Here is a 72089-nt window from a genome sequence, read left to right as displayed (position 1 = left end):
TTTTGGAGACAATGGATCTACAAGAATCATTGGTAGAGGTACTATGAGCCTTGACAATGGTAGGGATAAAAAACACAACCTTTTATACATTGAGGGACTCAAAATAATCTTTTAAGTGTCATCCAGATGTGTGATCAAGGTTATGATCTCACTTTTCGTGCTAAAGATGTGAAATAAGGAGACCAATTTATGAAGATTAGTGGGAAACATAACAAGGACTCTAGGAAATGTACATATTCTTGATGAAATTCAAGGAAAAAATGTTGCAATATATATCTATATATATATATATATATATATAGAGAGAGAGAGAGAGAGAGATATATATATATATATATATATATATATATATTCCTCTTGGGAAAATCCGTAATTTTTCATTATATTGGAAAAATTACATATTGTAGATGCTTTACGCATATGTTGTTACCACTGTGAACAGTGATGATTCTTGGATAATTACATATAATGAGTTCTATATGTCCATCTTTCAGATATACCGCATAGGGCAATCTGTTATATTTCTCTGATATGTACTATCAAAAAACTGTATACATTTGGCCTTTCTAGGCTTATACTGTGTCTTATCAAAAAATATGCATATGTGTTTGTCAAAATAGAGAGCAGTAATTACAAAACGAAAAATAACACCCAGTATTTAGTGACCAGGTGCGCGCTGATAGCTCTGATCTATGTATGGCCGGTGGTAGTATTTGTATTCATTTTGTCCTTGCACCTCTGTAATCTCCCATATACCCCTGTTCATCAGCGCGGCCTCCTTGGATAATTTATCAGCGTTGCAGTTATGTTCCCTGTAAATATGAGAGCAAGAGATGTTGTTAAAAGCTGCTTTGAATACATATACTTCATTTAAAATGATGCTGAGTGTGTGTATGTGACAGTCAGATATGCCATTGAACCAATTGATTATAATTTTTGAATCCCCAAAGATATTGATGCTGGTGCAGTGGTGACTCAGAGCAAAATGTAGTAAGTGTCGTAAAGTAATGAGCTCAGCATAATTGTTTGTTCCTGCTCCCAGACCCAATTTTACTTTGTAGTAATGATGTTCATTAATGTGAATGATGAAACCACCCCCACAACCCTGTTGGTTTGCAGCTCCATCGAAGAAAGCCCATGGTGTATTAGAGTCAATGCAGGGAGGTGGATGAGGATGGCGTTCTTTAGGAGGTAGGGGGTCTGGTAGTTCCCTATGTGTAGCAATAATCCCGACCTCAATCATAGGCTAGTGAACAAGCCTGTTGTCAAATATAAGGCGATTACGGGCTTTCCAGATATGCCAATTAACGAGAATTGGGAGGTTTAAGCTCTTCGATCCTTTGTGTCTCTGCACCCATGCTTCCCATGCATCTTTCAGGTCCGTTCCATCCCAATTTCCATCGAACGTGATTATATTAGAGAGAGAGCGCCACAGATCTTGTATAGCTCTACATCGCATGAAAAGGTGCTCTGTGGATTCTGATGCTCCTTTGCACAGAACGCACCAAGTTGGTCCATATTGAGCTCTATGCATGAGATGCTCCCCTGTAGGTACTCTGTTCCTCAGTATACACCAGAAAAACAGTTTTGATCTTGGCGATGTTGTGAGCTTCCAAATGTTGTGCCACCATGTCGAGATAGTATCAGGTTTTTTATGAATGTTTAGAAAAATGTAACCGACCTTAGGAGTGTATTTACCACTCTCAGCTTGGCTCCATATAAGTTCATCCGGGCCCTCTTTGATTCTGATGTGGGATTCCATTAGAGCCTCTCTGAAGTTCTGCCAGACCTGATGCCATCTGTGTGGGAAGTTCAATTGATGCGCCGTCGTCCATGCCTAATAAAAAATCCCTGTATTTTCCTGGTCTGCGATTTGTGCAAAAACTTTTATATCTCGGGAATGTAGATATCTAACCAGATCTTGTGATAGGATATGCCTACCTCCGCTGCCAATCCAAGGGTCCATTCCTATTCGAGCCACGGATCCGTCGTAGATTCTCCAAACCAGGTTATCCCTGATCAGGGGTAATGAGTAAAGCAATGCCTTCCATATGGATGATATACCTGCTCTTTGCCAGCTAGGGAGCCTTACCCATTCCAATATATCAAGGGGCCATATATATTTATGATATGATAGACGTGACCACAAGTTCTGGCTAGTTAGCAGAGACCAGCTCATTTTCGCCGCTAGTGCTTGTGCAAATAGTGGAAGATCTTTTAGGCCCCAACCCCCCCACCTCTTTGGGAGTGCAATCCTTTGCTAGCCAATCCAGGTAAAGATGCGTTTGTCCTGGCTTCCAGCCCAGAGATATCTGTTGCATATTTGTTGTAGGCGAGCAAGAATGTGTCTGGGTATCCAGGCAAGAGCCATCCAGAAAACTGGGGTTGCTTCCAGTACAGTTTTGATAAGCACTAATCGCCCTGCCCTGGAAAGGTATCTGTTACTCCAACAGGTGAGCCTTTTCTCCAATTTGGTGACAAGCCAGACCCAATCTGCTATTCTTTGACACGAGGGCTTTAACCAGAACCCCAGGTATTTAAGTCCTCTGTCCATAGGATGGATATTGTAAGGGAAAGACTGATGAGTGTACTGCGATTCATTGACAGAGGTGCACACAAAAGTAATAGTGGATTTTTGTTGGCTTACAATCATGCCAGTGGCCCTCGAGAAAAGCTGAAGTATGTGAGAAAAATTTAGTGAGTCTCTGATGCTGCCATCCAGCAAGATAAGGACGTCATCCACAAATAATAGATGTGTGAGATAACAATCATCAGTGATCTTGAGACCACTGAGAGATCCATCTCTTTTTGCAGAAATGATTAAACGACTCAATCCCTCCATAACAATAAGGAATAAAAGAGGAGATAGGGGACATCCTTGTCGAAGCCCCCTTTCAGAGTGGAAGAAATGGGAGGCCGATCCATTAATGAGAACACTATAAGAGGGGGTAGTGACACAAGCCATGATCCAGTTGATGAGGGGTAGGGGGAAACCCAGATGGATGAGGAGCATTTTAATGTAAAGCCAGCTGACCCGGTCAAAAGCTTTAGAAAGGTCAATCTTAAGAAGGATTCTTTTGAGATGTTTGGACCAAATGGAATGAAGGGCTTCTTGGGAAGAACCGATGGCTTCATGGATCTGTCTATCTTCAAGAAACGCAAATTGCTGAGGAGCAATGTTCTTTGAAAGGATGGGTCTGAGTCGGTTGGAAATAATCTTGGAGATGATCTTGTAGAGACAATTACACAATGAAATGGGGTGATAGTCATCAAATGAGGATGGGGAGTCAGTCTTGGGGATGAGGGAAATGAAAGTTGAGTTAATAGCATGATATAAACAACCAGATGATCTGCTTTCCTCCACCACCCTCAGCAGGTCTTGACCCAGTAGATCATAAAAGGCTAGATAGAATTCTATTGTCCAACCATCCGAGCCAGGGCTTTTGTCTTTCTTGAACCATTTTAAAGTGCTCTCCAATTCCCCCATGGTGACAGGAGCCGTAAGGTCTTCAGTATCCTCCTCATTTACATATCTTGGAAAGTGATTTGCCACATTGATGATCTCAGCCAGGTTTGAGCCTAGTGGATTTCTATAAATGCTCCTGAAGTGAGATGTGCCGAGCTGGGAGAGCTTGTTGAAAGAGTCTGCAAGGCCCCCCTCTGGGAGAGGGAGATTCCAAATAGTATTTGAGACTTTCCTTCCCTTTGCATAATTTTGAAAGAACTTTGAGTTTTCATCACCAGCTTTCAGCCAGATTGCTCTGCTTCTCAGTCTATGAGATTCCTCTCTTAATCTTAGGATATTTGCCTTTTGGTTTTCCAGCTCAATCAAACGCAACTTTTCTTCACCTGAGGTGAAACCTAAGTTCCGATCATCTAAAAGGGAGCATAACTCAGCTTCAATGTGGGTGAGCTGAGCGGTTTCCTTTCTGTTCTTCTCCTTTGCCCAATTAATAGCTAGATGCTTCAGCATGGTGAGATTTTTGCAAAAACCTTTTGCCAGTGATGCCTCTCTATCGATGGGGTGTGCCTTCCAAAAATCAGTAACCAAATTCATGAAGCCCTGGTCTTGTAACCATGTTATGGTTGAATTTAAAAGGGCTTTTGGCTTCTGGTGAGGGCCAAGAATTTCCAAGTATATAGGGGAGTGTTCAGATATACCCCCCGAACCAACCCATTGCTTATAATGATGAAGATGTTGTAGCAGAGGACCCTTCAGCAATAATCTGTCGAGTCTGCGGGCTAGTGCAGCTAAGCCCACCCTCCTGTTCCTCCAAGTGGGCAGGGGCTTCTGCATGGGGACATCTATAAAATTTGTCTGCTCCAACATATTATTCATGAACTCAGTAATGGAATCCACCTGAGCCGAAGATCCCCAGGATTCACTGAAGCCCAAAGAAAAATTTAGGTCCCCACCCAGAATGGTGTGATCTGGAGCCAATAATGAAAGGTTTAAGAGATGCATCCAAAACGTCTCCCTCTGGTGGCAGGGGCCATATATATTCACAATTCGGAGTGTTTTACCAAGTTCCGCAGAGAAAGTGTCGATTCCCATGAATCCATATCCTCCCCAGGATGCATCAACCCTAATAGTCCTAGGGTTATATCCGATGGCCAATCCCCCTGATCGCCCGACAGCATCAATCGCCAAAAACTTCCATCTCGGGGCCAGAGCTTGTAAAGATTGTGTAATAATCTCGGTTGGACCTAGAGTCTCTTGAAGCAATATAATGTCAGGTTGTTCAACCTCAATGAGTCTCTGGAGGGCTAGTTTTTTGGGGGCACTAGCCATACCCCTGCAATTAAAAGATAAGCATTTCATGGGGGAACACTTCTCGGGGTTAAATTTGCTCTAAGGACCCCATCAAGAGTGGATTGATGACCAGATGCGACCTCCGCCCTAGCTCGCCTGATAGCTTTAGAAAGATCAGTCTTTCTACCTCTGGTGATCATTGGTCCCGGGCTCGGGGAAACAATTCCTAACCCGACTTAGTGTCCTGACAAATCCGCGGTGTGAGAGCGAGGAAGAAGAGAATAAGGGTGGGAGGAAGACTTCATGGAGGATGACAGCGAGGTGGATGAGGAAGAGAGAGGAATGGAAGGTGGAACAGTAGTGACGATCGGGGGGGGGGGGGACGACATGGTGCAATGTTCCATGGTGAAATGTGCATTTGATACAACCATAGTAGAGGAGTTACCAAGTAAAATGGAAGAAGGGTTCAGAGTGGTACCTGAGGCCTGTGCGGCTGCTACTGCAGCCCGAGCCCTGGTCATCGGCGGAGAAGACGAACCAAGTCCCTTCGTCCCAGATTTTTTAGGAGTAGCTTGTGTAGCAGATGAGGACCCCTGAGGTGGGTGAGGTATGACAGGGGAACTCCTCTAGATGGGATGGGAGTGGCCTTGGGGGAGTCCTCTGGATTTTTTTTGAGTGGGCATTCCTTGAATAGGTGTCCCACCTGATGGCACCGATTGTAACGAAACGGGACGCCTTCATAATCAAGAATCTGAGTCCTGTTGTATTTTCCCCACTGTAAGGTGATCTTTTCCTCCAGTCCTTCTCGGGTATCCAAATGAACTAGCACACAAGCGAGGATTCGCTTCTTTGACTCTACAAAAGTGCGATCATGGTCAAGGTAGGTGCCCAGAGCGTTTCCAATCCTAATGAGAACATCCTCACTCTAGTATTGTAGTGCTAGCCCCGGAAGTCGAACCCACGGGGGTCTTGCTCCGATCTGTTCGCGCTCTAGGTCAAATAGGAGACTCCACCTCTTGAGCAGAACCGGTGCCATCTCGATATGCCAGTACTTTGCCAGTACCAGATCCGTGTATACTTCCTTTGCAAAATGGAGGGAGAACCATCCACGGGGGAGGACATGAACATCAGGCAATTCTTTAAGCAGGGCACCCCAAATTTCCCTTACCCATTGCGTCAGCCTATTTGCGGAGTATGCACGTCCTCGCACATGTCCAACCAACACCGTTCGTGCCATGACCGCCGCTTCCCCTATAGCCGATGTCTCGCCAAACCTGATGGTAATATCCTTTGTCGTCGCCTTGATACACCTTGATTTTCTCTTTTTGGTACGAGGAGCCGAAGGGTGATCAACAAAAGGGTTTTGGACCCCCTCAGGTGAGATGGATTTTGCAGGTTTAACGTTTACCGCCGGGGTTTCAAAACATCCGGAAGGTCGAAGCCCAGATACATGGAGGGTTTGTGATCCAACCACAGGAATGTCCACCAGGGGAGTTGGGAGAACAGTGGAGAGGGGCGGGTGCGGATCGAAAGATAGCAAGTGAGGAGTATAGGTAGATAGGATGTGAAGTGTACCTAGAGATAGGGGAGGAGCTTCCAGACCCGGCATGTCCACAGGAGGCGGCTCAGAGACGGAGGGGGCAGAGTTATAACGGGGCAGAGAGACCACGGGCATGATGTCCTGCGAGATGAGATCCGTAACCGGCGGTGGTTCAGAAACCAACACAGAAAAATTAGGGTTATCAAATATAATTTGATCCGAAAAAGGATCCGCGGAATAGTCCACGAGGTCTGTCTCCATATGACCCTCCATAATGGCCAGCAGTCTGTTGCGGATAGCGACGGGTGTAAACGGCGAGATAAATGACCCCAGCGAACCAACAATGAAACGGAAAAACTGTTAACAGCGACGGCCTGCGGAAATTGCAGAATACCCTAATCTGCTACCCTAATCCGACGCGCTCCATCCTTCCTTCTTCCCCTTCCAACATTACCTATATATATATATATATATATATATATATATATAGAGAGAGAGAGAGAGAGAGAGAGAGAGAGAGAGATAAAACCTTGATCACACTTTTCGTGGTAAAGAATGTGAAATAAGGGAGACCAATTTATGAAGATTAGTGGGAAACATAACAAGGACTCTAGGAAATGTACATATTCTTGATGAAATTCAAGGAAAAATGTTGCAATATATCTCTCTATATATATATATATATATATATATTAGAGTTGGACCTTGATCACACTTTTCGTGCTAAAGAATGTGAAATAAGGGAGACCAATTTAGGAAGATTAGTGGGAAACATAACAAGGACTCTAGGAAATGTACATACTCTTGATGAAATTCAAGGAAAAAATGTTGCAATATATACATATATATATATATTAGAGTTGGTTATGGCATAAAAGGTTAGGAAATGTGAGCTTTGACAGCTTGGTAAAAATCAACAGAACACAAGCAGCGAGAGATATGCGTAACATATCAAAACCAACAAGTTTCATATGTGAATCTTTCCAGTAAATGGAAAAGACTGAGATTCAAGTCAAAGGAGTTCTCAACATCAAGACCATTAGAGCTTGTTCACATATATTTATTCAAACCAACAAGAAACCAACCCTACAAGGTGAAAGGTACTTTATGTTGTTTATTAATGATTATACTATAATGATATGGGTTGCATTTCTTAAACAAAAATCAAAAGCATTGGATACTTTCAAAACATTCAAGGAATTAGTTGAAAATGAAAGTGATCCAAGAATCAAATTTTTAAGATCAGATATAGGAGGTGAATTTATTTCAAATGACACTAATGAATTCTCTAAGAAATTTGGAACCAAGAAACAAATTTCAGTTGCAAGAACTCCACAACAAAATGGATTAATAGAAAGAAAGAACAAATAAGTGCAAGAAACAGTAAGAACAATGTTGATATAAGCCAAATTACCATATAAGTTTTGGAAAGAAGCAATTGGTACAACAATTTACATCATGAACAAAGCACAACTTCGAGTTAATAGAAACAAGACACCATATGAGCTATGGAAAAGAAGGACAACTTCAATTAAGTATTTCATAATTTTTAGAAGCAAGTGTTACATAAATATAAATTATTATAAAGTGGGAAAATTTGATTCTAGGGTAGGCGATGGAATATTCCATGGATAGTCAACAAGGATTAGAGCTTACAAATGCTACAATAAAATACTATGCAAAGTTACGGAATGTATTGATGTTAGAATAGACAAAGCACATCCAAAGAAAGAAGTTGAAAAGCAAAAAATAATTCAAAAGATACCATCTATGTGGACCAAGAAGAGAATACTACAAAGAAATAACAACAAGAAGAAGAAGAGCAGTCTCCATCCAAGAAAGATTTTAAATGTGTGCATAAACATCACCTAGAGAACCAAACTATTGGAGATGTTCATGTAGTTATACTAACTTAGAAAAGAATGACCAATACACCAAGAAAAAACAATTTTGTTGTGCTATCCAAAATAGAGCCAAAGGATTTTTCATAAGCTAGTAAGGAACAACATTGGGTGAATTTTATGGAAGAAGAATCAAATCAAATTTAGAAAAATGGAACCTAGGAACTTATTCCATGACCAAAAGATAGAAATACGATTGGGCCTAAGTCGGTATTCAAAAAAAAAAAAGAATGAAAATGGAAAAATTATCAAAAATAAGACATATTTGTCTTTAAGGGTTGTGTACAAATTTAAGGAATTGATTTCAAAGAAAACTTTGCTCCAATTACCATATTAGAAGCAATAAGAATAATTTTGAAATTTGTGTGTTCTAAAGGCTTCAACGTTTATTAGATGGATGTTAAATCAACCTTTCTAAATGGATATTTAAAGGAAGAAGTATGCATCAAACAACCAAAGGGTTTTGAATTGTCTGAAAATAAAGATTGTGTGCAAATTGAAGAAAGATCTTTATTGGTTAAAACAAGCTCCAATAGCTTGTTGTGGTAGGTTGGACCACTATCTTCAACAACAAGGTTTCAAAAGAGGGGTTGCTAATAACAATCTCTGCATTAAGAGAAAAAAGGAAAACTTATTAATTACACTTGTATATGTGGATGATCTCATTTTAGGAAGAAATAATGATGATGAGTCATGGATTTTCACAATAAATGTCAAAGGAATTTGAAATTTCATTGATTTGATAATTATCCTTGTTCCTTGGACTACAAGTTTCTTAAACCAACGAAGTAATATTCATCACCAAAACCAAATATCTAAAGGAGATGCTTAATAAATTTGTAATGGAAGAGTGTGCACCAGTTAGTACCCCTATGATTACCAAATGCAAGTTAAGTAAGGATGATGAATCTCCTAAAGTAAATTCAACACTTTACAAGTCTATAATTAGGAGTCTACTATACTTAACAACTTCAAGGCTAGATTTTATGTAGGAAGTAGGAATGGTTACAAGATTTCAATCAACACCAGAGGAATCACATATGCAATTAGTTAAGAGGATATTTCAATACTTGAAGGTAACATTCAATTTGGTCTTTGGTATCCTAAGAGTATAGATTTCACATTGACAACATACATGGATGTTGATTTGGAATGTAGCATTGATTAGAGAAAAAACACTAGTGGAAGTGCATTTTTCCTAGGAGATTGTCTTGTGTCGTGGTCAAGCAAAAAACAACCATCAATTTCTCTTTCTATAGTTGAATTTGAGTATATAGCAGCAGCAAACTATTTTACCCAAGTTCTCTAAATGAAACAAAATTTGCAAGACATCAAATTGAAAATGATCATCTAATTTTCATTTTTTATGACAACACTAGTGTAGCCAATATCTTAAGAAATCATTTCATGCACCAAAAAACAATTCACATTATAATAAAATATAATTTCCTTAGAGAATAAGTCGCCGAGAAGAATGTCAACATGGAACATATTGGAGCCAAATAACAGATTATTAACATCTTCACCAAACCTATTCCCATAGATACCTTTGAATATCTCAGGAAGATATTAGGAGTGATCTCTCCTTTATTTCAATAAAGAAAGCACAAAATTAGGGGGAGCATATTTTTCTATTGATGTCAAGGGGGGATAGAATTCAGACAAGGGGAGAAGATGGCAATAAGTATGGAGAGAATGAAAATAGAGGGGGCAGTTGTCAAAAGAAGCAAATATCAAAGTATTTCCATCAATAACAAATGCATACATAGTTGAAAATGGTTGTTATTCATGTTAAAGGTTTTTAGAATGAAAAATAAAAATACATAGTCAAATAGCATATTTCGAGACCTTTCCAATGATAGGTGGCATGCCTTCTAACTCGTCACTGTTGAGGAGAAATGATTTTTTGAATGTATTCATTTACATATATTTAAATATTCTAACTTTGTTCAAGTCAACCCTAAGGTCAGCCCTACCCTAAGCACCCAAAAGCCTATAAAAAAAAATATGTGGAGGAGAGATTGGCCATCAAAGAAGAGTAATTCAAATATATTATAGAAATCAAGAAGAATGGATTTATCCCTACCTGATTTATGTTGGAGGATAAGGCCAAGTTCTATTAGAGGTCGAGTCTTGGTTAGAGGTCGAGTTTTGGATCAAGAGCAGTGTTGGGTACAAGCTACAAGGAGGGAATTTTTTTATAAACATATAATAAGCCTAAATATTGACCCTTGAACAATTAATAGTTATCGGTTTGACAGCTTAGAGCTTGCAATTTTGTAAATTGGTGCTTACATAGGATTGGTGTCCTCATTGGTGGTTTCCTATAATGTTGGCTTTGTGGGTTGTGACCCAGATTCAGCGTTAGTCAGCAAAAAAAATCCCTACACTACTGGCCCTTTTGGCATAATTTTGCGAAGTGTGGACCGAAGTCTCACCCGAAGCAGTATGGGGGGATGTTGGAACCAAGTTTCCGCACCCTGAGATGGTCATGATGTCAGTTTATACCCCTTGCTCCTGCCTTCGCATAGGATGCTAAGCCTTAGGGCTTGATCGATCTACCTTATATCTCACCCTTCAATACCTCTGCGAAGGTGTATGATTGACCTTCGTGTAGTCCTAACTGGTGATTCAGGTATTTTCGTGCTACTACGACAATGTATTGTATAGGTTCCCATGTTATCTCAAGTGTTTTACTTATCTTATCAATAAATTAAAATTAGCATCACGTAAACTGATATTCTTTCTTGCGTTCAACTAATAGATATAATCACATACATTCGCACGTCAAATAAACATTGTAAAACAAACCCAGATCGCAATATAATCAGATGCATTAACAGAGACTAAATACATGGTAATTGTAGAATACTTCTCTTTATTGATATCTTCTAGTTTAATATAGACTCTATCCACCCTTCACACCTAACTACGGGGGTCTGTACACTCAGCTATGGACTTCCACCCTAGGCCTCTGCACACTTGGCTGCAGAGCCTTTACCTACGCTAAGACCGGAAATGCTTAGAATTCTCTACCAAAAACTCCCAAAGTTTTATTGATTCTTTCTTTCTAGAGCTTACTTACTTAACTCCTTTTTATACAATCCCATGGTCCGTAGATCTTTACAGCCGACTTGATACTTTACAAAATAAGGGTGGACAACCCTTTATGACTCTTAACACCTTCGCAATCAGTGACCACAAAATGCAGAGAATTTACAACTTTATTACAAAATTGTCCCAAAACATGGGCTTTTAGCCCCAAAAATTCTCTTGGGGGAACCCATTCCCAACAGGCCCCTAACACAAACATGGTGACTCACCCTCGAGTCACTCTATGGGTGTGTAGATCTTTGTGCGAAGACCTCCCAGCTCAACCTGTATGATGGAAACCTCGGCGGTGCATTGCACGGTCGCCTGCTTCACTTCTTCAACCAACTGCTTTGTCGCTAGTCCTGAATATTTAGCCTAAAGCTTCTGCTAAGTCGCTTGCAGACTAGCAAGCTTAACTTCAATGGAGGTCATGACTAAATAAGCTTCGTCCAACCAAGGCTACAAGCACGCCTTCAGCAATGCCTCTTTATGTTGCGTTGCATCTACATGTTCCTGCAATGTTTTGTCCTCCTGCAGCTTTGATAGTCTATGTGTGAGAGCGACAGTGTGTGATGTTCCTTTTACTTCATCATAGCATTGTTTCAGTTATCGTGCCTCTATCTCTAGCCGCTATACATTAGGATCCTCCTGCAGACTGTTCAGGACCTTGAAAAACTATTCAAACAGCCGTGTGCAGTCTACTACTGCACTGCCTACTATCGCTACCGCCTTTATGACAGTGATTGCGGACTACTCCTTTACTTACGGTGGAGTTGAAGACTAGGCCTTCAACCTCAAACCTACAATCTGGATGTTCAGCTCCAACTAAACCTTAGCCAACTCTGTGCAAGCATCGCACACCCCTATAGCAAGCTTGTAGACCTGTTCATCTACCTCTGCATCCTCGAGAATGGCCAATTCAGGGACCACTCGGCAGGCTTCCTTCATTGCTTTAATCATGCACTGATTTGTGTTAGTCAGTTCCACCATGGAATTGTGGGCGGTATCTCATTACAGGGCCATCTGCACATTGTTGATCTTCTACTCACTGATCACTTGCATGGCGTGCTGTTAGCAGGCCCTCAGCTCCGCAATCACTCCATCCTGTAGTAGGTGGAGCACCTCGCCAAGAAGCGCTACCAAGTTGAACCTTACTCCCTTGAGAGTGCTGACAGCGGGCCTATCAACTTTGTTTTATGTGGTCAGTGCTCCATCTGGTAGCACTATCGCTCGGGAGTCCTTCGCATGCAGCATCCCAATGACTTCTGAAGTACCGATGACAAGGCTGGTGGAAATCTTGCCATCCTATGATGTGCGGCTTTGTAGCTCATGCAGACTCCTCTGGATGGCCCCCAATACTTGTTGATGTTGCTGCTCGAATTGCTGCAGTACCTCTGTGGTGACATCTCGCACCGTGTCTCCAATGTCATTCAAATCTCCCTCTATTAGGGTGATTGGGTCTAGCAATGTCTTACTAGCCTTCGATTTCTTTTGCAACCCAACTTTTTCCTGTCTCGTTGGACGCTTGATACGATATGACGTTGTCTGTGGGTCTGCTCCATGCTACTTTCTTTGCTCCTCCATTTCTTCCTTTGTTTTGGGCGAGGGCGACCTTGCACCTTTTTCAAAGTTGCGCTCTATTCCACCTGTCTTTTTTTTTGCCTACTGTGTTGCATCGCACTCTGCCTGGGCCTTGTCAGCAACCTGTTTCTTCCTCTTCTCGACCAGCTGCGCCATCTTGAGCTTGGCCTCCTCCTTTTTGCGTTGCACGACGGACTTGCTCGACCCCGCCGCTGAGTCAGAGGCAGTGCTCCACTCTGTCGGCCAGCAAGTCATGCCACTTTTGCTCAGGGTCCTTCCATGCCCTGATCGAGACGCGTTGAAAATCTGTCTTGAACTCCACATACTCCTGCAGTTTGGAAAACACAGTAGGCGAAAATCATGGCTTATGATTGATAGCCATGCGTATATTCATTTCCATCAAGATCCAGAAGATCTTTCTATCCTTGATGCACTGAGCATCTTTGGTCACCCACAGTGAAGTGTACTTCACTGCTTCTAGCAGGTCTGGCATGATCGAGGGGAATTGACTGTCTTAAGGCAGCTCATAGGCTACCAACACGATCAACAACAAGATCCACACATAGTGGAAGGTCTTGTTGAGCTCCTGTGCCTCGTGGCAGTTCACAAGGAACTCTCTGCAGAGATAGCGCGCCCAATTAAACTGAACTCCTTCGGTGCATTGGGCTGCTAGAGTGATGACAGGTGCCGACGCTTCATCTATGTGACACTTCCTCATAACTTTTCCTGCCAAGATCTCCCTGGCCACCTTGACCACAGGATCACAGATACTCAAGATGGCATAGCCTCACGACATTTTCACAAGCTTGAATCTCTCCTTCATGGTCTCCATGAGGGCCTGCTTGCCACCTTTTCCGCCAAACATCATGGCCATATTTTCCCCTGTATAGGGCAGCTGTGTGATCTTGTGGATCAACCTGTCGGTAATGGGTATCGACTCCTCCAGCCATATACACCCATTTTGCACCAATCATAGCAGCTGCTTGATGACCAACACTATAATGGGTGTGCGATTGTAGTGCGGCACCCATAGTAGGTTGAGCAGACCTACCTTGTCTACACCCCTGAGCCTTTTCCGTGGTTCCAACATAGTCATCTCGGTGGTTGTGTGAACAACGTGGTACATTAGTTGTTCTATCGCCAAGTGAGGGAACTTTTTAGTGTTAGCTAAGTCCCAATCTCCTAGTTTCAACAACAGAACCCGCCCCAAGCGCAGGCCTTCAAAGATAGTCTCATCCGGTAGCAGAGGTATGTGCAAGGTGACCTTTCTTTCATCGATGTCCTTCGGTACCTTGGTCTTGCCCTTGCATGGAGGGACGTATTTGAGAAACTTAGTGATAGGGTCAGAACCCTCAACTTCAACGTCCTCCACTTCCACCCCCAAATCCTCATCATCCATCGGGATGTCCTCAATCACTTCCTCCTTTGGCTCCAAGTTAATAGTTTTGCCCTTTTCCTATGCAGTGGGCTTGTCCTTTTGTGGGTTTCTTCTATGTGACGCGTGCACGGGTATCGTAGCCTATTTTCCCTTCTTACCCTTTGCACTCTCCTTGGTCGGGGTAGGCTTCGTCCTAGGCATCCATGGTAACTTGGGGACTTCAACTAGTATCTCTACAACCTCCAGAGCAACTCCCTCTGCCTCCATAAAAACCTCTAGCACAACCCCCTTGATTGTCACTACTTCAGCATCCATAGCTTTGGATCCTAGGATAAAATCACAGATAAAATTGTGGTCGGACTCTGGAAATCGATCAAACATTGGGTAGTCAAGCAACTCTTTGAAGAATGTGTGGATCATGCACTTCTGAGAGCTCACCGACTCAATGCTCAAAATGCTAAGTTTTTTTCGTTGGGTCTCCACATGTAATTTATGGGCCATTTTGAATTCAAATCTGACCATTCCCCCCAAATTCAGTTCATTAATGCAGATTTTGAAGGATCTTACCCATAATTTTTGTCTTAAATGTCGGTTTCCCGCTCAATTTGGCCGCATTCTCATCGTCAAATCATGAACAATGACTTTAACGGTCGCTTTCCAGCTGACCTGTGCGATTTCTCCCTGGGTAGTGCAGTTCTATCCACATTGTCGCGAACCCTGCGACATATCCTCGTTCCGTACAAACCTCCAACGCGGAGTTCCCCAACCCGCACAGTGTAGTTTATAGTCCCACGCCTCCTTTCAGATGCTTGGAGCTCTAAGACTATGCTACCTTCATATAGTCACCTAGCGGGATCACTAGTGTATGGCTTCAATCGGCTACCATTAACCTTTCCTGGGAAGGGATCTCCATTCAATTTAACCAACTGAACTACTCCGTCATCAGTAATTTCCTTAATGACATAGGGCCCAAACTAGTTCATCCTAAATATCCCTTGAAATTTATCAAACTTGTTGTCATATAAAAAAACTAGATCATTTACCTTAAAGGTGCGCATCTTAATGTGTTGATCATGCCATGCTTTTTTGCGCTGCTTTTGGACCTATTGGTGAAATCCAGCCAAAACCCTTTCTTTCTCAAGCTCAGCAAGCTGCGTGAGCCTCTCTTCTAGGGCTCTACGATTTTTCATACCTATGAGTGTTGCTATGCACAGACTAGGAACAATTTATTCCATGGGCATCACTGCTTCAACACCATATACAAGCCTAAAGGGTGTCTATCCAGACAACCTTTTGCATTTCGTTCAATAGGCCCATAGTACTACAGGTATGCACGGGTCCCAATCACTTCACCGAGCATTGTAAACCTTGGTCAGTGCATTATCTAGTACCTTATTGAATGCATCCACCCTCCCATCAGCCTGTGGGTGATAAGGCATGCTTTTCTGGTGATATACCTAAAATTCCTCCATTAGCGCGTTGATCGTTTCGTTCAAAAAGTGCATACCACGATCACTCATCAAAATATTTGGACACCCAAATCGCGTCAATAAATACTCAAAGAGAAACTTTGTAGCGATCGCACTTGTGCAGTCATTCATAGGTTGTGCCTCTGCCCATCGAGTCAAATACTCAGTCGCAATGATAATGTATCGTGCTCCTGTCTTCTTTCCTTGAGGCTGATTGGGTCCCACAAAATCTATCGTCAATTTCTTGAAAGGTTGTAACGTCATATCTGGGTTTTAGAGGCAGCTCATCCCTTCACGATGGCTTGTCAATCCTTTGACACACGTCACATGCCTTGCAGTAGCCTTTTGAATTTTGATGGAGGGTTGGCCACCACAACCTTGCACGTAGGATCTTCTACGCAGTTGCCCTTCCTATGTAATGCCATCCCGCGGCGCCCCCATGAGCGTCCGCAAGGATACTGCTTCTTTCAAACTATGGTACATATCATCGAAATACTTCATCAGACCCCATTTTGTACAGATGTTCAGTAATGACAGAAAAGTCTTTCGCGCGCACCACTAACTCCTTTTTCTGTTGGGTGGTGAGCCTTCCAGGGCAATTCTTGTCATTAGGAAGTGTATGATGTCTTCAAAGTGACCATATGTGATGCGCACTGCAAAGAGTTGTGCGTTAGGTAATCCCTTCTCCAAATTAGTGGGCTCTTCCCTCATTTCGATGCACGACAGATGGTCTGGTCCTGCATTCAATTGTCCAGACTTCATAATAACTTCAAAATCATACTCTTGGAACAATAACAACCACCTGTATATTCTCCCCCCCAACAAAAGCTTATTGACCTAGTATTTCAATGCAGAATGATCTGTATACATCTTCAAATGTCCACCCAACAAATAGTGTCTAAACTTATGGTGTGTGTATACCATGGCTAATCCTTCATGCTCATTGGTGGAATAGTTCTTCTCAACCTTAGATAACCTCCTGCTTGCGAACATTATAGGATGGTCCAATTCTCCTCTGCCAACCTGTGCCAGCACTGCTCCCAGTGGTATACATGATGCGTTTACATGTACATGAAACTCCTCCTTCCAATCCGGGAAGACTAAAATCAGCGTGGTGATCATTTTTCCCTTCAACACATCTAAGCTTTTCTAAAGTCCCCGTTCCAACAGAACATGACATCCCTTTTCAACAACTTCTCCATAGGTGCGGTGATCTGGGCATATCCCTTGATAAACTTCATGTAGTACCTAGTATTTCCCAAGGTTGCGCGTAATTGTTTCACACTCCTCGGCACCTCCAGGTTAATTATCACTGCGATCTTTGCGGATCTACCATCAACCCCTGTCTGCATACCACATGACCCAGCAGGGTCCCAAAAGGGACACAAAACAGACATTTCTTCAGATTGAGCATGATCTGGTACCTTCGACACGTGTCTAGGATTAAGCGAAAACTTACCACATGGCATTTTACCAACCCAAAAATAGTCCAGTCATCAAAGTACACCTCCAAAAACTTATGATTGAAGTCTTTGAATACAACAATGACTACGCGTGAAAAAATTGCAGGCACATTCTTTAACCTGAAAGGCATCACGATGTACTGAAGACATCCCCATTTAGTCGCGAAGGTCATCTTTCTTTTATCTTCAAGTGAAATTTTGATCTGGTGGTACCCAAAAAACCCATCATTGAAGGCGTACGCTTCCTAGCCACCTAAATTATCCAATACCTCATCAGTGAATGGAGTCGGGAAAGGATCATGCATGCAAGCATCATTCAACTTCCTTAGATCTACGCATATCCTTATATCATCCTTTTGCTTCTTTTCATGTACCACCATTGAGCTCACCCAATAAGATTCTTTTATAGGCTCAATGACGCCTGCCACAAGCATCTTATCTAATTCTAAGCAGATCTTCTCCTTATACTTTGGATTGAGACGGTAAGGTCTTTGCTTAACTGGCTTCGCGTCAGGCTTTAACGTGATCTTCATAACGCCCAGATCTCCTATTATCCCCTTTAACTCCATAAACTTGGTAGGGAACAAATCCTAGTATTCGCAGATAAATTCAACGACCTTATCTATCGTTGCATCATCCCAGTAATCTCCAATCTTCGCAAATTTGGGCTCTGCCTCTGTACCAATATTTATCTGTTTAGTCTTCAGCAACGCATTATATCAGGATTCTCGATCGGTGGTCCCTCGACCTCATGGTGACCCTCGGTTTTAGGAATATTAATCTTTCGTGGGTCCTCATCTTCTTCTTCAGCAGTCACATTATAGCATTCTAGTGTGTCGCTCAGATGAGTAGTCCAATCGGGTTGAATCCAATCCAAAGGATCCTATGGTATCCTAAAGATCGCTTCTTTAACCTCTTGTAGTGCTTCGTCAATACAGTCAAACCCATCTTTGAAGTTGAATGTCATTATGAACCCTTTGCATAGAATATTCCGTTCTCCTATGCCATGGTGGAGCTTTGTCTCCAAGTACCAGATCATCGAAATGACATCTAGGGTGTGACAGAACAAGTGCACCCATTGAGGTTAGGGTTGCGATCCATAGGCCTTAGCCCATTTGGCCAAGTGTGCATGCAGATCATCCTTCTTGTCATACTTTTCTGTCACTCGTACCTTCGGCTTCCCAAAGTGTGTTCTCATCATCCTCCTACACTCGCGCCAATCATCAAAACTACCCTTGTGCGTACCCCGCCATCTTGCTAGCGTAGCGCGCAGGGCCCAGTCCAAAGCCTGGAAGCGCTGCTTCTCTGGTACTTCCTTCTCAAATGCATCCAAAAACACATCCACATCATTCAAGCCATCATAAGTGGGCATATTTCTTATCTCTGATGACACACAGCGCAGCGAACAGGTCATCATGTTAAAGCTGAGTGTCGTTACTTCATGTAGTCGATTCTTATAGCTCTCTAATTCTTCATCCGATTTTGAGTTGAAGGAGCTCTCGCGGTCCCATATAATTCATCCATCCATTTTCGACTTCACCCAATCTTGGTCTCGCGTTGTTATCTTATATATGCAATCAAAATCGTCATCGCTTTCATAATCACGAACTAGTTTAGTATAGCTCGATCCTTCAGCAGGATCTAGGGGTACTATTAAACGAAGCGATTTCTTTTCAAATATCATCTTTCACTTCTTTACGTTGATTACCCCGTTTATGTCAGTAGCCCAATCAATGCCCAGGAGCACAGGGTAGGGATTGTTCTCATCCACAAATTCTATTACTTCAAAATCAGCCAATGCGTTTGCACCTTCAATATCTACAGTTACTCCTCGCAGTCGTCCCTTGGGAATGATCTTCTACTGATTTTCCATTCTTAATTGAATTGGAGACCACTACAATGCAGGTCTCCCCATCCACTCCCAAGTCTGCTTTGGCAAAACATTCGCGTTTGACCCCAGATCCAGAATAACCTGATCCATTTCATATTCTCCTATCTGCACGGTCAGTCTCATCTCACGCCCTATCCTTGCCTTATGCTTACCAATCTTCTATACCATGCGCGGTTCACCCAGAGTGTTTCTGGTGCATATATTTATAAGTTCCTATAACCCCTTCACATCCTTGCTATTGTGCAACAGCTTCATGCAGGTCTCTACAAAGTTCATAAGCATAGAACGGTCCATTTCCTAAATAGGTTTATCCTGGCTCACTGAGATATAGGCCTTATTGAAGCTCTTCTTTGATTCCATGAATGTTTCTCATGCATGCTCCAAATCAAATTCAATCTCCTTCTCTAGAGCTTTGCGAACCCATGCGTTGTCTTTAGGTTGTTTCCCCTTATCGTCGCCCATTTCAAATCCACTTCGGAGCACTATATTCACATTCGGATCCTCTTCCCGAGGTTTATCCCTCATCATCTGCAGGTTCTAAGTCGACTGCGGTGGTAGCGCCCCTTTTTCACATATCCTTTCTATCAGTGTAGGATAGAGTCTCATGATCAAACTGAGTACAATATTTGCACGACGGATGCATTGGGTTAGTGCATTTGCAGGCACAGTGTCCTGTCCCTCCACAATTGTAACAAATCAGCTGTCCCTGACCTTTGCCAGGTCCTCCTCCGCCTCAGCCTCGTCCATGCCCCTGAAAGCCTGTCCACACCATCCCAATGCCCTAGTCAGGAGGCCGCATTTTTTCCTAAACTCTATAAGTGGGTGTTCTGTCCATCATCAATTCGTAACTTCAGCAATTGCGCTCATCATGCCCTACTGACCTACAGAAGTTGCAAAAAATTTGTTGATGTGTTTGTACAAACTTCTGTAGCAAATGACAATTATCAGTCGTATGTTTCCCTACTACTTGACATATAGCACACCACAACGCAGGCCCTGTGTTTGGTCCTGATTGGGCTTCTGGCCTCAAAGGCATTGGTACTCCTCCTGCAATATAGTTCGCAAAGACTGGGTTGTGGTCTTTGTTGTGCCCCTGACCTTCACATTTCAGGCACCATGCATCTTTCCACGCCTCTAGCTGAACTGTTCTATCCTGCTTCAGACTTTTCATTTCGAAGCAAAGATTTTGCAACTGCACATGGATCTGCTAAACCCCCAGATTCAAATATTTCATCGGTGTTTCATGCAATCTTATTTCAATCTCCAAGGCCTCTTCCTAAGTCGTAACCTTCTGTTGTGACAGTGCAACCCTTAGGTGAGGCAGGAGTGAAGCCACGAACCACTCGCGGTGTTGTCCATCTGTTAAGTTCATATTAGCTTCGCGGATTTTACACTTCAATCTCTGGTCTAATTCCCAAGGTGTCTCACCTAGTTTCATAGTGATTTCCTTGAATCCCGCAATTGACTGCATTTCAGATTTAGGCCTACTGAAATATTTATTTAGCGTGGTCTGGATCTCTGCTAACCCAGCGTTTGGGTTATCCTTAGAGTACTTGATGTACCAAGTTAGCGTACAATCCTACAAAGCACTAACCAACATCACCTTCTTCATGTTATCATCTATGACACCCTGAGCTTCCCATACAACTTTTACGATGAACTAGAACTGACATGGATCCTCATTTCCCAAGCCCTTAAACAAAGGCAGCTTCACTGAATTCGCCATGTTGAACTGTGGTGGATGCGGTGATGGTGTAGGCGAAGTCGCAGGTGATGGTGGTGAAGGTGGAGGTGGTACTCACGGGAACCCTTGTTTTATCAACTGAACTGCACTTCGCGGAGAAGCCTGCGCTACTCCCTCTTCGTCACTCAAAGGAGGTGAAATAAATGGGCTATATTCAGGACCCTTTCTTCCTTCATTCCTGTAAGTCTTTCCACTTTGCATAGCTCTGAACATCAAGGTAGTTGCATAACCCTTTTTCACACAATAACATCTTAATCCAAGTATTTAAAGACTTCAAATACTTACCTCTCAGACCTTTGAAAAAGCGCCACTCCACCTCATTGTAAGTGACTGAGGTATCAATCGTGAATTCTGTCACAAACCCTCCTATGATACAATCGAGCCAGTGATTGAAAGCGCGGGCAATCTTATCCTCAGAGGCTTCCAGTCTCTGTAACTCCGGGATCCAAACAATTGGACCGTCAAGCTTCCACCTTCCTTGGCTATCCACTAGCTTCGCGATCCACTCGTATAACTCAACTGGGAAGGAACAGAAAAAGATCTTGTAGATTTCTATATACAGGTACCTGTCTAGCCACTAGTCCTTTGTCAGCAGCAGATTTCTGTTCTCCTGAGCCGTAAATTTGTGGATCTTCCTATCCAACTAGTCTTTGATCTCTTTCTTAGATGGATTCTAATGATACGACATCACACATCTCTCATGCGGATTCTGGTCCTGGCAATGGAACCATTTGTTTTCTTTGTGGCCCCTGACCCAAGTTCAGCATTAGTTAGCCAAACAAATCCCTACACTACTGGCCCTTTTGGCATCAGTCCACGGAGCACGGATCAAAGTCTCACCTAAAGTAGTATGGGAGGATGCTCGAACCAAGTTTCCGCACCCTGAGATGGTCATGATGTCGATTTATACCCCCTGCTCCTGCCTTCACACAAGTCGCTAAGCCTTAGGGCTTGATCGATCTACCCTCTATCTTGCCCTTCAATACCTCCGTGAAGGTGTACAAGTTCAGGTATTTTTGCGCTCCTACGACAATGTATTGTATAGGTTTCCAAGTTATCTCAAGTGTTTTATTTATCTTATCAATCAATTGCAATTAGTATCACGTAAACTGATATTCTTCCTTGCGTTCAACTAACAAATATAATCACATACATTCACGCATCAAATAAACACATTAAAATAAACCCGGATCGCAATATAATCAGATGCATTAACAGAGACTAAATACATTGTAATTTCATAATACTTCTCTTCATTGATATCTTCTAGTTTAATACAGACTTTATCCACCCTATGCACACAACTGCAGGGGTCCACGCACTCAGCTGTGGACTTCCACCCTAAGCCTCTATGCACTCGGCTGCAGAGCCTCTACCTACGCTAAGACTCGAAATGCTTAGACGTCTCTACCAAAAACTCCCAAAGATTGATTGATTCTTTCTTTCTAGAGCTTACTTACTTAGCTCCTTTTTATACAATCCCATGGTCCATGAACCATGGGTAGACCTTTACAGCTGACTTAACACTTACAAAATAAGGGCAGACAACCCTTTATGACTCTTGACACCTTCACGCTCCACGACCACAAAATGTGGAGACTTTACAACTTTATTACAAAATTGTCCCAAAACATGGGCTTTTAGCCCCAAAACTGCTCTTGGGGGAACCTGTTCCCAACATTGTAACATTATAATAAATTGAAGACTGATATAAAGAAATTCAATTTTTTTTCTTCAAGTTTGAATTTCCACCTTAATCTTTGTGTTCATCCATTGTGTTAATAATTTATTATGCGATGTGATTTTAGTTTTAATGCTAATAAATGTAGAAATTTGGTGATAGAATTTCAACTATTCAAGAAGTTTGATATAAAATCAAGAGACATGATTCTGCTATACTGATCTGTTGAATTTAATTCACGATTTAGAAAAACATTCGAAAACATGCAATAAGAAAAACCACACATGCACAATATTTTTCTAGGGGAACCCAACTGGTAAAAACCTCTCAATCCTCTTTGCATTAATCAAATGAATAGATAATGTAATACAATTGCTTGCTCACTCTGTGCTCAACCTGCAAGTGAAAAACCTTTCTCTCTTCTTAATGAGAAGCTCTGACCCAGACTTAGTAAATTTCTACCTCAGGTTGAGCCCCTATTTCCTTGTGCAATTTCTGAGGAATTAAGCCACTATTTTTTAGGAATTTTCCTCCAATTGATTGCACAATTCCCAAGGATTGATCATCTGACTGCATGCAACACTTGTACACTCAAATTAGTTTACAGTTGATTGTTACATTGCCTTGGAATCTCCACCACAGCTGAGGAACTCAAATTCCTTGCATGCTCTAGCTATTTAGGTTGATTGATCAATTAATTGGATTATCATTGAGTGAGACTATTGTCCCACTGCACAACTAACATTCCACTAGTTCCATTAACTGTTAGAACTAGTTTAACTAAACACAACTAGAAATAACTTAACTGGATTACTAAAATTTAGCAATCACACATGATTAACTGAACTCCAAGCCCTTTAACCTAAATTTACTGAGCTAACTGAGTGACAAGAGCCATGTCACACAAGTTAACTGCCTCTAAGTTGTCTGCTGATGTGGAAATTCGAATTTTCTCAATTTGACCAAGACAAAGTCAAATTGAGCCTTTAATTGCTACACTTCTCAATAATAAAGGGAAAAGAATTTAAGTCTATGTGATACTAATTCACACCCCCCTTCTCAGTGTCATTGTGTATTTCCAACATCATTAAGAGAAAAAATATAGCTTTATATTTATCCATATGATATGATGCTTTGGAATAAACAAGCCACTTATTAGAAGAAGTATAGGTTGCATTGAAAGAGAAAAAAGAAGCAAAAAGTGCATGTCCATGAGATGAAGTGTTAGAATAAGAATGAATATTGACGTTGTTCTTCTTCATTGTTGTTTTGAAGGCTTACATATTTTTAAAACTCTTAGACTCTCAATGGTTGGCTTTCCCACAATAATTGCAATGTATGTTAATCTTCTTACCCTTTTATTCTAGTCATTTATCACTATGGTGAGTAGAATTTGGTTGAGATGGTTTGAGACCCTTGTTTTTCTTGTTGTGCGAGGATGTTGCTTCTTTGTATGGTTGATTTTATCTTTTTGTTGGGATACTAAGGCCCTGTTAGATGTATTTGTAGTGTTGATCATTCCAATATGTAAGATCATGTCTTTTTCTCTAATTAGAGAGTGGAAAAATGATTCAAGATTGGGATCTTGATGCATGCCCTAGAGCTTCTCTAGCAACATAAAATGTATATGAAAAAAAAAGAGTATGCAAAACCAAGCTTGGAAATAATAATATATATGAAACAATCATCCTTTAGATTGACTTTACACTCTTTAAGTAAATGTCTAATTGTTTTGAACTTGGATAAATAATCTTCAATGCAAGAGACATCATCAAGACTTTAATTCATGATCTAATTTTCAAGTTAATGGTATCTAATCACGGTAGTTTGACCAAATATTTTTGACTTTTCCTAAGCTTCATCTAGATTATCAATTCCATGAATATGGATTTGAAAATCAGAAGAAATGGTCAATGTGATTAATCTGCGTTCTTTCTTATTCTTCTTTTTCCATTTAAATTTCTTATCAACATGCGTGGGGGATTTTTCCTTTTCCAAGGTAATATAGTATAATTTTTTACTTCTTAGTACATCCTTCATGTGATATTTCCATGAGAAGTAGTTGGTACGACAAAAGTTCACCTAGAGTGGGCATATTAATATATAATAATAAATAAATAAAAACATCTAAATAATATAATTTCAAAAGTTGAAATTGGTTGTCTAGATGGAATGCTCTAAAAAATTAGGTTGTTAAAAAAAAAACATTGATGATAACAAAGATCATAGTGACAGGTAGTTGGTCCACATAGTGATGGATGTTACCAAGAAAAAAAATTATCACTAGCTTTGCCTATAAGGTAACATTTACAAATAAATTACTTTATGAAGTAACACACTTTTATAAAACAAGAGAGAATCACATTTACAATGAAGCTACTTTATAAATAAGAGTTGTATGCAAAAAATAACATTATATATATATATATATATATATATATATATATATATATATATATATATATATATATCTAGTGATTCAATTTTATAATAAAAGTGAAATATTATTTACATTAAACTTATGACATAATTTTTTACATTACCATTTTCAAAAAGTAAGTTAAAAAAATTTGCTATACACCTAATCCTCAGGGATTGGGTGAATAATTGTAAATATGTAAATAAAGGAAAATGAACGGTTAGAAAAAAAAGTGACCTTGGAAGATGAATCCCAAAGGTTGCACCTCCATCTTATATAATTATGTTCACATTAATGCAAGAGCATCGATTCGTAGTTATTCCTTGACCTTACATGGTATTAGAGCCAAATTTAGGCACTTCTATTGCTCAGTGTACTCCTTTTCTCCCACTCAGAATTGTCTCTATTGTTTTCTGCCATTATGTTTTGTTAGAGTTTTTTATCCTCCAGCCTGCTCAAAATTTCTCATGCATTTCCTTATTGTGTGTTAGCATGATATACCCCTATCATGAAATCTAACACTCCTCGCAAAATGCATACCCCTCTTTAATAACGCATTTACCTCTCTTCCATCATTGACTCTTCCCTCACAACTTGGAATGGTGGAAGTCACTGGATCGAAACACTACATGGCCCATATATGCCAATTTTGATGCACATGGAGGCTACAATGTGTGGGTTAGAAGAAGAGCCGAGTGTTTGTGGTCACAAAAGCTACCAGATTTGATGTGCACTACTATAATTGTGGAGCTAGACTTTGTTATTTTTTTGTTCATAAATGGAGCAATGCTTATGCAGGGTTAAGATGATTTGATTTGGCATGGACTCGTTGAATATTGGAAGGCTAAACACCATGCTTGATTCATAACTCCTAGAATCCTCAAATTAATGGTTTCATAACCTCTTGGCCCTAATATTGGCCTTATGATTGAGCTTTATGGGTATGACATAAACCTGATTTTCCATTTCTAGCCACCCTTAGAGTTTAGGGCTTGATCTTTGCTGAGTTGCTTCCTCATCCCCCACCTTCTTCTTTGTGCACTAAGACATGTTCTTTTACATGATGATTATCGCAACTTCATTTTCCATATCTTCGTTTTTCATTTGCATTGATGTTTTTGTTTATTCTTTTTCTTGCAACACCCCTCAATTGTAGTTGTGTAAACATCACTTGGCACACATTTTTCCTCACTCAGTATTTACAGTAGAGAAACCTTATTACTACCAAATCCTTTATTCAACCACCTCTACTTGATATATATAGTCACATGATATCGTGGCATGGTTATGGGCACATACTCAAGGTCTCTATGCGGAAGTTTATCATTTTCTTACATATGTGGACAACTTTTGTCTCTATAGGTACATTGCATAAAAGTAAATGGGAGTGATAATTGTTTATTCCTCATAAGATATGATAAAATATACTAGGAGTGTGTCTATATTGGTTTTTTTTCCATTTGTATACAAGTTAAAAAATTTCTTGTTGTTCAACCTAATTTTCAGTAAAGGCTTGCAAATATCTCATATTTTCACTAACAAGAAAGGAGATTTACCTTCTACAAGAACAAAGTATTCTTCTACAATGGTAGATTTCACCTCCACACACAGCTATTAGAGGATGCATTATCTCATCTACATCATTGGTATGGTTTTGATTAACAAGGAGAGTTACCAAGAATGGTCCAAAAATATTAGGAACTCCCTCATCTTTAATGACTTATGGAAAAGCATCTATGAAGGAGAGGGTGAAAATGCACCTGTCAAGTCCACATAAAGAAAATAACTAGTCATTTGGGACAACAATGACAACAAAGCCTATGCCCTAATTGTTGTTTCTATAAGTGAAGAGGTGATTTTTCATATTGTTTCAATTACAAATTCTTATGTTGCATTGAAGAAGCTAACTCGCACTTAGAATTGGAAGTTGTTCAGTTGATTAAACTCTACAACCTTGATTTTGAAGAGGATGACCCCTTGGCCCTAGCCTCAGAGATTAGATCCATCTTGCATGATGTAATTACCATTGGAGTTCACTCGATGGGCATTCTTCTTACATCCTTTGTCAAGGCTTTATATCCCAAATACGCACACTATATTGAATCCATACAAGCTAGTATGCAACTCAAGGACATTACTTTTGACTTTATTTAGGTGAAAAAATCATTTTGTAAGATAGAAGCAAAGAGTCTTATCCACATGTTCCCAAATGTGAAAAATACATTTGAAGAAGACAATTACAACAGGGGAGGGCATTTCAACCAAACTTCACCCCTACAATCTAAAGTTGGAGTTTCTTGTAGACTTTTGGAATTGCTATAAAATAGAAGTTAAGTTTGAAATATACTAAATACTTAACATTATGAGTTAATAGAATAATTCCTTTTTTTTCTCTTTTTTTTTGTTTGCAAATTGTGCCTACTAGCAAGCTAGTTTTCAGGCAAACTTATCTAGTTGCACCTTAAAAATCTTTTCACAACTAGATTTATTTTTTTTCCCTATTTGGAATTAGTTATAACCCTAATGTTTTAAAATTGCATCGTTTATTGATTCTTGAGAAGGATGGAATCATTAGAGCCTATCCCCCCTTAATGATGACTTCTTGAACTCCTTACATAAATTAAAGTTGAGAAAACTTCCCTTCTATAAAAGACATTGTGAAAATGTTTAAAACCTGAGCACTTTAACTTGATCGTGAATGATATTTTTGATGAAGTGCATATGTAGCTCAACGTTTTTTTTGCATTGATGCTAATTTGAATCTTTGGTGAGCTTGATGGCACTCTAATTGTCACATTAGATGTTCGCCATCTATTGTTGTTGGAATCCAAACTCTAAAAGGATCTATCAAATGCACAAACTCCTTGACTCATTAGGATAATTTTGAGGTCAAAAATGGACATCAAAACAAAAAATGTACTAAAAAAATAAATTTAAAAGAACCAATAGGATTCAAGATGATGATGTCATCCCTGGGGGAAACTATTTTGGAGGGAAAAGAAAAAGCTACCTTTTTATTGTATTTTTGACTTATATCCTTATATGTTTACTCAAATGTCAAATGAAGACACCCATTGGATGTGGAGTTCAATTCATTCCACATCCAATGAGTACCCACTCTACATACTTCAAGGTAAACCCACATTGAGAAAAATTGAAAATACATGAAACAACATTTTTAAACGCACTTTTTTAATGTATTTTCATTTTATCTCAATGTGGGTCTGCTACGGAGTATGCATAGTGGGTAATTTTTGGATCTGGAATTTAACTTCACATCCAATGAATGTCTACACTTGACATTTGAGTAAATCTGTAAGGAGATAAGCCGAAAATGCAATAAAGAAAAAAGTAGTTCCCTTTATTTTTCTTTAAAATTCATAAATATTATTTTATTATTTTCCTTAGGAGGCCCATTTTAGACCCAAAAGTCTCTTAATGTGCATTGATTATTACTTGATATTTTGCTTCTACTTAAGAACGAGAAATAGCATGTTGATTCTTACAAGTAAGTGACAAGTCCATAACCAAGACTGAAAACATATCCTTTAGTAGACTTCCAATCATCAGGCTCATCAACCCAATCAAAATCAATGAAACCAACCAACAAAGGAGTCCCCCTTTGTAATTTATCCCAATTTTAATTATACCTTTAATATACCATATTATCTTTTTTGTTGATTTCTAATGACTTTCATAGGGTGTTTGCATATATCGAGCAACAAGGACAATAAGAAATGAAATATTAGGACAAATATGAGTCAAATTTAAGATACCACCAAATAAATAAAGGTACAAAGTGGCATCCAATTTGAGTGTAGTGTGGGTGACAACAAATTTATCTCTAGACTTAAAGGGAGAAGGGATTGGTTTACCGTCTCCCATGTGAAAATAACAAATGTAATGAACAAATTTCATATATGCAACGGAAAAATTTAGAATATTTGGAATATATAAATATCCGCTATAGGACAAGTAATAATTATATATATAAATTTTGAAAGTAAAAGAGATATGAGATATGGTATTACAAATGAGGATCCTACTTATATATTAGGCAAGGTGCGCCTTCACTGATAGTCATGTCCTTTGGGACATGTCTCTTCAATAAATAATTATTATTTAATGAATAATTATTATGATTATTACTTTTTATTTATATTATTTTTGTTGAGAAATGTAGCAAGAAAGGCTAAATTTGGCTTAACCTTGGTCAAATTGAGAAAATTCGAAATTTCCACATCAATAGACAACTTGGAGGCAGTTAACTAAGGTGACATGGATATTTTCACTCAATTAGCTTAGTAAATTCAAGGTAGAGAGCTTGGAGTTTAGTTTGCATGTGTTGATTGCTAATGTGTAGCAATCCAGATCAGTTATTTCCAGTTGTATTCAATTAAACTAGTTCTAGTTGTTGATAGAACTTGTTGGAGGTCAGTTGTGCAGTGGGAAAACAATCCAGTTCAATTATTTCTAGTTGTACTCAATTAAATTAATTCTAACATTTAATAGAACTAGTTGGAGGTCAATTGTGTAGTGGGACAACAATCTAACTCAGAGATCATCCAGTTAACTGATAAATCAGACAAAAATAGCTCATACATGCAAGGAACTCGAATTTCTTAGTTGTGGTGGAGATTCCAAGGAAGTGTAACATTAGTTGTAGACTAGTCTTGAGTGTACATGTGTTGCATGCAATCACTGATCAATCCTTGGGAATTGCAAAATCAATTGGAGGAACATTCCCAAAAAATAGGAGCCTAATTCCTCAGGATTTGTGCAAGGAAATAGGAGCTCAGGTGGAGGCAGAAATTGACTAACTCTAGATTAGAGCTTCTGTTTGAGAAGAGAGAACAGTTTTTCACTTGCAAGTTGAGCTCAGAGTGAGAAAGCAATTGTAATGCAATCTCTATTCATCTAATTAATGCAAGAAAGATTAAGGGGTTTTAACCAATTGGCTTCCCCTAGATAAATATGTGTACTTGTGTATGTGATTGTTGCATATTTGTGAATGTTGTTCTAAATCATGAATTAAATTCCATATAGCATTATTGCGGAATTGTGTATCTTGATTTATATTAAATTACTTGAGTGGTTGCAATTATATCACCATATTTCTACATAGTATCAGAGTAGGATTCACATTAGAACAATAATTTTGAAGTTGTTCCTCAAGAGGTTCGAATTTGCAGCTTTAGTTTAGTATGATTTCTTTGGAATTGGCAGAATAACCTTCAATGCAATGAGATTAAAGTATGCCTTGGAAGGCAGCTCGAACTTCATTTCATGGAAGGATCGCATGTAAGCAGTGCTTGATGAAAATGGATTGTTGGATTATTTCAAGGAAAACATTCCAAAACCAAGATCAGCGAATGCCCATAACATATCCCAATGGAAGAAATATGTAGCCAAGGCGAGGATAATAATCCTAGGGGAGTGCGAGATCACATTGTCTCATAACTCCATGCCAAATAAACCCCTTTCGCAATGTGGAAGGTGATGATTGAGCTATTCGAGAATAGCAGTGACCATAGAAAAATGGCCCACAAAGACAAACTTTGAAACATTAAGATTTAGAAGAATGATACTATTTTGTAGTATCTCACCAGATTTACACAAGTTCAAGATGAGATTGGAGAGGTTGTTATGAATGTTGTAAAAGATGACCTAGTGAGCCTAGCTCTTCTAGGCCTTCCCAAAAGCTAGCATAGCTACTTGGACTCGGTGAACGGGAATAAAATTTACCGAATTGGGAACGCTTATGGTTTGATTTGGTATAAGAAGAAATCAGATGAAATACCAGAGATGGAAGTTCATCAAAGGGAGAGGATGAAGAAAATTTTGCAGTGGTTGGAAAGGGAAAGAAGGGAAAAGGGAATAAATCTTAAAAAAAAATAGAATCTAGCCAAGGGGGCAAGAAGAAAGACTTGTCCAAAATAAAATGTTTCAATTGTCATGAATTTGAGCACTATGCTACAAAGTGTCCACACAAAATATCTAGTAAGAAGAACTCTAGAGGAGAAGAAGGTGAAGTTATGGCATCACAGTTTGAGCTAGACTTCACCCTGATCATATGCTTGTCCAGCACTGTGATGGAGAGTGTGTGGTACTTGGACTCAAGTGCCTCGTTCCACATGATAGAGTACAGAGATTTTTCAGTTACCTAGAGGAGAAATATATCCAATTTCATATTGAGCTTGGGGATGACGAAAGGTACAGTGCTACCGATATCAATACAGTGACCTTTAAGAGGGAGTCAGGATCCTCTCTTTTCCTCAAAGATGTCATGTTTCTACCAGTCCTGAAGAAGAACCTCATCTCTATAGCAGTTTTGGAAGACCATGGCTTTGATGTGATCTTCAGTAAAGGGAAATAATTTATGACACAGTTACTGCGCAAGTGAATCAGATTGGGGTTCGAGTGAACTCATATAAAATTGATGTGGAAGATTGTGCTACATTAAGAAGTAAGGAAAAGAAAGTGAAAAGTCGTGATATCGATGAAATTTGGCACAGGATATTGGGCCATTTGCATCATGGCACCTTAAACCTTATGCAGCAAATTACCATTGGCCTCCCTATAGGATCACTTGAGTAGAAGGATGTCTACAAGGGTTGTACCTTGTGGAAGTATATGAAATCCATATTCTATGATCAAGACAGCAAAGCATTTAGTCTTGGAGAGAGTCCACTTTGATGTTTGTGGGCCCTTCTCGACAACCTCCACTTCCATACATAAGTATTATATTATTTGTATTGATGATTTACCAAGAAAGTGTTGGATCTTATTCATGAGGAAGAAGGATGAGGCATTCTCAAAATCTGTAGAATTCAAGGAACTAGTTGAGAAAGAGACCAACAAGAAGGTGAAGGCTCTTAGGAGTGAGAATGGAAGTGAGTATGATTTGAAATACTTTTCAGAATTTTTGGCCAAAGAAGGAATTTGAAGACAACTACCAGCCCCCCACAACCCACAGCAAAATGGGGTAGCTGAGAGGAAGAACCATATGTTGGAAATAATACTGAGAGGGGGGGTGAATCAGTATTATCAGATCAATAAAACTTTTCAATTTCATGCTCAGAAACATATACGCTACTTCAGTTAAGTGAACCCGCGTGTACACGCTACTGTGTCTAAAGAAACTAGCGTATATCCAGAAATCTTATGATTCAGTTAGCTTAGTCTTCAGTAAATACATCAGATCATTATTAAGCATATTAACAGTAAACAGGTGCAGAATAACAGAACAGAACATCACACAAGAGCCACACACATGAACACAAAGATATAAGGTGGAAACCCAATGTGGGTGAAAACCACCTGCTGCAAGTCATCTCAATCTTTTTCTTAATAAGAAAATCCTTTTACAATATTTGTACTGGTGCAGTCTTATACCAGTACGGGAGCTACAACCCCCTTTGCTCTTGTACTAGCCGATCCATTTACTAGTACGCAGGCTGCTACCTGCTACAATGCTCCAAAGATCTCCTTTAGCTTTTGTACTAGCTTAGATACTAGTACGTAGGTGCTTGCCTACAATCTTCTCACCTCCAGGTACCACGTTTCATCAATTTTCAGACTGGATACACTGAAGCACAACACATAATCTGAAAGGCCACTTTTCATCCAATTTTCATACTGGACCCATAACTATCATTGAAGCTCAAAACAATCATCAAACCCTGAATCACTGAAACCCTGTTAACAACAGTCACCAGAACACAGAGCAGACACAGAACTCTGTAATAACCATCAGATCCATCTGCAACTTCAAATATCAAGCTTTACAATGTATACGCTACTTAGATGAATCAAACCCGCGTGTATACGCGCTTTTGCCAAAGACAACCCGCGTACAGATCTAAAAATAATTTCTCTTAACTTGCAGCTGTACCAGACATCAGTCATACTCATAACACTTATAGAACAATACATGCGTCAGTATGTAGATCTAGAATAAGCATCATAAAGATAGTTTATTTCAAACCATTTGATCCCGATCTCTCCTTAGATCTTGTTCTCCATCAACCGGTGAGATCTCTCCTTAGCTCAGATCAAGTAATGCATCATCAACCCATAACCCTGCATACTGGATCTAATGCTTCATCAGATATTCAAGACATTTCAGATGCTCTTGCTTAATGATTTCCTTCTCCTTATATAGCCTTAGGCCTTGTTCAATACCAAGAGCCAAAACCATAGAAATCCAATACCATCAACTTCAAAACTAGGGATCAACACGTCCGTCGAGACACCAAGGTCCAAAACCATAGGCACAACTTCCAAGGAATAACCGCCGTGGACCAAAGATAAGTTTTCCACATACACGCGCTTTTACTGAAGCCAACCAGCGTGTACACGCGACTTGGGCTTAACGAACCTGCGTGTATGAACTTTCTCTTCTTCTTATAGTCTGATCATCAATTCCTTGCTGCTGTCCTTCTGCACTATGATTTCTCATCAGTGTGGTTTGCCATCAAGGACAACATTTGTCTCATAATGCCAACAATCTCCCCCTTTGGACTTGATGGCAAAGCTAACTTGTCACACTTAGAACTATCATCTGATTCCTTTGAGCCATCCTCCATCAGTCACATCTGATATCTCTTCTGAAGATTCATCCAGTTATACATAAGTGAGATATTCTTCTATGAGAGGGTTTCCATCAAGTACAACACATGCATCATAATGCCAACAATCTCCCCCTTTGGACTTGATGGCAACAACACCAAATCACTCTCCCCCTTTGACATCAAGGGCAAAGGGTGGACCAAGATATTCTCTTCCTTTGCTGAATCATTCCACTGTCCATACTCCCCCTGAGTACCTGCTGAAATCTCTGAATAATCTCCCCCTTTGTATATGCCAAGGTGTACCAATCTGTCCATGCTCCCCCTGAGTACATGCCGAGTCTCTGTACTGCTGAAGTGTGTTGTACATGCTCTTCCTGACTATAGGCAAGATCTGCAAAAGATGTTCTTCAAGAAGAACATGACTCTATACATCATAAAAGACCTTCCTATCACCAAAGACTCATACATACATCCATCTCTCAACTAAGTGAGGATATACAAAAATTGACTCATCCACCCAACCAAGTGGGGATACATCAGAAGTTTACATATGACAACCAATCATATTGCATCAATCATCCCAGGCATAGTGGGGAAACCAAAATAGGCCGTTACATGACCTTGACACCATGAAAGAGATACCACAAAAGAGATATATGACATAGAGACGAAATAACCAGACCAAGACTTATGAAAGTCACTAGCAGCATCTGATAATCACCATTCAGATCAGCAACCAAGAGATCCTTCTGTTCTCCTTTCGCCTTTGTTCCTCCTGAAATCAACACCAAATGTGAACTAGAACCAAAAGCTTTAAGATAATGCCAACAATGCATCATTGGAAGATTATCTGCTCCCCCTGAACCTGTGCCAGATGATCTCTGTCAGACCTATATCAGACTTTCTGCAACCAACATCTGTCCCTGCTGATTTCCTTCAAATCTCCATATACGCGTCTGTATACACATAAACAGGCGTATATACGCAGATATCCCTTACGCAACACGCGTACACCATATACGCGACTATCCCCTTGTAAAACGGCGTATGCACGCGGATATCCTTTAAACAACACGCGTACACAAATTTCCATATCAGCAACCTGTAAATGTCCTGTAGAGAATAGGTCATCAACCTATAACAAGGTATGTCTGCATCAATTCATCCCTTTGAACAGAATTTAGAGTCATTCACATTGTATCATGTGTGAAACCACCATAGCCATTTCATCAAGCTCTACATGATCCAAGTATCATTACTTGGGAACATCTGCATCAATTAACATATGTAAGTATCAACCTATCATCATATAGATAAGAACTCATCACCATGTCTCCAATAAAGCAACTTTGAGTAGTCATCCATGTATCAGCATTATGTATCTTGAGCTCAAGCTCATTTGACAAAACTTCTTGATATCATCAACAGCAACAATCCTTATCCACAAGAGTGCCTGCATCATAACTGTATGATTTTTATGCATATGACAACAGCAGTATATGAGTGACCCATCATCAAGTGAGGAAGATGTATATTCAAGCTTTGTACTTCTCCTTGTCCTTATGAAGATCACCATGTAATCACCATATATGCATCATCAAAGAATCAACCATAAATCTGATCTGAACATCTTCTATGTAACTTCAAGAATCATATGAGAGTTTATCATAGACAACTTACAACCACATCATAGCAAGATATATCATTTAGCCATATAAGAATCATCACCAAGGATTATTAACCATAATGCCAACAACGAATTCTAAAGGCATATGCTCCCCCTCAACCAGTGTCATCTGTTAGATCTGATCATGCATATATCAGCAATAAGCATCAAAACATCATCGTCATCATCAAGTTAGGATCAAAACACTTCTAGACATCTTACAAGTATCAAAACATTTTTACACATCCTCAACAGACTGTAACAAATAATGGACTGAATCATATCAGATCCCTTTTCTGAGCCTGTCCCCACTGCTTTTCCTCAGACTGACATATACGCGACTTTGCAGTGTCGAACTCGCGTATACACGCGACTTCCCTTTAAGGAACTTGCGTATGAGATTCAGGACACTGAAGTTTTACACTTTCAGCTCCCTCTGAGTCTGATATGTCTGTGCTGTGCTGTGTCTCAGTACATTGTGCTGACTGTACTTCCTTCTTCCTCCATATCTTCAAGTGTGATGAGGTTTTCTCATTTCGGTGTGATGTCCATCCTTTGTTCCTGCATTCCTTTGCTATATGTCCAAGCTTGTTACATGCATAACATCTAACATGTTTCATATTCCTCCTGTAGCAATCAGCAACTTTGTGACCATACATATTGCAAGCAAAGCAATATCCATTAAAGTACCTTGATTGAGATGACCTGTCCGCATAATAGTCTTGAACTCTTCTTCTTCTACATCTAGCTGCAACATGTCCAAGATTATGACATACATAACATTCAACATTATTCATAGGAGGAGTAAAAGATTTTCTTTGAAGACTTTCTTTCCTTGGTTGACCTTTCATCTCCTTGTTGATCATTTTGGATTTCTCTTTAGAGTTCCTTGCCTCACCTTGTGAACTAGATTCACCTTCAACAGATTCATGAAAACCAAGACCGGTCTTGATAGCAGGAGACCTTTGACTACTAAGAATATCATCCAAGGCTTTAGTACTATGTTGAAATCTCAAAAGTTTATCCTTTTCTTCCAATTTTCCTTTCAAGATATTTACCTCAACTTGAAGTTGTTCCTCCTTTTCTAGACATTGCTTCTTCATGTCTTCTCCACATTTCCTTCCTTCTTCCAACTGATGCCTTAGTTTGAGAATCTTCTTTTCTTGTTCTTCATTCAGATCCTGCTGCATTTGACGAACTTGGAAGGCACATTCTAGTTGAGATTTTAAGCTGGTGACTTCGTTTTCTTGTTTTGCAATAGCTTGGAGTATATCTGTATTCTGCTTCTTTGATTCTTCAAGATCTCCTTTTAGTGAGAGGATTGTGGCTTCAAGATTTTCATAGTAGCTGGGTCTATCTTTGAGTTTCTTGATGGTTGTGCTTCTTTCATTGACTTCTTTTCTTAATGATGTCACTTCATGCTGCAATTTTTGACATTGGTCTTCCTTGTCCTTGAGTAGCTTTCTTACCTTGTTTCCTTCTTCTAGTTGGGCCTTTAGTTTGGTAACTTCTTCTTTGAAAGCACATTCCCTTTTGTTCAATAGATCTTGTTGATCTTTAACTTTGTCTGCAAGCCTTCTAAACACTGCCTCTATTTGACACTTTTCTTGCTCACCCATAAAAGCATGTTCAGTAGTTTCACTATCACTTCCATCACTTTCACAAGGAAATATAGCAGGAACATCAGAGGATAACACATTCATACCTGATAATGATTCTGAATCTGAATCTGATTCTGAATCTGAAGAATTTCTTATACCTAATCCCCAATCGACTCTCCCACTGTCATAGATCTTCTGAGATGTCTTCTTCTTCTTTTGAGCTTTCTTCTTAAGCTTCTTTCCCATTGTTCCACGGATCTCCTTCAAGCGATCAAGCTTCTACCAAAGGACCTGCTCTGATACCAATTGTTGGAAATAATACTGAGAGGGGGGGTGAATCAGTATTATCAGATCAATAAAACTTTTCAATTTCATGCTCAGAAACATATACGCTACTTCAGTTAAGTGAACCCGCGTGTACACGCTACTGTGTCTAAAGAAACTAGCGTATATCCAGAAATCTTATGATTCAGTTAGCTTAGTCTTCAGTAAATACATCAGATCATTATTAAGCATATTAACAGTAAACAGGTGCAGAATAACAGAACAGAACATCACACAAGAGCCACACACATGAACACAAAGATATAAGGTGGAAACCCAATGTGGGTGAAAACCACCTGCTGCAAGTCATCTCAATCTTTTTCTTAATAAGAAAATCCTTTTACAATATTTGTACTGGTGCAGTCTTATACCAGTACGGGAGCTACAACCCCCTTTGCTCTTGTACTAGCCGATCCATTTACTAGTACGCAGGCTGCTACCTGCTACAATGCTCCAAAGATCTCCTTTAGCTTTTGTACTAGCTTAGATACTAGTACGTAGGTGCTTGCCTACAATCTTCTCACCTCCAGGTACCACGTTTCATCAATTTTCAGACTGGATACACTGAAGCACAACACATAATCTGAAAGGCCACTTTTCATCCAATTTTCATACTGGACCCATAACTATCATTGAAGCTCAAAACAATCATCAAACCCTGAATCACTGAAACCCTGTTAACAACAGTCACCAGAACACAGAGCAGACACAGAACTCTGTAATAACCATCAGATCCATCTGCAACTTCAAATATCAAGCTTTACAATGTATACGCTACTTAGATGAATCAAACCCGCGTGTATACGCGCTTTTGCCAAAGACAACCCGCGTACAGATCTAAAAATAATTTCTCTTAACTTGCAGCTGTACCAGACATCAGTCATACTCATAACACTTATAGAACAATACATGCGTCAGTATGTAGATCTAGAATAAGCATCATAAAGATAGTTTATTTCAAACCATTTGATCCCGATCTCTCCTTAGATCTTGTTCTCCATCAACCGGTGAGATCTCTCCTTAGCTCAGATCAAGTAATGCATCATCAACCCATAACCCTGCATACTGGATCTAATGCTTCATCAGATATTCAAGACATTTCAGATGCTCTTGCTTAATGATTTCCTTCTCCTTATATAGCCTTAGGCCTTGTTCAATACCAAGAGCCAAAACCATAGAAATCCAATACCATCAACTTCAAAACTAGGGATCAACACGTCCGTCGAGACACCAAGGTCCAAAACCATAGGCACAACTTCCAAGGAATAACCGCCGTGGACCAAAGATAAGTTTTCCACATACACGCGCTTTTACTGAAGCCAACCAGCGTGTACACGCGACTTGGGCTTAACGAACCTGCGTGTATGAACTTTCTCTTCTTCTTATAGTCTGATCATCAATTCCTTGCTGCTGTCCTTCTGCACTATGATTTCTCATCAGTGTGGTTTGCCATCAAGGACAACACTTGTCTCATAATGCCAACAATCTCCCCCTTTGGACTTGATGGCAAAGCTAACTTGTCACACTTAGAACTATCATCTGATTCCTTTGAGCCATCCTCCATCAGTCACATCTGATATCTCTTCTGAAGATTCATCCAGTTATACATAAGTGAGATATTCTTCTATGAGAGGGTTGCCATCAAGTACAACACATGCATCATAATGCCAACAATCTCCCCCTTTGGACTTGATGGCAACAACACCAAATCACTCTCCCCCTTTGACATCAAGGGCAAAGGGTGGACCAAGATATTCTCTTCCTTTGCTGAATCATTCCACTGTCCATACTCCCCCTGAGTACCTGCTGAAATCTCTGAATAATCTCCCCCTTTGTATATGCCAAGGTGTACCAATCTGTCCATGCTCCCCCTGAGTACATGCCGAGTGTCTGTACCGTTGAAGTGTGTTGTACATGCTCTTCCTGACTGTAGGCAAGATCTGCAAAAGATGTTCTTCAAGAAGAACATGACTCTATACATCATAAAAGACCTTCCTATCACCAAAGACTCATACATACATCCATCTCTCAACTAAGTGAGGATATACAAAAATTGACTCATCCACCCAACCAAGTGGGGATACATCAGAAGTTTACATATGACAACCAATCATATTGCATCAATCATCCCAGGCATAGTGGGGAAACCAAAATAGGCCGTTACATGACCTTGACACCATGAAAGAGATACCACAAAAGAGATATATGACATAGAGACGAAATAACCAGACCAAGACTTATGAAAGTCACTAGCAGCATCTGATAATCACCATTCAGATCAGCAACCAAGAGATCCTTCTGTTCTCCTTTCGCCTTTGTTCCTCCTGAAATCAACACCAAATGTGAACTAGAACCAAAAGCTTTAAGATAATGCCAACAATGCATCATTGGAAGATTATCTGCTCCCCCTGAACCTGTGCCAGATGATCTCTGTCAGACCTATATCAGACTTTCTGCAACCAACATCTGTCCCTGCTGATTTCCTTCAAATCTCCATATACGCGTCTGTATACACATAAACAGGCGTATATACGCAGATATCCCTTACGCAACACGCGTACACCATATACGCGACTATCCCCTTGTAAAACGGCGTATGCACGCGGATATCCTTTAAACAACACGCGTACACAAATTTCCATATCAGCAACCTGTAAATGTCCTGTAGAGAATAGGTCATCAACCTATAACAAGGTATGTCTGCATCAATTCATCCCTTTGAACAGAATTTAGAGTCATTCACATTGTATCATGTGTGAAACCACCATAGCCATTTCATCAAGCTCTACATGATCCAAGTATCATTACTTGGGAACATCTGCATCAATTAACATATGTAAGTATCAACCTATCATCATATAGATAAGAACTCATCACCATGTCTCCAATAAAGCAACTTTGAGTAGTCATCCATGTATCAGCATTATGTATCTTGAGCTCAAGCTCATTTGACAAAACTTCTTGATATCATCAACAGCAACAATCCTTATCCACAAGAGTGCCTGCATCATAACTGTATGATTTTTATGCATATGACAACAGCAGTATATGAGTGACCCATCATCAAGTGAGGAAGATGTATATTCAAGCTTTGTACTTCTCCTTGTCCTTATGAAGATCACCATGTAAGCACCATATATGCATCATCAAAGAATCAACCATAAATCTGATCTGAACATCTTCTATGTAACTTCAAGAATCATATGAGAGTTTATCATAGACAACTCACAACCACATCATAGCAAGATATATCATTTAGCCATATAAGAATCATCACCAAGGATTATTAACCATAATGCCAACAACGAATTCTAAAGGCATATGCTCCCCCTCAACCAGTGTCATCTGTTAGATCTGATCATGCATATATCAGCAATAAGCATCAAAACATCATCATCATCATCAAGTTAGGATCAAAACACTTCTAGACATCTTACAAGTATCAAAACATTTTTACACATCCTCAACAGACTGTAACAAATAATGGACTGAATCATATCAGATCCCTTTTCTGAGCCTGTCCCCACTGCTTTTCCTCAGACTGACATATACGCGACTTTGCAGTGTCGAACTCGCGTATACACGCGACTTCCCTTTAAGGAACTTGCGTATGAGATTCAGGACACTGAAGTTTTACACTTTCAGCTCCCTCTGAGTCTGATATGTCTGTGCTGTGCTGTGTCTCAGTACATTGTGCTGACTGTACTTCCTTCTTCCTCCATATCTTCAAGTGTGATGAGGTTTTCTCATTTCGGTGTGATGTCCATCCTTTGTTCCTGCATTCCTTTGCTATATGTCCAAGCTTGTTACATGCATAACATCTAACATGTTTCATATTCCTCCTGTAGCAATCAGCAACTTTGTGACCATACATATTGCAAGCAAAGCAATATCCATTAAAGTACCTTGATTGAGATGACCTGTCCGCATAATAGTCTTGAACTCTTCTTCTTCTACATCTAGCTGCAACATGTCCAAGATTATGACATACATAACATTCAACATTATTCATAGGAGGAGTAAAAGATTTTCTTTGAAGACTTTCTTTCCTTGGTTGACCTTTCATCTCCTTGTTGATCATTTTGGATTTCTCTTTAGAGTTCCTTGCCTCACCTTGTGAACTAGATTCACCTTCAACAGATTCATGAAAACCAAGACCGGTCTTGATAGCAGGAGACCTTTGACTACTAAGAATATCATCCAAGGCTTTAGTACTATGTTGAAATCTCAAAAGTTTATCCTTTTCTTCCAATTTTCCTTTCAAGATATTTACCTCAACTTGAAGTTGTTCCTCCTTTTCTAGACATTGCTTCTTCATGTCTTCTCCACATTTCCTTCCTTCTTCCAACTGATGCCTTAGTTTGAGAATCTTCTTTTCTTGTTCTTCATTCAGATCCTGCTGCATTTGACGAACTTGGAAGGCACATTCTAGTTGAGATTTTAAGCTGGTGACTTCGTTTTCTTGTTTTGCAATAGCTTGGAGTATATCTGTATTCTGCTTCTTTGATTCTTCAAGATCTCCTTTTAGTGAGAGGATTGTGGCTTCAAGATTTTCATAGTAGCTGGGTCTATCTTTGAGTTTCTTGATGGTTGTGCTTCTTTCATTGACTTCTTTTCTTAATGATGTCACTTCATGCTGCAATTTTTGACATTGGTCTTCCTTGTCCTTGAGTAGCTTTCTTACCTTGTTTCCTTCTTCTAGTTGGGCCTTTAGTTTGGTAACTTCTTCTTTGAAAGCACATTCCCTTTTGTTCAATAGATCTTGTTGATCTTTAACTTTGTCTGCAAGCCTTCTAAACACTGCCTCTATTTGACACTTTTCTTGCTCACCCATAAAAGCATGTTCAGTAGTTTCACTATCACTTCCATCACTTTCACAAGGAAATATAGCAGGAACATCAGAGGATAACACATTCATACCTGATAATGATTCTGAATCTGAATCTGATTCTGAATCTGAAGAATTTCTTATACCTAATCCCCAATCGACTCTCCCACTGTCATAGATCTTCTGAGATGTCTTCTTCTTCTTTTGAGCTTTCTTCTTAAGCTTCTTTCCCATTGTTCCACGGATCTCCTTCAAGCGATCAAGCTTCTACCAAAGGACCTGCTCTGATACCAATTGTTGGAAATAATACTGAGAGGGGGGGTGAATCAGTATTATCAGATCAATAAAACTTTTCAATTTCATGCTCAGAAACATATACGCTACTTCAGTTAAGTGAACCCGCGTGTACACGCTACTGTGTCTAAAGAAACTAGCGTATATCCAGAAATCTTATGATTCAGTTAGCTTAGTCTTCAGTAAATACATCAGATCATTATTAAGCATATTAACAGTAAACAGGTGCAGAATAACAGAACAGAACATCACACAAGAGCCACACACATGAACACAAAGATATAAGGTGGAAACCCAATGTGGGTGAAAACCACCTGCTGCAAGTCATCTCAATCTTTTTCTTAATAAGAAAATCCTTTTACAATATTTGTACTGGTGCAGTCTTATACCAGTACGGGAGCTACAACCCCCTTTGCTCTTGTACTAGCCGATCCATTTACTAGTACGCAGGCTGCTACCTGCTACAATGCTCCAAAGATCTCCTTTAGCTTTTGTACTAGCTTAGATACTAGTACGTAGGTGCTTGCCTACAATCTTCTCACCTCCAGGTACCACGTTTCATCAATTTTCAGACTGGATACACTGAAGCACAACACATAATCTGAAAGGCCACTTTTCATCCAATTTTCATACTGGACCCATAACTATCATTGAAGCTCAAAACAATCATCAAACCCTGAATCACTGAAACCCTGTTAACAACAGTCACCAGAACACAGAGCAGACACAGAACTCTGTAATAACCATCAGATCCATCTGCAACTTCAAATATCAAGCTTTACAATGTATACGCTACTTAGATGAATCAAACCCGCGTGTATACGCGCTTTTGCCAAAGACAACCCGCGTACAGATCTAAAAATAATTTCTCTTAACTTGCAGCTGTACCAGACATCAGTCATACTCATAACACTTATAGAACAATACATGCGTCAGTATGTAGATCTAGAATAAGCATCATAAAGATAGTTTATTTCAAACCATTTGATCCCGATCTCTCCTTAGATCTTGTTCTCCATCAACCGGTGAGATCTCTCCTTAGCTCAGATCAAGTAATGCATCATCAACCCATAACCCTGCATACTGGATCTAATGCTTCATCAGATATTCAAGACATTTCAGATGCTCTTGCTTAATGATTTCCTTCTCCTTATATAGCCTTAGGCCTTGTTCAATACCAAGAGCCAAAACCATAGAAATCCAATACCATCAACTTCAAAACTAGGGATCAACACGTCCGTCGAGACACCAAGGTCCAAAACCATAAGCACAACTTCCAAGGAATAACCGCCGTGGACCAAAGATAAGTTTTCCACATACACGCGCTTTTACTGAAGCCAACCAGCGTGTACACGCGACTTGGGCTTAACGAACCTGCGTGTATGAACTTTCTCTTCTTCTTATAGTCTGATCATCAATTCCTTGCTGTTGTCCTTCTGCACTATGATTTCTCATCAGTGTGGTTTGCCATCAAGGACAACACTTGTCTCATAATGCCAACACCATAGCATTGTGGGAGCTACGAGACATATGCTACATGACCAAGGCTTGCCATTGCATTTGTGGATAGAGACATGTAACTTAGAAGTCTACTTGTAGAACCAAATTCTTCATTAGATTCTTAGTATGATTACACCGGAGGAGGATTTCTTAGGGTGAAATCCATATGTGACTCATTTCATATTTTTTGGAGCCTATATTTACTACCATGTCTCCAAATATTCAAGGAATAAATTGAGTCGACAATAGAGTTGGGATTTTTTGTGGGTTATACCAAAACTCCACACAATTACGAGGTGTTATTACCTTCCCTTGGAATGACAGTTGTGTGAATGGATATAAATTTTGATGAGGAGAATTTAATGTGATGTTCTCTTGAGAGGGAGCTTCAAATCCCACCAGAAGAGGAGCTTTTAGCTCCAAAGGAGGAGCCTCAAGAAGTTGTGGAGCAGCCACAAATAGAGGAGCAGACAGGAGGCAGAATGGATACATCCACTCAAGTAGAACCATCTAGAGAAGGTAGTAAGAGAACCAGGGAAACTGATAGATTGGTGTAGGATGGGAGGGATAAGTGGGAGTTCCTTCAAATTTGCATAGGAAAATGATGTCACCTGAGAGGTACATTGTCTACATGGCTGTAATGACTAAGCTTGTAGAGACTGAGTCATCCTCTTTTGAGGAAGTAGTTGAGCAACCAGTTTGGGTTGATGCAATGGTATAAGAATATGAATCCATCATGAAGAACAATGTTTTGGAAGTTGTCCCAAGACCGGCAGATAAATCAGTTATGGGTTTGAGATGGTAGCAGATGGAAACATAGAGAAGTATAAGGCCAAATTTGTGGCCAAAGGATTCTCTATTGTTGAGGGAATTGGCTATGAGGAAACCTTTTCTCCCATAGCAAGTTATTCATCCATTAAATAAATTCTTGCACTAGTTACGTAGATGGGGTAGGAGATCCACCATATGGATTAAAAACAACATTTCTCAATATTGTTATTGAGGAGGAAGTGTACATCAAGAAACCAAAAGGTTTTGAGACATTTGATAGGGATTCTCATGTGTGCAATCTTAGGTGAGCTTTGTATGGTCTCAAACAAAGGCCCCAATCATGGTATACTCATATTTATAGTTATCTCACAAGATTGGGCTTCACCAAAAAGCGAAGCAGATGCGAACCACTATCATATCTTCATAGAAGGTAAATTCCTTTTCATTGTTTTATATGTTGATGATTTAATATTGACAGGTTATGAGAAGTTGATAAACTCTTGCAAGGAGGACCTTGCAAGGGGATTTGAGATGAAATACATGGGTCTCATGCAATACTTCCTCGGGCTGGAAGTATGGAAACGTGATGGCGAATTTTTTATGTCTCAAGGAAAGTATGCCACTAAGATACTGCAGATATTTCGCATGGAGAGTTTTAAGCCCATGGAGACACCTCTAGTGACCAAATGGAGGAAGGAGAATGCCACTTCAAGTGAAGAGGTTAATTCTACCATTTATCATAAGCTAGTGGGTTCACTAAAGTATCTTATGAACACATGACCAAATATGTGTTATGCAGTCAACCAGCTAAGCATGTTTTATGGTACCTCAAAGGGACTACCCAGTATGGATTATGGTACGGACTAACAAAGGGAGTGAAGTTGCATGACTTCACAGATGTAGACTGGGAAGGGATTCCATCTGACCTAAAGAGTACATCAAGTGAAATTTTCAATGTTGGGTCTACAGCAATTTCTTGGTACAATAGGAAGCAGAGGTCTATGACTCTCATCTCAGCAAAAGTTGAATACATGGTTGCTATTCAACCAACATGTGAGGCGATCTGGATGAGAAAGATACTTGTGGGACTATTTGGTTAGGATATGGATCCAACTGTGATTTATTTTGATAATCAGAGTTTCATTAATCTCTCTAAGAATCTAGTATTTCAAGATCGATCGAAGCATATAGATATTTCATATCATCATTTACGGGGTTGTGTTCATAAGAGGAAAATGTTGTTGCAATACATTCTGATAGAGGAACAATATTCTAACATCTTGACAAAGGTTTTTTCAAGATGGAAGTTTAAATTCCACAGTTGAAAGATAGGGGTGGTTGAAATTCCCTTTCTTGCTAAGAGGAAGTGTTGAGAAATGTAGCAAGAAAGGTTCAATTTGGCTTAGCCTTGGTCAAATTGAGAAAAATCAAAATTTCCACATCAATGGACAACATGGAGGCAGTTAACTAAGTTTATATAGCTCTTGTCATTATTTTAGCTTAGTAAATTCAAGTTAGAGGGCTTGGAGTTTAGTTTGCATGTGTTGATTGCTAATTTTTAGCAATCCAGCTCAGTTATTTTCAGTTGTATTCAGTTAAACTAGTTCTAACTATTGATAGAACTAGTTGGAGGTCAGTTGTGTAGTGGGACAAAAGTCTAACTCAGATATCATCCAAGTAACTGATAAATCAACCAAAAATAGCTCATGCATGCAAGGAATTTTAATTGCTCAATTGTGGTGGAGATTCCAAGGCAGTGTAACATCAGTTGTAGACTAGTCTTAAGTTTACAAGTGTTGCATGCAATCAATGATAAATCCTATGGAATTGCGCAATCAATTGAAGAAAAATTCCTAAAAAATAGGGGCCTAATTCCTCAGGATTTGCGCAAGAAAATAGGATCTCAAGTGGAGGCAGAAATTAACTAAGTTTGGGTTAGATCTTCTCTTTGAGCATAGCTAACAGTTATTAACTTGCTAGTTGAGCTTAGAGCGAGCAAGCAATTGTAATAAATTCTCTATTCATCTTAATAATGCAAGCATGCTTAAGGGGTTTCTACTAGTTGGTTTCCCTTAGATAAATTTGTGTACTTGTGTATATTATTGTTGCATGTTGGTGAATGTTGTTCTAAATTTTGAATTAGTTTCCACAGAGCAATAGAGTAGAATTGTGTCTCTTGATTTAGATTAAATTTCTTGAGCAGTTGCAATTATATCACCATATTTCTAAAAAAAATATTATTTGTATATATATTATATTCATAATATTTTCTTCCTCTTCAGAAAAGTTGTGTCCTCAAAGCTTATTATTGATAAGGCATGGCATACGTTTCTTTGTCTTGTAATCTAGTTACATTTTCTAGAATTCTTGGAGTGGTCATCTTCGATGATACAAGATGATAGGATCCTCTCAGTGATAAAAAATAAAAATAAAAATTCTCAAACTTAGAAGGGATATGACCAACCTAAATCAATATTTTGTGGAATCTTGTAATTACTAGATATTTTGGATGAATTTTTATAAATACTAAATTGTATTGACATCAATATTCTTGGGAACATCTATCAGTTGTTTCTGGACTGATGGATATGCAGACTAGTTAATATGACTCCTTTTATGATTTGGGCATTGATAAGGAATTTTCGTGATCTAATTTTCCCTTAACATGTTTGTGATGACATCTTGGTTTACTTGAAGTATCTGATTTCCTTCATATATGAAATTCGATTGATTAATTGTTGAATTTTCACTTGAAATTTATGTTGTTGAACTGCAACCTTTGAGTGTGTCTTCACTTCAATTGGATTTGGATTTGTTTGAACTATGAGACTAATGGGATCTGTGTTTGTTCCGTTTTCTTCAACTTATATTGTTATGTCTAAATACTTTGATGGTTCTTTTGCAATAAGTTCTTTAAATTTGTTCTTGAATGATTTTTTATCACCTTCAGATTTCTTAATCTAAGTAAGCAAATTTTGATTATGATTTTTTAAATGTGAAAGTTTTTCAACTTATGGTTTAACTTCATTTTGACACTCAAGCTCCTTATTTTTTAAATTTACGATTTTTTCTAATAGCTTTTGATTAAGGTTTTTCAAGCGCAAATTTTCTTGTTCCTTCTCTGATATATTCTCATTGAATATTTTCTCGAGACATTCCCTTTCATCTTGTATTTTTTTCTTTGTATCTTTGGAATTTGTTACCTTCACAAGTAAGTTTCTACTATGGTCCTTCAAACACAAAATTCCCTCATATTTTCCTTTTGACTCATTGTAAAACATATCTTCAGGATCTTTATGTTTTTTCTAATACCTCATTTTTATGTTGAAGTTTTGTAAGTTCCTATTCTAATCATTTTATTTGCATCTATGGATCACCTTGACATTATTTTATAATAAATATTTGTCCACATGTTAGACAACCGTGTTTTTTATTTATGCATATGGATGGAAACATAAATCCCATTTCAAAAAAAAAGACATTTAATTCAAAATGTTGACTTATTTATGGAGTCTATCTTTTGTTTAAAATTATAGTTATATGGTGACTAAATAATATATCACCCTTTATTTTTCTTCTCTCTCTCTCGATATATATATATATATATATATATATATATATATATATATATATATATATATATATATATATATATATATATATATATATATATATATATATATATATATATACATATATATATATACATATATATATATATATATATATATATGTACATATATATATATATATATGTATGTACATATATATATATATGTATGTATGTACATATATATATATATATATATATATGTACATATATATATATATATATATATATATATATATATGTACATATATATATATATATATATATATATATATATATATATATATATATATATATATATATATATATATATATATATAGTTTTATCATCCACCAATACACTATTGTTATGGTGACGTTTGGTACAGATACGTCGAATTGGTATGGGACTTGTGACTTCTCCTTCAGGTTTTCTAGATTATTGTTTTCCACAAACATGTTGACTATCACATGGATTTGATTGGTTAGATATAAAAGTCCTTTGTGAACAAATAATTTTTTAATCTCTTTCCACTAATTTAACGGCATGTGTTGGCGGCTCACCTTGATTAGGTGTCAGGACCATTTTACTGATAATGTATGGAATATTTTTGGGTTTATTGTTGGGGTTGTTTTATATTCTTTCCACTACAAGCCTCCCTAGTTAACCCGGGGGTTAGAGGAGGGGGCAGAGCCCCCCCTTCGTTGCGTAGATTGCGCAACAGGGGGGTCACAGGCGGGGTGGTAGCCCCCCTCTATGGGGTCTGAGGCAGCACCCCGGGGAAAGTTTTTTTGAACCCTATATTAGGTTGGGCGGACCTACCTATGGTTTTGTGCATGGTTTTTGCACATGGTTTTGGACGCGATGGTTTTTGGTCCATGGTATTGGATGCTTCGGCATGTATAAATATGTATTCTAACATTGAAAGGAACATAATGAAAAATCAATCTGGTAGTCCTGGTTTTGGGATCCATGGGAAAATCTCTGTGTATATGTGTTTCATGTGTTATGCTCTCGCATTGTTTATTTTCTGTGTTTTAGAATTTGTATGTAGGTAATTTCTGTACGGGGTTAAAACCTACATTTATTCATGGCCAACCTACCCTAGATTGTTACTTCTTATTCACTAGAATTGAATTGAAGATTGTTTTATATGAATAAAATTTGAGTGTACACTCCCTCTAAAATTTTAAATTATACTCAGTTTATATTTCAATATAATTCGTAGTGTTTCCTCAACCATTTTCGATCCCTCTTTTATTATGTGAAAAGGAGGCACTAAATTTGGTGTCATGAACGATAGCCAAAAATTTACTAAAATGGAGGTATTTCTACCTCGGATTCACTAAATTATGAAAAAATATTTATTTACTTATTTTTCCTTTTTCCTTTTTATTTTTATTTTATATTTTTTTCTCTTCTTTGACTTTTCTTTTGTATATAATTTCGTATTTTTTTTTTAATTAATTTCTTGTGTGTGTGTGTGTGTGCGTGCATATTCTATATATATATATATATATATATATATATATATATATATATATATATATATATATATATATATATATATATATATATATATATATATATATATATATATATATATATATATATATATATATATATATATATATATATATATATATATATATATATATATATATATATATATATATATGTATATATGTATATATATATATGTATATGTATATATGTATATATATATGTATGTATATATATATATATGTATGTATATATGTATGTATATATATATATATGTATATATATAATTTTTCCTCTTTTAATGGCCAAAAGTCTAATGACAAAATGGAGAACCTCCAAATACTTATGTGGCTAAAAGCCCCAATTCCAATGGAAACAAACTTGATGAAGGGTTGATGGCCAAAGGCCAGATCAGATTGGCTATATGTAGCAATTGAGCAACCAGAGGGTTGAATAACTCTGATACCACTATAACGAATAGAGTTCATATATGTAGCAAAAATATTCAAAATCTCTAGAATATGTAAATATCCATTATAGGACAAGTAATAATTATATTTAAGAATGTTGAAATTATAAGAGATATGAGATATGATATTATAAATGAGGGTCATGCTTATTTACTAGGCAAGGCGTCCCTTCACAAATATGTTAAACACCTAATCATCGGGTTATGACTTGGGTTAGTGTGTATTATGGTAATTAGTTGTTAAAGTCCAAGAAGCCCCGTACCCTGAATCAACGGTTTCATTATGTATTTAAATGTACTCCATGTACATCATTCTTTGATATAAGTTCTTAATATATAGTTGAGTTGGTTTCCAATTTGTGTGTCTAACAGTGGTATCAGAGTGGGTTGTTCATCTGCCCTATTGATTGAATTGTGCCACTAGTTTTGTGGTCTCCTTCTTTCTCAAAATTTGGTATGAAAATTAGTATTCGAGAAACTTTTCCAATACAACATTTTTTGATCTAGTCGGGTTGCTAATAACTCCTCGAATAGAGTGTTTTTAACCCCCATGGAGTTCAAGGAGAGGGTAACCATATCATTTCCCGTCAAATGGAGGAGCCACATAATATATGTAGTTGCAAATAGTTCTAAGAGCATGACTTTGGGAATTCAAAAAAAAATCGTTAGTCAAATTGGGAAGTAGATCTCTAGCATGGACTTCAAGGATGGAATATATGCTCCCTGGCCTATATGTCCGTTAATTTCTTTGAAGAACGAAAATAGGCAAGCAACTTTTGTGACATAAATACGGTGAGAAGAAATTCTGAAAATATTTGCATTCTGGTAAAATAAATCTAATTTTCATGGTTGTGAATTAGATATATGTTGAAGAAAGTGTAACTAGGTTCAGTCTTCATAAATGTAATTTTGATCTTTGTACTTGTAAAAGAAAAGAATTATTATTTTTGTCATTTATAAAAATGGGTTTCTTGGCCATTTGATAGGTCAGGCACATGTTTAAGTGCTTCTAGGAAATTCAAAGATTCAATGTAATTGTTGAAGACCCATGTGGGCATGTTACGTTATCTAAATCTATGTATTAAATTCAAAGAAATATGTCAAAGGTGACCCTCCAAAGCAAAGACAAGTCTCCTCTTCAAGTCAGCGAAAGAAATGAATTTTTGGTGCACTTAAAAGTCAAGTCGGCCTCACTGGCTCAAGTTAGCCCGAATAGGAGGGACAATCTCCTATATATAGGGCAATTTGATCTCACAAAAGTATCATCAAGTGATCTCTGAAATCAGCGAAGAAGAGAGTCAAGGAAGAGGTGCGAAAAAAGGAGCAGAAAGGTGATTCTAGGGTAGAGGAGAAGGAGAAGTAGAAACTAAATTTGGGAGCGTTGTTTTGGAGCTAATATCTGCCACATGTGCGAAGGATAAAGGTTTTTTTTGTTGTCACATCAGATCTACAAATGCAGAAAAATAAGAAGAGTTTTGTTTGGGTGGAAAATAGGCTCCAAATAGGCCTCCATCTTAAGCGAAGTAGGTCCAACCTAAAGCGAAGAAAGGGAGGAATAAAAAGGGTCATGAACAAGTCTATATCAGCCACACGTACGAAGAAATCATACTTACAATAGGGAAAGGAGGATCAGCCTCTCAACTTGGAAATATCCCTCAAGGAAGGTATCATTCTCTAGCTCAATCATCAAGAAGAAGGAAGTCTGCCAAGCGAGAAAAAAGAAGAAGGCAGGAATACATTATGAAATAGGTTGTTAAGGAGACCTAGGGTTTTCACAGACGTGCTACCAGTTTCCGAAAGAAGTGAGAAGGAAGAGATCAAGGAGAAGTACAGAAGGAGGAATTGATTGAAAAACAAAAAGTAAGTTGCAAAGGAGAGACTGTGTCTTGTGCTTGGAGGATCGACTAGTCAAGGGTCTAGGGTTTGGAATTTGTCAATTAAAGCTTCAATAAGAGAAATTTACAGAAGGGTTTTCTTCTCTAGGAGAGAGAGGTTTTGCCTTGGCTGAGAGCCAATATCTTGTGTTCTTGTCTCTTTTGTTTTGGTAACTATTTGATGAAGTAAGAGAACACACTCAATAATAATAAGACAAGATTGTGCTAATAAGAAAAGTAAAAAGTACTTCATAAATAGCTATCATCATCAGAAGAATCTCTCTATAACCCACATGCCCTAGATTCTTTAACATGGTATCAAAGCTAAGGTGACACATCAAGCAAGGGAATCTCAATAACACAAAGGTTGAAGCATTAGATCTACAAGATAGGGTTCCAGATCCATCAAAATACGAAGGACTACCATTATGGGAACAAAGAAAGAATAAATCATTCCATCTAAAGGAATCTACAAGAAGGATAATCCAAGAAGAGGCTCTATCAAAGATTATTCATCTTCAAAGGAAGGCACCCAAGAACTCCAGAACTACACATTGAGAAGCCTTCATCATCAAGATGATCTCTGATAAGGCACCTTGAAGGAAGCATCTTGAAGAACTCCAAGATCTAAGAAGTCAAATCATCAAATTTTCAAGGAAGTTGCAAGATCTCTTCACAACAACTCTCTCAAGTAAGTATTTTTATGTCCTCTTCTGAACATATCAAAATGTCTTTTTGCAAGGAAAGCAACAAATTGGTTGGGACTGCTAATTTCCTTGCATGGAAAAAGAGGATTGGTCTACTTCTAAAATAAAATGAATTTATGGACTACATCAAAGGGAATGTCATTATTCCTGCAAAGAAACAAACTCAAGCCCTATAAAAGTATAATAAGGATGAAACAAGGGCTTAAATGATTCTGATAGAATCCATCAAAGACCCTCTCATTCCTTATGTTTCCAAACTTGAAACATCTAAAGAAATCTATGACAAGCTAGTGGAGCTATTCTCGGTTAGTACAGTTGGAGAAGTGATATTGTTGTGTAATGAATTATATAAAATGAAGATATCCAAGGAAGAAGAAATAGCTACCCACTACATGAATGTCTTTGAGATGACAGACCAACTGCAAGAACTAGGAGAAGTTATGTCATACAAAGAGATGACCATTGTGGTGCTCAATGCATTACCTAAGGAATGGGGCAACTTCACATCAAGTATATATGCCAAGAGGGAAGCTACCCCATTGAATGAACTTTGGTCTCTATGAAAAATTGAGGAGACTAGACTCAAAGCCAAAGATGATGTGGGGTCAAAGGAGAAGGAATTTGCTACTATGGCCAAAAGAAAATGGAAATTTGGCAAGTTTTGTCCACAGAGAAAGGGTGAAAGAAATATGTCCAACATCCAATGCTTTGGCTGTCAAGAATATGGACACTATAAGAGGTATTGTCCTAAGTTCAATAAGGACAACAATAAGAGGAAATGATAAGAAACCCACATTACTAGAGAAGTGAATGAAGAAGATAAGAAGTGGAAGAAGGAAACTCCTCTGAATCTCTACTATGATTGAGATCAACTTCTTCATATAAGTATTCTTTAAAGTTTTGAGTATCATAGGAACCTGTAGAAGTAGGATATAATTAATGGAATATTTAGGAATATAGGAGAATTATGTAGAGATAGCTCAGATAAAGGCATTCATGTAGGAAGGATGTAGCCATTAGATAACCTCATCAATAAAGAAATGATCGTGATCAAGAAGTCTTCTTTAAAGTTTTGAGTATCATAGGAACATGTAGAAGTAGGATATAATTAATGGAATCTTTAGGAATATAGGATAATTATGTAGAGATAGCTTAGATAAAGGCATTCATGTAGGAAGGATGTTTCCATTAGATAACCTCATCAATAAATAAATGATCGTGATCCAGAAGAATCATCTTAGAAGGCCACTATCATCAGCAGAAAGGAGCATTTTCAAGATGAGGGACTACATGGATCCTCCGATGGAATCTTCAATACAGGATTAATGACTTTTAGGAAAAGAAGATGTCTTGATAGGGATTCCACTTATGGGGATTCAAGAAATACTTATATGTAGGCAAGGAAAGATGTAGCAAAGCAAAGGAGATTGAGGTAATCTCAATCTAGGAAGTTTTCAAAGAAAGCTGAGATGACTAAGGAAAGAACTAAGATGAGGTATGTATGCATCTATGTTTTCATTTAAATTCATGTCATCATTTTTATTAATGAGCATGGGGAATTTCTCTGTAAGTATGGTCAAGAATACGGTAGATCTCTTTCATTAATAATATGCATGAAGGCATGGTTCACACACTAATAAAAGTCAACATGAGAAATGACCTCATATGGAGTATGAGTTAATTGACTAGGGAACTATAAATAAGAATATGTGAAAATATATTAGGGATAAAAGGACACCATGGAAACTAGGAATCAACATCTGACATACTTGTTAAGACATCTCTCGGAAGAAGGAAATCTAACAAAGAAATAAAGAGATCAAAGGGCCCTTGACACCTGAAAAGGCCTTGGAGATGTGATATATTCAGGATGTTGATGGTTCAAGCCAAAAAAATATGTCATGACAAAGAGCCATCTCAAAGGGTATTATTTGACTTAATTTTGATTTTTCTTGAGTAATATCTGGATAGGGTCATGCAGAGCTACTGGAACAAGAGTTATAAGTGCAAGTACAACTAGCATTCATGTGGAGGATGGAAATTTTGGAAAGAAGCATGATGAGAAATAAGTAGCCATATGAAGAAGGTTCCATATATGTATCAAGTAAGCCACTTTCCATGAAGAGAAGAATGGCATGACGAACTAAGAAGGAAAGTGATGGATGACTAATTCCATACAAGGAAGAAGCTCAACTAAATCTCATGGCATCAAGGAAAGAAATTGATCAAGCAGCTGAAGGATCCACAAAAATAAATTGTTTATGAAAATAAGAGTCCCTAGTTGAAAGGGATCTCTGACAAGTCCCTAATTAAGAGGGAGCTTGGGAAAGTACTTGGTCAGAGGGAGTTTGGGTACATTCCTACACAAGAATTAGCATATATTCCCTACTTGAGAGGGAGATATAGACACAATTCTTTTCTTCACTCGGGAAGAAAGAATGTGTTGAAATATGGCATTAAGAATATTCCAATTTAATTTGTCCTTGATTTAAATTGTGAATTAAAATCGAATTTAGTCTTAACAGCTACTTGGAAATAATTAATTAATTTATTTTAAATTAATTAGTTGGAGAAATTCAAGTAAGAATTCTTTCTGAAGTCATGCAAGAGTTATCCCTTAAATTAAGGAGATAAGATTGAGTTATATTTGAGTTGTAATTAGTTAACTCAGTTTACAAAGTTAAGTCCAGTTAAATTAGTCCCAAACTGTTTGAGGAACTAATAGTGAGTTAACAGTCAGTTGATGCATTAATGCACTCAACTAGTGCTACTCTAGAACTAAAGATTCCCTCATAGAAACTCATGCATGTCTATTCTGAGAAAGACCCAATTGAGATTAATGTTCAAGGACAGTGTACTATCAATTTCATGTGTTTTCTCATGGAGAAAAGTCATGCATGCAGTCAAGCATTTATCCTTGAGGATTGCACAGTTTTGGAGGAAAGGTTTTCCACTTGGTAAGAAAGAATCATCCACAAGGAACAAGGCAAGGAAATGAGCTTGGAGGGCAGAGAGTAAGGATGGAGAGAAGCCAAGATTGCCTATGAGCATCTGTGAGGATTGTACTGAGAGATGGCTAGCTGTGAGAGCTAAGGCTTTGTATAATTCCTATGTATTTCCACCATGTATGATAATACAATAGTGTGGGGTTTTTATCTTAGACTTTCCCCAAAGTATTTTCATGTGTATTGTGCCATTAATTCTTCTTCTTTTATTTCTATTGTTCAGCTCGATCTTTAAGCTTCTGCAAATTGATAGTAGAAGTAGGTTATAGTATTCTGCTTTGATTTATATTGCATTATCAGGTTAACCTATCACACATTTTCTACATATTATTGTAGAAATTCTTGCAAATTCTCTACAAATCTACCTCTGAGATCTATGTAGAAAATCTGACTGTAGATTAACTCAATAATGCAATATACCAAAGAAAAATACTATAATCTACTTCTACTATCAAATTTGCGGAAGCTTAAAGATTGAGCAAGATCGAGTTGAACACATATAACCAAAAGAAGAAGAATCAATGCACATGAAACACAGAAAATACTCAGGGGAAAGCCTTAGCTAAAAACCCCACTATTTGTATTATCATACAAGGTGGAAATACATCAAAATTATACAAAGCCTTAGCTCTCACAGCTAGCCAGCTCTCAGTACAATCCTCCTGGATGCTCACAGGCAATCAAACCTTCTCACAAGCCTTCTCCTCTACCCTCCAAGGTCCTATTTCCTTGCGTTGTTTCTCCTGCGTGATCCTCTTCTTACCAAGTGGAAAAATCTCAACCAAGTGGAACACTAATCTTTCACATTGATCTCACACCCTGTCAGAACTGTGCAATCCTCAAGGAACTTTACCTTGACTGCATGCATGAGTTCCCTTTATAGGAAAACACATGCAACTGATAGTACACTATCCTTGACATTTAGCTCAAATGGGTCTTTCTCAAAATAGACATGCATGAGTTTCTGATGAGGGAATCTTTAGTTATCTGGAGTACACTAGTTGAGTGAATGCATGCATCAACTAACTGATAACTCACAATTAGTTCCTCAAACAGTTTGGAACTAATTTAACTAGACTTAGCTCAGTAAACTGAGCTAACTAATTACAACTCAAATACAACTCAATCTTATCTCCTTAATTAAGGGATAATCTCCTTAATTTAAGGGATAATTGTTGCATGACTTCAGAAAGACTTCTAACTTGAATTTATCCAACTAATTAATCCATAATGAATTAATTAATTATTTCCAAGCAGCTGGTGAGACTAAATTTGAATTTTAATTCAAGAACAAATTAAAATTAGAATATACTAGATTCTATTTTTATCATTTATTGTTGCTATTTTCAACGCTCCCTCTCAACAAGAAAGGTTCAACTCGATCTCGATCATGAACCTTTGGAATGTTATGCATGCAACACTTCTCTCTAGTATTGTTGCTCCAGCAACTCTAGAAAAAAAAAAAAAAAAACATCTAACCTAAATCAGTATGATGCATCTATCATCAAATTCTCTGCCTGTTATTGCCTTTGTCAACTGAAAACTTTGTGCTTCTGCTGAATTTGTCTTTCTGCACTATTTTCAATCCTTCTCTATGCTCTTCAGTACCTGACTGCTCTAGCCTCTGTCACTTTGATCTCTGACTGCATCAATACCACTTATTCCTCCCGCTATTATGTACTTTGGGCTCCCGTAGCAAGGTACGATCCATGAGATAAAACCTCTTAATGGACCCTGCCCAATTTCAACCTTCTTGGGACTATCACTTCACATTGCCCCACCTCACACCCGGAGGTATGGTTGCATGTGATTCCTCTGCCCACTTCTCCAATTTTGGCTCCTCCACAATTGTCTAAGACTTCTTTTAGGACTGCATGTTGAGAGGTAATTTACTCTCCCTCTCAACCACCAAGTCTCTAACATTTTCCTTGCCCCTTAAGGCTTTGCATGCATGTTGAACCTCAAGAGCATACAGGTTCTTAACTCGTGAACCAATATTCTTCACCTGTCTCATGGTGATGTGTCTAAGGAAAACCTTTCCCTTACTAAAGACAACATCGTAGCCTTTGTCCTCCAACATCACGACTGATACCAAGTTCTTCTTTAGTCCAGACACATACTTCACATCTATCAAGGCGATAGCAGCTCCATGCTCCCTCTAAAAAGCAACCGTGCCCACTCCTGAAACACTATACCTTTCGTCGTCACCCATCTCTATGCACATATTGAGGTCTTTCTCCTCGAAGGTACTGAATAAGCTTCTATCGCCGGTCATGTGGAATGAGGCTCCACTGTCAAGATACCAAACACAACCCATCATCGATGACACCATGCATGCGATAAAACTGAGAGGTAAATTCCATTTCAAACTGAGAGGCTAATGCCTCACCTTCTGATCCTTCTGAGGATCCCTTCTTGGACTTCTTTGATGGGCAATTAGTCACATAATGTCCCATCTTGTGCCAATTAAATCATCTCACTTTAGACTTGTCACCCTTCTTCCCTCCATGAGAAGAATTCGATTTGGAATGGGAATCCTTCCCCTTCCCTTTCCTTGACTTAATCGCTAAGGCAAGATTTTATTCATCATCATCCTTGGATGAAGAACCATCTCGAGTGCTCCTCTTGATCTCCTCCTACATGAGATCCGACCACAGTCGTTCCCAATCCAGCAGTTTCTCCCTTCCATTCATAGAGTCTTGGTAGCTATTCCAGCTCTTTGGAAGGCCAAGGAGAGCGAGGCTCACCATATCATCATCGGCAGTAGTTATTCCCACACTACCAAGCTCATCTTTGCAAGTGCTGAGATTGTTCAGATATGTGGAAATAGTATCGCCATTCTCCATCTTGATTCTTCGAAGCTTATCCTCGAGCGCCAATTTACTATGGTCGCTACTGTTCTGGTAGAGGTCCTTCAATGTCTTCCACATTGAATATGGAGTATCCTTCCCATGGAGACTCAAGACAATATGGTCTCGAACCCCCTCAAGGATGATCTGTCTCGACCTCGCCACACACTTCTTCCACTCAACCAACTCTTGTGCATTATTTGAACCTGGCTTTGGGATTTCTTGATCAATGAAACCCTTCAAGCCATTATCTTCTAATACAGCCTCCATGCGATCTTTCCATGCTATGTAATTTGAGCTGCCTTCCAAGGCATACTCGAGTCTGAAGCCATAGAATTCCATTGGCCAACCTTGAAGTATGATAAGAATTCGATTTGCAACTACAACCCTGAAATTAAAACTTCAAATTCTCTTCTCCGTATACTATTCATAGCTCTGATAACCTTTGCTCCAATAAACTTGGCTCTAATACCATGTAGAAATTCTTGCAAATTCTCTACAAATATACCTCTGCGATCTATGCAGAAAATCTGACTGTAGATTAACTCGATAATGCAATATACCAAAGCAAAATACTATAATCTACTTCTACTATAAAACTTGCGGAAGCTTAAAAATTGAGCAAGATCGAGTTGAACATATATAACCAGAAGAAGAAGAATCAATGCACATGAAACACAAAAAATACTTAGGGGAAAGCCTCAGCTAAAAACCCCACTATTTGTATTATCATACAAGGTGGAAATACATCAAAATTATACAAAGCCTTAGCTCTCACAGCTAGCCAGCTCTTAGTACAATCCTCCTGAATGCTCACAGGCAAACAAAGCTTCTCACAATCCTTCTCCTCTACCCTCCAAGCTCCTATTTCCTTGCGTTGTTTCTCCAGGGTGATCCTCCTGTTACTAAGTGGAAAAATCTCAACCAAGTGGAACATTAATCTCTCACACTGATCTCACACCCTGTCAGAACTTCGCAATCCTCAAGGAACCTTACTTTGACTTCATGCATGAGTTTCCTTTATAGGAAAACACATGCAATTGATAGTACATTGTCCTTGACATTTAGCTCAACTGGGTCTTTCTCAGAATAGACATGCATGAGTTTCTGATGAGGGAATCTTCAGATAGCTGGGGTACACTAGTTGAGTGCATACATGCATCAACTTACTGATAATTGTTGGCTTAGTGGGGCCTGACCCAGGTTCAGAAGTGATTTAGCCAAGCAAATCCCGGTACTACTGGCCCTTTCGGCAACAGTCCGCAGAGCGCAGACTGAGGTCTCACCCAAAGTAGTATGGGAGGGTGCTAGAACCAGGTTTCTACACCGTAGGGATGTTTGATATGAGGTGATTTGTACACGGCCCAACCCTCGTACTTACTGCGCTACATGCACCTGTGGGCACCCCATGCCCTGTGATACTGTCTTCGCGTTGTTCTAGCCGCAGCACGACCCGTGTTATTTACCCAAGTCTTCCTTAATTAGTCTTCCATTAGCTGATTACTTAGATTAAATTCACATATAAGCATTCATACACGTATTTATGAATCACACGCAGCAAATAACAGAGTAAAATTAATGCATAACATCAGAATACAGATTCAAGAATAGATGCACAAAATGAACTTCTCTTTATTAGCCTTCAATCCCAAGTAAAAACCTGACTCTGCCTTGCGCACTTAGCTGTAGAGGTCCGCGCACTCAGCTGCAGACTCTACTAGGCCTCTATGTACTCAACTACAGAGCCTCTTCCTACTACTACGACCCAATACACTCCAACTTTCACTCTATTCTCTTACCATGTCTTCGCTATTCTATCTCTATCATTAGCTAAGATTAGCTCTACACTTAGAGCCTTGCTCTATTTATACAATCCCATGGTCTCCAGACCATGGGTAGGCCGACACATCTTTACATTAAATTACAATTCTTAGGGCAGACAACCCTATGACTCGATTATACAATTCGCGCTCTGCACCCGTACTTCTCAGAGTTCTACACCATATTTGACCAAAACTTGGGCTTTAAGCCCAAAAACCTACTACGGGGATCCCATTCCCAACAGGCCCTCAACACAATCATCGTGACTTGTCCCGAGTCACTCTGCTGGTGCGGCGATCTTGGCCCGAAGTCCATCCAGTAGGTCTCACGTAGCTTGGATGTCCGTAGCACACTATTCCACTGTCTATTGTACTTGTTGCATGTGTATCTCTGAGCCTTCGTGAGCAGGGTCACCTCCCTATCTAACTGCATAAAGTCCCTGCATTTGTGCTAGCTTTCCTTCGATGGTAGTTGTAACTGTGAAAGCTTCATTAATCCATGGCTGGATGTGTGCTTTAAGCAAGGATTCTTTTTGTCATGCGGCATCTAACTGGTCCTTCAGTGCAATTTCTCGCTGCATTTTGGCAAGTTGTTGAGTAAGGACGATCGTCTGCACGGTCCCCCAGACACTGTCATACTCCTACTGCAACTCGCATGCCTCTGTCTCTAGGAAATGTAGGTTTGGATCTTCCTACAGGTATGTAAGCATGGTTAGTGCTTGATCCAACATCCTGGTGCAGTCCTGTAAGACTTGGCCAATTTGCTCCAACCCCGTTTGGATAGCATGGGTGTGCTGCTCTCTGACCTCTGGGGGCACGGAAGGCTACGCCTTCATCCATAGCTCGGTGATCTGCAGGTTCAAATCCAACTGAACCTTCGCCATTTCCTCCCTGGCCTCGCGGACTCCGGCCACCAATCGGTGGAACCACTCTATTGCTGGTAGCTTTACTGACACGACCAACTCTGGGATGCTCCTACACGCATCCTCTACCACTTGCTCCAGTCTGTGATCCTGCACAACCAGCTCATCACACTAGAGGCTGAGCTGATCCATGTTGACTCTCTGCTCATTGAAGACCTGGATCACGCAGCCTTCCCTGACACGGAGCTCTGCGATGACCCCATCCTACAACTAGTATAGGATTTCACTCGTCAAGGCTACCAATTTTAAGCCTACGCCTTTCATGCTACTCATCGCAGCCCGGTCAACTTCGCTTGTTATTGCTAGCGCACCTTCGAGAAACACAAAAGGGTTCTCCATATGGGCGCGTAGCGTCTGTTCGACCTCTGCGGTTCCTACTGCGACGTACGGAGCCATTGTACCTGTTTGGAGGGACTATACCTATAAGCCTTGTATCTACGCTCTAAGCACCCCCAACATAATGTTCTGCTCCATCATTACCTCTTGGAGTGCATCCTTAGTGACATTGTGAACCGTCTCACCAATGTCAAACAGATCACCTTCTATAAGCGTCATTGGGTCAATGGACGTCTTAGATGCCTTTGTCTTCTTTTTGGGGACCTGTTTCTCTGGGACGTCCGATCGTTTCAATTGTTTCAAGGTACATTCTAGATCCACGCGTTCGGTGTCCTCAGCCTCCTGCCCTGTGGACATTTCATGGCCCCCCTCTGGCTCTTTTATTGGCATTGTTGTTGTTTCTGTTGTCTGCGCTGCTACTGCTGCATCGGCAGTCTTCTGTTATGTAGCTGCTTCTTGTTCCTGGCGCCTCTTTTCAGCCAACTGCACAATGTGCATCTTGGTGTCCTTCTTCCTTTGCTATTCTTCGGCTTTCTCCATTCCTGCCAAGTCCGGGGCGCACCACTCCGGAGGCCATGTTTCCAATGCTATGAAGATGGCGTCATCCGTAGCAATAAATGGAAGCTTTTTCCATTCCTTCATTGGGTCCTTCCAAGCCCGAACATGAATGTTGTGCATTTCCACTTTAAACTCTGCAAAACTCTTTAGAATGTCATACACTATGGGAGACAATCATGGCCTTCTATTTATCCATATCTGGATGCTCGCCTCCATCAGCACCCAAAACACCTTGAGTGCGTGAATCCACTTTGCGTCCTTCGTGGCCTAGAACGAAGCATACTTTACGGCCTCAGGAAGATCTTGGTCGATTGGTAGGAACTAGCTATCTGCTGGTAATTCGCCTGCTACCAGCATAATGGATAAGAGCAACCACGCGTAGTGGAAGGTCTTACCTTTCTCTTGGGCCTCCTTGTATTTTACCAAAAATTCCTCACAGAGGAACTCAGCCCTGTTGAACTGGACCCCCTCCATGCATTGCTCAGCCAACGCAACCACAGGCACTGGTACTTCATCAACATGGCACTTCCGTATTAGTTTGTCAGCCAGGATCTCAGTGTCTATGCGCACACCTTTGTCCTTGATACTTGTAATTTCATAGCCGCACTTCTTCTTTTCTAGCTTGTACTTGGTTTTCATGGCTTCCACGAGAGCCAAATCACTGCTTTTACCAACTATTACCCTGGGATCCCTTCCCTTATAGGGGAGCCGAGAAATGTTGCGAATAAGTTCCACGGTGACGGGAATAGGCTCCTCCAGCCATAGATACCCATCATGCACCAGGAACAGCAGCTGCCTGATGATGAAAATGGTGATGGGCGTGTGGTGAAAGTGGGGTATCCATTGTAGATGAAGTAACTCGGCCTTCTCTACACTGCGCAGCCATTTTCGCAGCTCCAAAGTGATCAGTGATCCCCCCAACTTCTGGTTCATCAAGCTTTCCATTGTCAGGTGCGGGAACTTCTCACTATCTGCGAGGTCCCAATCTTTGAATTTCATGGTAGCCGCCTGGCCAAGGGGCGAAACTTCAAAAGTAATGCCATCAGGGAGGAGCGGGGTCTAGAGCGCACTCTTCGTGGCCTCCAAGTCTTCGGCCACCCTAACTTTCCCTTTGCATGGAGAGACGTAAATGGCTAACTTTTTTGCGGACGGCATTGGTGTGACATCCTCCTCCCCATCGTCTTGCGCCTCTATTTGATCAATTAGAGCCTGTAAGTCTTCCTCCTCTTCCTCTGATTCAATGGTGATGGCTTTTCCTTTTTCTTCCATCGACAATTTGTCGAACCGTGGGTTTCTTGGGGATACGCAGACTGGTCCCATCGTCTGCTTATCCTTCTTTGGTCGTGACGTCCATGGCGATTTTAGAACTTCTAGCGCAATCACCGCCTCTCTGGGCACCGCGTGGACCATATGGGGTTCCATGTGGACCATATGGGGCTCTGCAGTCTCACCAGTGGTGTCTTCAGTGAATCATACTCCTGGTCTGGTAGTAGTCATCGTGCTTACACAGGATATGTTCTGTCGTGTACCCAAAGGTGGTAAGAGTGCTCGATGCTCAATGCTCTGTAACTACTCAAATCTCAAACAACCGGGTGTTGTCTCGTGGATAGCCCTGGGGGATTTATAGTAGCTTTTGAATTTGAATTCGGCCATTCCCCCACTTATGAGTCCTTAATTCCTTTTTGGTGGCAGATCGTCCCAAATCTAGCTCTTAATTCGTGCCTTAATTGCCCGCCACCCACTCCTCTTTGTCTTAAATTGGATATCTTGTCATGAATAGTGACACAAACAGTCACTTCCCATCCTACCTGCGTTGCAGCGCAGCCCCCTCTCTGCGGGCACGACCCTTGTGACATGCTTATCCTGCATGCAACCTCCTTATCACGAAGGTCCCTCACAGACTCTTTTGTAGTCCCACGCTCCCTTTCAACTGCTTGGAGCGTAATATTGTGCTTCCGATGGTTAGTCAGGTGTCGCACCATCTGTGCGAGACTTCAATCCACCTTCCAGCCTGGTCCGAGGGCACTCCTCAATTACCCTTGGACAGTCATCATCGCGCGTTCCTCCTTATACGATGTGCTCCCCTGGTTACTTTATTTGGTAAGGTGCGGTCGCAGCCATGGTAGCAGGGTCCCAAATTCTCGGCAACAATATTCTAATGTAGTAGTATGATTGTATGTATCTTGTCTTGTCATTCTTAGTTTATCGACGAGACATTCTTACGCGATTTCGTGTTCTAGTCTTTTGATCTCCATGTCCATTAACATGCTTTTCTTCCTTAGTCGTACCCGATCCTCTTCGATTTCGTGAAGCTTAAGGTTCCCTCGCCGAATGGCTTCCTGAATCCGCATATTTTCGCCCTCACGTAGCTACATAATTCCTTCATTCTGGTCCTCACGTATTATCCCAACTATGGGAGTTATTGCATGAGGATTCCTTTCCTCCAAAATTATGGTCTCGACCGTACTCCTTAGTTGCAGAATCATCTTCGCGGTCAGGTTTTTTCACATGGCCCTATAGGCCCATCGGACCATTGGTACGCACAAGTCCCAATCAGTTTGTCTCGCCTAGTGAACTTTGTTCAGGATTCCACATACCTTCTTGAATTCTTCTACGTGGAATGTTTGTGGTGCGCGTCGCCTCTCCTGCTGTTGTGTCCTATTCTGATTTTCGATCCTGAATTTGGGGTGTGCTTGTGTGGACTGCACAGCACATGTTTGTACCCATCGAGACAGGTGGGCATGCAAGTTGTTCCGTCCTCGCTGACTGACTTTTGTTCGAATTTTGGGGCTTCCAAATCGTAGGTGCATCATCCTTCTACATCCGCGCTAGTCCTCAAAATTTCCTTGATGTGTACCCCACCATCGTGCAAGTATTGCGCGCAGTGCCCACTTCAACACATCGAACTGCTGTTGTTTGGGTACTGCGCTTTCAAATTTGCTCAGGAATTCATCCACCACTGTCAATCCATCATATGTTAGTAGCTCTCTTGCCTCGGTTGTCACGCAACGCAGTGATCTAACCATCATGTTGCAATTCAGCGTTGTCACTTTGTGCAACTGATTCTGCCAGCGCTCTACTTCTTCGTCTGAATCCAAAGTGCAGGAGCTTTTGCGCTCCCACGAGATCCTCCCATATGCAGTTAGATTCACCCAATCCTGACCTCACACAGTTATCTTGTAAATATAATCGATATCATCGTTGCACACTGGTTCAGTGTAGCACGCTCCTTCAGCTGAGTCTAGTGGGACTACTACGCGTAGTGACTTTTTCTTGAAGATCATTTTGCGCTTCTTCAGGTTGATGACTTCGTTTATATCGGTGGCCCAGTCTATTCCTAACAACGCGGGATAGGGATTGTTGTCATCGACAATCTCTATTACTTCAAAATCCGCCTGCGCGCTCGCACCTTCAATATCAACTATTACCCCTTGCAACCTTCCCATGGGAAAAATCTTCCGTTGGTTCACCATTTGTAATTGAATAGGGGACCATTGTAATGCAAGCCTTCCCATGTGTTCCCATGTTTGATACGGTAATACATTCGCGTCCAATCCCAGATCTAGGATTACCTTATCCACTTCATATTCCCCAATCTGTGCAGTCAACCTCATTTCCCTTCTAGTGTGCAATGCATGCTTCCCCAATTTCCTGACTACGTGCGGTTCTCCTGACCCCGCGCACCTAGTGATCAGTTCCTGTAGTCATTTAACCGCCTTGTTGTTGTGCAGCAGTTTCATGCATGTCTTCAGAAAGGTAGTGAGCATTGAAGGATCCATTCCTGGCTCTGGTTGATCCTTACTACCTGAAGTGGAGGCCTCCGTGAAGCTCTTCATAGCTTCCATGAATGTCTCCTTTGCACTTTCAAGGTCAAACTCAGGTTCCTTTGCAGGACCCTTGCAAACCCATATACTTTCTTCTGGCTGCTTCCCCATATCTTCTCCCGTGGCTGTACCACTTTTGAGCATCATGTATACATTTGGGTCCTCTTCGTGCGGCTCAAACCTCATCATTTGTATATTCTGAGTTGGGGGAGGCTAGAATACCCCTTTTTCGTGCATCTTCGTGATCAACATAGGACAATCTATTATTTCATGATCAAACTGAGCACAATACAAACAGGATACCCTCGTTGGGTTGGTACAATCTTGGGCATAGTGCCTTGGTCCTCCGCAATTGTAAAAAATTAAATATCTGCGGCCCCTTCCTAGTCCCATTCCACCTCATCCTCGACCTTGCCCTTGAAATCCAGCGTGCGCCATCCCCGCATCTAAGTAGAGGACACGTTTCGGTCTGCATCCTATAGGCTGGGGTCCGATCCATCATTAGCTCATAATTGTGGCAAGTGCACTCATCGTGGCCTATAGACCTGCAAAAATTACAAAACAATTGTTGGGGTGTCTGTGTATATTTCTGTAGCAAATGACAATTGTCTGTCATGTGTTTCCCTCCTATCTGATAGATCGCGCACCATAAATTGGGTGCCGCACTCGGCCCTGCCTATGCCTCCGGTCTCAACGACATTGGCCCTCCTCTTGCCAAGTATTTCATGAATATTGGGCAATGATCCTTGTCATGGCCTTGGCCTTTGCACTTTATGCACCATACTTCCTCACACGCCTCTAGCCGCAGTGCCCTATCTTGCTTCAAACTTTGCATTTCCAAACACAAATTATGTAGTTGCACGTGGATTTGTTTAACTCCCAACCCAGGGTCTTGTATCAGGGTCTCATGCAATCTCATTTCCATTTCCAACGCTTCGGCCTGGGTGGAAAGTTTATGTTGTGACAGCGCTATCCTCAAGTGCGGTGCTAGAGATGCTACAAACTATGCGCGATGTTGTCCATTTGTCAACATCATATTAACTTCATGGATCGTACTCTTTAGCTGTTGATCCAGATCCCAAGGAGTCTCACCTGGGAGCATCGCGATCTCTTTAAACCCAATGATTGATTGTGTTTCTGACTTTGGTCTGCTAAATTCTCTGTTCAACGCATTCTAGATATCTGTTATTTCTGCGTTTGGGTGGTCATTAGAATGATTGAGATACCATGTTAATGCATGATCCTGTAGCACGCTCACCAATGTAGCCTTCTTAACACTGTTGTTCGTGATGCCCTGTGCTTCCCATACTGCTCTTACCACGAACCAGAATTGGTCCGGATCCTCATTCCCTACTCATCTGAATACTAGTAGTTTGATCGCTCTTGCCATATTGAACTGTGGAGGCGGTGGAGGTGGAGTAGGTGGAGATGGAGGTGAGGGAGGTGATGCGAGAGGCGGTGTGGGTGGAGGTGGTAACCACGGAATCCGTTGCCTTATCAAACTGACTGCACTCCTCGGAGAAACATTCGCAAGCTCATCCTCACTCTCCCACGAGGGTGAAATTAAGGGACTATTTTTTAATTCTTCACCACTTTCATTTCTGTAGATCTTTCCACTCTGCGTAGTCCCAGACATTAATTTATTCACATAACCCGATTTTCACATAACAACATCTTAATCTAGGTGTTCAAAGATTTAATATACTTACCTCGCAATCCCTTGAGAAAATGTCGCTCTACCTCGCTATAACTGACGGTCGTGTCCACCATGAACTCAATGATAGATTCTCCTATTATTCGGTCAAGCCAGTGGTCCACAACTCGCGTTATATTATCTTCTGAGGCTTCTAGTCTGTGCACTAGTTCTGAAGTCCACACTATTGGTTTTTCAAGCCTACACCTTCCTTGGTTGTATGCTAACTTCACGATCCACTCATACAACTCTGATGGAAAGGATGCAAAGAAAATCTCATGGATTTCAGTGTACAAATAGCGATCCAACCACTGTTCCTTAGATACCTGCATATTGCTGTTTTTTTGCGCTGCGAACTCATGAATATTCTTATCCAACCACTCTTCAATTTCCTTCTTTGTTGGGTTCCAGTGGCATGACATTAGAAATCCCTTATGCAAATCCCAGTCTTGGCAACAAAACCATTTGTTGGCTTAGTGAGGCCTGACCCAGGTTCGGAAGTGATTTAGCCAAGCAAATCCTGGTACTACTGGCCCTTTCAGCAACAGCCTGCGGAGCGTGAACTGAGGTCTCAGCTGAAGTAGTATGGGAGGGTGCTAGAACCAGGTTTCCGCACCCCGGGGATGTCGGATATGAGGTGATTTTTACGTGGCCCAACCCTCACACTTACTGCGCTATGCGCACCTATGGGCACCCTGTGCCCTATGATACTGTCTTCGCGTCATTCTAACCATAGCGCGACCCGTGTTATTTACCCAAGTATTCCCTAATTAGTCTTTCGTTAGTTGATTACTTAGATTAAATTCACATATAATCATTCATACACGTATTTATCAATTGCGTGCAACAAATAAAAAAGTAAAAGTAATACATAACATCAGAATAGAGATTCAAGAATAGATGCACAGAATGAGCTTCTCTTTATTAGTTTTCAATCCCAAGTACAGACCCAACTCCGCCTTATGCACTCAATTGTTGGGGTCTGTGCATTCAGCTGCGGACTCTACTAGGCCTCTGCACACTCAGCTGCAGAGCCTCTTCCTACTACTACAACCCAATACACTCCAACTTTCACTCTATGCTCTTACCATGCCTTCGCTATTCTATCTCTATCATTCGCTAAGCTTAGCTCTACACTTAGAGCCTTGCTATATTTATACAATCCCATGGTCTGCAGACCATGGGTAGGCCAACACATCTTTACATTAAATTACAATTCTTAGGGCGAACAACCCTATGACTCGATTATACAATTCACACTCCGCGCCTGTACTTTGCGGAGTTCTACACCACATTTGACCAAAACTTGGGCTTTAAGCTCCAAAAACTGCTGCGGGGGATCCCATGCCCAACAATAACTCACAATTATTTCCTCAAACAGTTTGAATTAATTTAACCAGACTCAACTCAGTAAACTGAGCTAACTAATGACAAAAATATAACTCAATCTTATCTCCTTAATTAAGGGATAATCTCCTTAATTTAAGGGATAATTGTTGCATGACTTCAGAAAGACTTCTAACTTGAATTTCTCGAACTAATTAATCCATAATGAATTAATTAACTATTTCCAAACAGCTAGTGAGACTAAACTCGAATTTTAATTCACAATTTTAATTCAAGGACAAATTAAAATTAGAATATACTGGATTCTATTTTTATCATTTCTTGTTGCTATTTTCAACAAGTATCGGAGCTGAGAATAGTATACTAAGAAGAAAATTTGAAGTTTGAAGTTCAGGGTTGCAAGTGCAAATCAAATTCATATCATACTTGAAGGTTGGCCAATGGCATTCTATGGCTTGAGACTCGAGTATGCCTTGGAAGGTAGCTCGAATTACATAGCATGGACAGATAGAATGGAGAAGACAATGGCTTGAAGGAATTCATTGATCAAGAAATCCCAAAACCAGCTTCAGCTAATGCACAAGAGTTGGCTGAGTGGAAGAAGTGTGTGGCGAAGGCGAGACAGATCATCCTTGAGGGAGTTCGAGACCATATTGTCTCGAGTCTCCATGGGAAGGATACTCCATTTTCATTGTGGAAGACATTGAAGGACCTCTACTAGAATAGTAGCGACCAAAGGAAATTGGCACTCAAGGATAAGGTTCAAAGAATCAAGATGGAGAAGGGCAATATTATTTCCACATATCTGAATAAGCTCACCACCTGTAGAGATGAGCTTGGCAATGTGGGAATAACTACTGCTGATGATGATATGGTGAGCCTCGCTCTCCTTGGCCTTCCAAAGAGTTGGAATAACTACCATGACTCTGTGAATGGAAGGGAGAAACTGCCAAATTGGGAACGACTATGGTCCGATCTTATGCAGGAGGAGATCAGGAGGAGCACACGAGATGGTTCTTCATCCAAGAATGATGATGAAGAAAATCTGGCCTTAGCAAGTGAGGCAAGGAAAGGGAAGGGGAAGGTTTCCCATTTCAAATCGAATTCTTCTCATGGAGGGAAGAAGGGTGACATCTCTCAAGTAAGATGCTTTAATTGTCACAATATGGGACATTATGCGATTAATTTCCCATCAAATAAGTCCAAGAATGGATCCTCGAAAGGATCGGAAGGTGAGGCATTAGCCTCTCAGTTCAAAATGGACTTCACCCTCATCGCATGCATGGTGTCATCGATGATGGGTTGTGTCTAGTATCTTGACAGTGGAGCCTCATTCCACATGACCGGAGATAAAAATTTATTCAGTGCCTTGGACGAGAAAGACCTCAAGGTGCACATAGAGATGGATGACGATGGAAGGTATAGTGTTTCAGGAGTGGGAATGGTTTCTTTTCAGAGGGAGCATGGAGCTCCTCTCACCTTGACAGATGTGATGTATGTGCCTGGACTGAAGAAGAACTTGGTATCGGTCGTGATGTTGGAGGACAAAGACTACAATGTTGTCTTTAGTAAAGGAAAGGCATTCCTAAGACACATAGCCACGGGTCAGACCAAGAGGATAGGGATTCGGGTGAAGAATCTCTATAAACTAGAGGTAGATGATTGTGCAGCATTGAGTACGAAAGCAGAATTGGTGCAAAGCCAAGACATTGGCAAGTTGTGGCACAGGCGGTTGGGCCATTTACATCATGTGGCTTTGAAGATAATGTAGTAGATATCTACATGAATTCCCAAAGGTAACCTTGAGCAAGTTGACACATGCAAAGATTGTACCTTGGTAAATTACACCAAGTCTTCCTTTCATGATTAAGACAATCGAGCAAAGGATATCTTACAGTGAGTTCATACTGATTTGTGTGGACCATTCTTGACGGCATCCACAACGAAGCAAAGGTATTATGTGATTTTCATTGATGACTCTACTTGTAAACGCTGGATTTATTTCATGCAGAAGAAGGACCAAACTTTCACAAAGTTTTGTGAGTTCAAAGCTTTGGTCGAGAAAGAGTTAGGGAAGAAGATCAAGGCTTTGAGAAGCGAAAATGGTGGAGAATATGTCTCTCAAGAGTTTAAGGACTTTTGTGAATTGGAAGGAATTAAACAAGAGTTGACGGCACCTCATAACCCACAGAAGAATGGGGTGGCCGAGAGGAATAACAGAACTATTGTAGGGGCAACACGAGCAGTGTTGCATGACCAAGGCCTACCACTTCACTTGTGGGCTGAGGCATGCAACACAGCGGTCTATTTGCAGAATAGAAGCCTACATCACATACTTGGGATGAAGACACCAAAGGAAGCTTTCTCCAGTAAGAGACCAGATGTGGGTCACTTTAGGATCTTTATCTCATTGGTATATTTCCATGAGACAAAGGATGCATGGAAGAAGCTTGAGCCAACATCAGAGTTGGGGATATTTGTGGGGTACACTGATACACCTCACAACTATCGGGTGTACTTTCCTACCAGTCGAAGGACAGTGGTTAGTATAGATCTCAAGTTTGATGAGCAGAAGGCCATGTGATTTTCCCTTGAGAGGGAGCTCCAACTACGGGCTGTGGAGGAATTTTTGGTTCCTAAGGAGGAGGAGCCTCAGACTGATGTGGAGCAGTTTCATGCAGAGGTTCCAGGAGTGGAGACATCCAGTCAAGAAGAGTCTTCCATAGATGGATGGAAGCACACAAGAGAAGCTGATAGATTGTTGGAGGATGCGAGAGAGAATGTGGGAGCACCATCTTCTCAGCGCAAATAGAGGAGGTCACCTAAGAGGTACATTGGATACGTGGCCCTTGTTGGGAAATGTGTTGAGACCGAGCCATCTTCCTTTGAGGAAGCAGTGCAGCAGCCTATTTGGGTTGATGCTATGGTGGAGGAGTATGACTCCATAGTTCGTAACAGTGTTTGGGACGTGGTTCTGAGACTGGAGAACAAGTCGGTTGTGAGTTCCCATTGGCTTTACAAGGTCAAACAAGCTGCTGATGGTAGTGTTGAGAAGCATAAGGCAAGATTTGTTGCTCGTGGCTTTTCACAAGTCGAGAGGATCATGTTGTTGCAGTGTATT

This window comes from Pinus tabuliformis, chromosome 9 (assembly GCF_031772625.1).
Source record: "Pinus tabuliformis cultivar Carrire ecotype Pingquan chromosome 9, CPIR1, whole genome shotgun sequence".
Classification (NCBI taxonomy): Eukaryota; Viridiplantae; Streptophyta; class Pinopsida; order Pinales; family Pinaceae; genus Pinus; species Pinus tabuliformis.
Note: the sequence above shows the minus strand (reverse complement) of the source record.